The following is a 71,907-nucleotide window of genomic DNA, read 5'->3' as shown; positions in this document are numbered from 1 at the left end:
CTTATGAAAGTACTCTAAGATATATAACAACAGGCTAAGACCCGATTTGTAATTGAAAGGACTTGAGAAAGTATCGTTTTCGAGTGTTCAGTGGCTATTTTCGAGTGTTCGGATTTTATTTTATACTCTAAGAAGGTATGAGGTGAACTCGTACTCTATATCTTTAAAAAATAAAAAAATAATGACATATTTCTTTAATAAGACAATGGATAAAGGGTTTTATTTAAAAAAATTAAGAGATTTAATTATTTAGAAAAAAAAGGGCATAAATTTTAAAAAAGTAAAAAATAAAAAAATGTTAGAATGACTAAACTGATATAAAAAAAAGATATAAAAGACAACTCCTCTGTAGCATAAATTTAACAGCTCAAAATCTCTTTAAAATTGTTACCTAGAATCCTAAACATTACTTACTCCTAGATCTACCTAGATTATATAGCAAATTAGCAATGAACATGCCATTTCAATGTGAAATACATCCCAAAAAGGAAGATGCCTTTCCCAGTTATAGTTATTGCCCCATATCCACCTCGGCTTAGATATGTAAAGCCATGAATACAGATCATTGTGAAATTGAAGCACGACATAAAAGAGGTAGCAAAGCAAAAGTCAAGTCAACAATGAATCAACATCGCAACGGGAAGCTACCACGAACTATCCTCCAACTTCACAAGCCACATATCCACACGCTGCCTGAATATAAAGACTTTATAATTCCCCACACACACTTCCAAAGCAACCGCGTTGATTTTTTAACCCACTCTCCCACGCGGCCTTGCCGTATTTCATTCCTTATTGTACAAAACAATCCGCACATCATTCCCATTCCCACTCCCACTCCAATTCCCATTCTCTCCACACCCTTATATATACAACACTTGACCTCCTTCACTTTTCATTCCTCTACTCCTCAATTAATCCATACTCATAAAATTGTGTTTTGGAGTGAACGCTCTCTCACATCTTGCACTTATAAGTATGTCAGAAAAAGCTCACTTGAACGGGGCCTATTACGGCCCCTCAATCCCCGCCTCGAAATCGTACCACCGGCCGGGGCGTGGCATTCCCGGCGGCTGCTGCTGCAGCTGCATCTTCGGCCTGGTGTTCAAGCTCATCCTAACCGCCGTGGTGTTCATGGGCCTGGCCTTCCTCGTCTTCTGGCTGATCGTGAAGCCCAACAAGGTCAAATTCCACGTCACCGACGCCACCCTCACCCAGTTCAACTTCTCCAACGACAACCTCAACTACAAGCTTGCCCTGAACCTCACCGTCCGCAACCCCAACAAGAAGATCGGCATCTACTACGACCGTATCGAGTTCCGGCCCCTGTACGAGGGGCAGCGGCTCACGTCAGTCACCCTCACGCCCTTCTACCAAGGCCACAAGACCACCACCGTCTTGAACCCGGTTTTCCAGGGCCAGCAACTGGTGGTCGGCTCCAACGTGCTTTCGGAGTTTAACCAGCAGAAGAGTACTGGGATCTACGAGATTGAGGTCAAGATCTATCTCAGGATTCGGTTCAAGTTCATGAGAATCAAGACCGGCAAGTTCAAGCCCAAGATTGAGTGCGACTTGAAGCTTCCTCTCACCCAGAATGGAAGCTCGGCTGGTACCTTTCAGACTACCAAGTGCGACATTGATTACTTCTAATCATCTTCATCATCATCTACGTACGGCGGAGAACACTTTTCATCTTCTTCTTCATTCAGTCTTTCATTATTACTTTTCTTCTTTTTTGTTGATTTCGGACTATTCTTTTGTTTTTTGTCTTTTTTTCGGGTTATTAGTATCATATATATATGCATACACATGATTATATATGAGATTCTTTTTTGTTTCCTTACGCATGTTAATAAATAAAATTATGATATTTAGTGGTTAGTCTTTTGCTGTGGATGATGATGGTTATGAATTTGATGTTTGGTACGTAATGCTTAATTTATTCAACGTTTCTTTTCTTTAGAAAAACGTTTTCTTTTGTTTTGAAAAAGATTAATTATCTGCCGCTAAAGTCTGCGGCTTGATTTTACAATTGTTTAACAATTCAATTGTCTAACGGGAGGAAACTTAAAATAATAGAGGACCAATTCAATTGGCAGGGGCAATGCCACATGCATTGGCCACTTGAGACTTGGGATTCGACCGTTACTTGCTGGGTCTTATACTGTAGGGCACTCAACTAGATCACCATGAGTAGCATACAAAAGGTTGTAAATTGACTTGATACAGTCAAGTTATTTAGTATTCGGCTTGTTCGAGCTCGGTTTATTTAAACAACATAAACAAACAAATTCAAACATAAAAAAAAAAAAACTCAAAATTGAGCATTGAACATAATCCTTGGAATTTAATTTGAGTTTGAACCACCCTCAAATTCGATAGGCTTTATTCAATTCGAATTAATACTAGCACACCTTGATACTTGACTTGGCTCGATCGGTCGAATCATCAACACCCAAAGCATGGACAAGTCAAGCTACCTTTCTCCTTGGCGAACTAAATGGCTATATATATGCATGTCACATGGGCTCATTTGGCATAATATAGATCGAAGATAGTACTTTTTGCTGTTTGTACCAAGAAAGATACTCCTAGCTGTTATACCAAAAAGAGATACTCCTTGCTGTCTTCCATTATTAAATTAACATTTTGATGTCTGATTGGACAATGGAATTAATTAGTTAATTTATAATATTTATAATGAAATGCATCACATGTGTTTTTCCTTTTTCCTTCTATTTTTTTTTTTTATCCCAACCCAAATTAATCAAAAATAATAAATTTATAGTAATATGAAATAATGAATTAAACAAAGTTTTGAATATTGAATCCTAAAAAGAACTTGACACTAAATGTCAAGATCTTCTGCAGACAATTATAAAGGGTTTTCCCATGCAGAGTCAACATAATGAACATGCATTTTCCCTTTCATCATGTTTTCAGAATATTATATTGTCTCCGGGAGTGACTAAATTCTAACTTCGCAAACGTGGTTTGGTGGCTAATTCGTTGGTTAATCAATGGCAGGTACCATGGGAAAAAAAAAAATTTGCATAGCAGTTGTCATTTGTGATTCTTTCAATGTTTCATATGGCAAAAAAATTGCATAGCAGTTGTCATTTGTGGGTCATTTGCCTCTATGTCACATTGTTAGGTTAAGAACCACCACAGTTGTTGAACAATTTTTTTTCTATATATTATGCAATTTTAAACTTCAATTTAATTGAATAAACAACATTAATCAGCGATTCAGCACTGGGAGACCAGAAAATATTAAAAATCTTTGTATCAATCATCACAAAGAAAAAAAGATTATGGGCTTGTTGAGTGCAAGCTTGCTCACGTTCACAGGGAACGAAGGTTTGCTGCTGATGGGCTTGCCAAGTTAAGTCACCTTTGGGCTTTGGTGTGCATAAGTTTGTAGTTTTTATGGACCAAAAATGTTAAACCTAACTCAATAGTTGAAGGCTAGGCCCAAATGCACAACCACGGATCAAAAGAGTACTATAAATGGTATTTGGAAACACTTAATCCTAATTCATCTAAATCTTTAACGCAGTTATTGGGTAGCTCAATTAGAAGGGATGTAGAATTGCCCAATCTATACCCAAATTCGATTACCCTCTCCCTAAATAAATAAAACATCACAGGTGAATAATAACCTTCACTGGACCAGCATGTGACACTTTCATGAAAGATTTGAATTCTCTGTTTGTCTTGTTTTTACTTAATTCAATCTAGGGTCAGTAATGGGCCGGGCCGGGCCAACCCAGCCCAAATTTTTCGGGTTCGGGCCTGGCTCAGGCTTGAATTATAGAAGCCCAATAGGGCTTTTGGGCCGGGCCGGGCTTGGGCTTTAATACACAAGCCCAAGGCCTGCTTATCAGGCTTTGGGTTGCAGGCTTGGAGGGCCAAACCGGGCTAAGCCCGAATGGGCGGCTCAAAATGGGCCAAAAGCCTATTTAGACACATATATATCTTCAAAAAAAAAATATAGGATTTTGGCTATGTTGTGATTTGAACATGAGAGCTCACATAACAAACTTTAACTCTCAACCAACTGAGCTGACTAGTTTATTTGTTAAGTTTGTGAATCATAACATATTTAATAGCTCTTTCGTTTGTTTACTTCAATAAATTATTAATATGCTTATTAAGTTATTATATAATACTATTATGTTAGTAATAGTGTAATACCATAAATAATAAACTTTTAAAATTATATACAACATAACAACTATAATAAAACATGAATGTACATATTTTTTATTATATATTTTATTACATATTTTTATAAACAAACGATGCAATTGTGTTGTCAACGATCCGAACCGTTCAAATTTTAGTTCCTCACTCAAAGATAATTCGTGCAAAAAATTAGCTCAATTGGAGATGTAAAAGTAACATAATGGTGGTCGAATTATTGAACGATCGTGGTTTTTCTAATGATGATCGTGGATAGATGAATTTCGATTTAGCCGATTTTTTGTATGGATGATCTTTGATTATAAACATAGAAAATGAACGGGTCAGATTGTTGAAATCACGTTGTGGTCTTCATAATTATAATTATGGAAATAACAAGGTTTCAACGGGAAAGATATTAGAATTATACTCTTCAAGTGTATTTATATGCAGAAGCTCACATATCGATCGTGTTTTCAACGATCCGAACCGTTCAAGTTTTACTTCATCACTCAAAAAGAATTTTTGCAAAAAATTAGCTTAATTGAAGATGTACAAGTGACGTAACGGTGGTCAAATTAATGAACGATCATGGTTTTTCTAATGATAATCGAATGGATAGATGAATTCCGATTTAACCGATTTTTTGTAAGGATGAACTTTGACTATGAAAATAGAAAATGAATGGCTCAGATCGTTGAATTAATGAATTGACGATCGTGGTTTAATAATTTTAATTATAGTTGTATTATAAAAGTTGTATATACACATATACATTTATGTTTTATTATAGTTGTAATGTTGTATATAATTTTAAAAGTTTATTACTTTATTATTTATGGTATTACATACTTTACACTATTATTATTTACTAACATTATAGTATTATATAATAACTTAATAAGCATATTAATAATTTATTAGAGTAAACAAACGAAAAACCTATTAAATATGTTATGGTTCTCAAATTGGGCTTTGGGCGGGCCTAAACGGGCCGGGCTTTGGGCAGCCCATGGGCTTCAAAGGGATGGCCCAAGCCCAACCCAAGAGACTTTTGGGCCGGGCCGAGCCGGCCTAAATTTCGGGCCAAATTGGGCTCCTGGCCTAATGGGCCGGGCGAGCTTCGGGTGGGCTACGGGCCTTGGCCTTTTTGGTGAGCCCTAATTCAATCATAATCATGTAATATAAATAAAAAATGAAAATAACTTACCTATCCCCCCTCGGATACCACTTGGCATCTCCCTTCTCTCTCTCTTTATCTCATTCTTCTCTCTTTCTCTATCTCTCTCTCTGTGACACCACATGTCCCTATCACATGGACATGTAAGTCTTCTCATCAAAAAAGTTAATGTAACTCTATTCACACACATAAAATGCAATGAATCAATCTCATCTTTTACTCCATATCATTGAATAATAAATATATAGCTAAAATTAAAAGTCAAGTTAGAATAAGTAGAGAAAAAACAACTAGAGATTCTGGATTCTTTAGTCTAAAGGTGTCAAACGGGCCGGTCCAGCCTTACTCGTTTAAATTGGGCCCATTGTATTTTCGTACCGTGCTCATGTTGACCTATATATATAGTTAAGACCTAGGCCCGGCACAGCTTGCAGACCATTCATGCTAGTACCGTGTTCCTGTCGTGCCTTAATCGGAGCAATCCCTGAGCTTTTTTTTATTTTTTATTTTTTTACAATGAGAAAACTAATCTTTTGATATTTTGTCTTCTTTGTAATTAAATAATGACATTTTTTGCTTGAAATTGAATATTCTTGTTGAAAAATTCTTTCAAAATGGAAAAAAATGTTAAACGAGTCATGCCTAATTTGGGCCCATTTAGTACTTGTGTTTGTGCCGTGCTAGCCCGTGTCGTGCTTATGTCATGTCGTGTCTGATGGGCTAAAAACTTCAGCTCGTCCCGGTCCGTTTACTTGTGTCATGACCGTGACATGACGTGCTCGTGCTACCTCGACCCATTTGATATCTCTACTTTAGTCAATTAAATTGACAGAAACATAATTTTGAACCTAATGCATTCTTGAATAAACTTCAAACTTATGATTCCTGAAATTTCACCTAAATGAATTAGGCTTGTAAAGTGGTGGTTCAGCCCTATGCATTCTCAACCAACACCTTGTTAGAACTTAGACCTTAGCTAAGTCTTTGAGCGTATGGCTGTATCATTAAATGGGGTTAGGGGTGGGCATTTTCCTCCAAACTGCCCAAAAACTTGAATCAGACCAGGTTGGGTGAGAGAAAAGAAAACGAGTAAACGGAGTAAAAATGAATAAACCGAAAATATGTGAAAGAAAGGTTATGGATTGAAGTTACAAACTAGCTCGACCATTTAATAATATACATATATATATTTTGATTATATATTATTATTATTCATATATTTTTTGTTATCTAAACAATACAAGTTGACCTTAGCCCTATCAATTATTCATTTTCTCTCATGTTGCACCACCGTCAAACCCATCTCCCCTCTTCCTCCACACCATCTCCACCTCCTCGTGGTCTCCTCCTCTCCTAGCTCGTAGTCTAATTCTCCTTGTGGTCTCTTACTCCTTATGGTCTTAATCTTCCCTTTTTCTTCAGCGACTGCTAGATCTGTGAGGCCCTATGAAATCCTTTGCATTTCCTCTCCACCCAGCACTAAGCACCAATTGCGATAAAATGTGGGCAGTGGTGGGTTTAATGACTAGGAAACCATTCCCTCCGTGAGCCAACGGGTTGAGTTCCAACCGGACTTAACCTGATAGATATCCAATGGGGTCATATGCAAAGACGTGTTAGTTTTTGACAGATTAGTGGACGTAGTTAGACGTCGCGTCCCACATTGTAATAAATTAAAAATTTAGATAGGCAATGTAAGGTCTGTTTGGGATTTTTGTTAGACAATCAAAAACTGTCTAGTTGACAATTTTAAGTCACTCAAAACAATTTTGGTGTTTGATAACCAAAAAAAAAAAAAATACTGTGCATCACTATTTTAGGTCACTCACTACAATTTTGAAAAGCAGCTATCCGCTTTTCAAAATTGTAGGGAGTGAAAGTTGTGGGCTCCATTAAAAATAATTTTTAGTTGCCTAATATATCAGTAATTTTTATACAAAATGAAAGAGAATTATTCCTTATTTTAGGCAATTTCAACATTATATCTATTTTAGTAACTATACACAACTACAATAATTTTATATTAATCAATATATTAATCAAACACCTTGATACTGTTATTTCACTCACAACACTTTTAAAAATATAATTTACTAAATACATAATTACTTTATTTTACAGATTTTATAGCTGTTTTACTTTACTATTTTCTCACGACAAGTCACAGTGCAATATGTTGTTGAGTGACCATTAATATGAGACCGGTCCAAAAGTCCGGTGGCATTGGTGTAGAAAACCCAAAATATAATTTAGGGATTAATACCATTTTACTCCCCCGACTATTACACTTGTATCAGTTTGCTCCCCAGACTTCTAATTTGGAAAATTAAGGACTCTGACTTTTTCAATTTTGCCAATTGAGGTTCTTTTGTCAATTTACACATTTTTTATCCAAATCTTTGAGGGCAAAATGGTCCCTTCCAATTAGATCTTATCATTTTTTTCTCATGTATCATTTTTCCTCTTTTATTTCTTGCTAAATTTTGCTTGATCATCTCGACATTTTAGATGAAAAATGTATAAATTGACGGAATAACCTTAATTGGTAAAATTGAAAAAGTCAGGGTTTTTAATTTTCCTAATTAGAAGTCTGGGGAGCAAACTGATACATGTGTAATAGTCTGGGGAGCAAAATGACATTAATCCCTATAATTTAAACAGTAATAAACATTGCGTGAGATGGTAAGTAGTGGGAAAATTACACGCATTGCATTTACTCTTACTCCAACGGCTAGTAAATAGTAATTCTTTAAATGCACAGTTTTGCTTTCCAACCATTAGCAATCAATGATCTACACAGTAAACACAGCTACACCTAGGAACACATTAATAAAGGCAATGAAGAAAATTAAAATTCCCAGAAAAGAAACAGAAAAAGAAAAGATATGTTAGAGACTTAGAGTCAGTCAATGACCCATCAATCACCATACTATGCTTTGCACCTGGCAATGACAAGATCCGACCCGGTTTCTTAACCCGTCAACCCAAGCACCGATGACAATGGACCAAACAAGATAAATGATCTTCTTAATTAATTTACAGTTAAAGTCCTCGGCCGGAAACCAAAAGCAGTTCATACGACGCCGTCAACTTCTAAGCAAACAAACGGTACTGCAACCTCACGACTGGGAGAAGGCGACGGAGTATAGTACGGCGGCGAAGCACACGGCGTCGAAAACGGCGTCGTCCCGTCGTCGACGTCCATCTCTACCATCACAGTGACAGCAGCAGTGACCCCATCACACTTTTTGAGGCTCGTGGTCGTCGTCTTTGGCTCTTTCTCCTCCGAGTCCAAACCCTCTCTCTCTTCCTCCTCGGCGATGGTGAACAGCTCCCTCGACAGTCCGTACAGTCCCTGCTGCCACTTAAGCAGTTCATCCATGTCCCCTTCATTGTTGGGTTGTTGAGGATGATGAGCTTCTTGGGGTTCGATGCGGGATTTGGTTTTCCAGCAGAAGAGGAAATTACGGAAAAGCCCATGAGAGGATGTGAGAGAATTACACTGTGACGGGTCTCCGGCGGGAACTGATTCGCCGTCGCATTCGGCGAGGCTTGTCCGGCGCCATAGAAGGTAGAAGAGCTGGGCTACGAGGGCTAAGAGAGTGACTGCAAACACTACTGTGAGTGCAGTCCCAAGCTTGCTAAGACCACCATTCATGTGTATATGAGTTCTGAAACTGTGTGAAATTGTGTAAAAGAGACTCTGGTTTGTTTTTTTTGTTATAAGTGGACGGGCGGTTCAACCGGCAACCCGTGGTTTACCGGGAACATGTGAAGGAGGGAAGGGGTTTGAGGATGGAGGGATGCGTGGTTTAGCAGGTTGCCGGTGGATGATGATATGGCATGGGATAAAAAAGGTTGATGAAAAAGGAGGGATGTACAGTGATGTTTTTTTCTTGGAAATGTGGGTGAATAAGAAGGTGTGGCTAAGATTGGAGGAAAGAAAATTAATTTTGTGATGGCGTGGAGGGGTGGTGATTTGGACTTGCATTTAAATTTGAATTAATTAGGCGGTTGAGGTGGCGGTTGGGGCTTCTCTGCGGTTTTGCAATTTGCTACTATTTATGGGTTTGGGCAAAGTTGCTTGCTACCTGACAATACATTATTCAGATGATTTTTGTTTTTAAATATTGACGAGTTTACTCTCATAATAATTTTATTAGTAGTTTTTGGGCTATTGATTTATTGAATTCGGCTGCATCACAAATAGAATTGTAGATGTTCTCGCATACACATGTAGGTGATAGAACATATGCTCGGAGTTGACTGTTGGAGTACCCAATGGCTCAAGGTTGAGTTTTGTATGTTTCATTTTGGTAGCTACATACGTTGAAGCTTAAAATGATACTGAGGAAAAAGCCCAAGGCTTTTGCCTAGTTCTAAAGTGAATTTCATCTGGTGCTACGCACCCACACACATATAGTAACATTGTAACTTGAGTTATGAAGAAGCAATATTATCTAAATAAAAGTACATCCATTCTAACAAAAACGAAGCATATATCATCTTATGACCCGTTGTATGCAAAGACTAGATTAAATTGTTGGGTTTTGTATGGGCCAATTACTCACTGTTTTTTGGTCTTGCTCTTCTCAAGCTAACGTCGTAATTACTGTAAGCCCATAATTGGGCCCACCTCCTGCCAATTCCAATGTCATTATTGATGGATGTATGGAATGGAGTAGAATTATGGGCATAAACAAGACTGCAATTATGGGCCAGCCGCAGCCTGAAATATTCTTCCGGGCTTGGGCTAGAGAAAATCCAGGCTTGTTTGGGCCTTGGACTTTGTTTGTTATCTCCTCTACCCTTTTAGGCTTCTTTAAAGAAATATTGTTCTTCTGATACTAAAAAAACTTGAATGATGGTCCAATGCTCATATAAAGATACATTTATGGCCTTCCAATTTTTAGCCGCAATAGGTGCATACAAAGCTTTTCTCACATTCAATCAACATTCGCGTATTGATCATGCGATTAATTATTGTGAGAGTATACACTCGTAGAGTTTCTCTAAGATTGTTAGGGTGTTATTTCCCCAGAAGTTTAAATATCTTATTGATTGACATGTGACTGCTGCCAAAGCAAGTCAAATGACTCCAATAAGAAGAAGAAAAAAAGCTTATCTCCTTGTCCTTGGATTTATTCCTTGTACATAAAATATTTCTAGAAGTATTGACTTAACACAAGAATACAATTTGTCTTATATTAATTAGAAGTCTTGCCTTGGAGATGTGACATCGGGCCTTAGGTTCATGGTTTTTCTAAATATACCGTTGTTCATCAGTGGAGACAGAAATTTTCTTAAACAAATTGCCTACTTCAATCTCTTTGAGGTATTTTTTCAAACGTATTGTTACTACTTTAAAGAAAATATAAATGGAAAATATAAATGAAGAAATTGAATTGTTGGCGCAAATTAATAAAGAAAATTTTGTTGCGCTGGAGTGATAGACCCACTCCCCCTATATTGATCCACCAATGCACATATGTATGACTTGTAAACTGTTTATTGTTGTAAAACCTAGTATAGAGTACTTCCATAACAATCAATATTAATTGGTTGCGTGCATATACACACGGTAGTATTTATTGCCTTGAAGTAAACCATAGAAGAGTAAAAAGGCCACGGAGACAAATCCTTGAACTTCTTTGTGTTTTACTACTCTTTTAGCTGATTCCATGTGAAATTCAATCCTTTCACAATTATTTTGGAAGAATACAAGGGTTTCTTTGTATGTTTCAGCTAATATTATTTTGTTTTTCAAATGAGAATCATGTACGTGCTAGCTATGTACACAAACAGTCTCACCCTATGTGATGCATGCATGTGTGTGTGTAACAGTGCGAGAACTATATGCTTTATGAAAACGACCCAACAATCATCAAAAGCATCATCAACGTCATATCTCCAAAATCTAATCATCACCCCACATTCTCTGCCTTGTTTATTCGCGTGTGCTTGGCATCTCTTTTTGACCAAGCCTTGTATCAAAGACCACCCCAACCCAAAGCACCCCACGAAAAATTAGACCAAAAAATAACAATATGTAACATGGCCATGGGCTCATTGTGGGAGTGGTACCCCCTCCTTTCTTCACCAAAACAGAAACAACAACAGCACATGAAAGTACCCCCTTCTCCCTTGGATCCCTCAATCTCATCACTTTCAAATGATAAATCCACAAAAGCACATAGAGAGAGAGAGAGAGAGAGAGAGAGAGAGAGAGAGAGAGAGAGAGAGAGAGAGAGAGAGATGATCAATTCAATGACTATATATGATGATGTGATGTAATTATTAATTATCTATGTATAGATTGTGAGGTCTTTTGGATCCGAGATTTCCCTTACTTTCATGCAAAAATATTCACTCATAAGAGAAAGAAAAGGAGGAAGGGAATAGAGGTGGCTTACTTCCTTTTTCTTAAAGTCTGCGAAAGGCCTCTCAAGCTGTGTGTGGAAACTTTGTCTCCATGCTTAGCCCCCCCTTGTCTTTTCTAGATGCCAACAACGGTCTTTCTCTTTTTGTGGGTCTCTCGATCTGGATCGATCAAATGTTAACAGTTTTTGGAGGGACCTTGCACCTTGTACCTTGTCTTTAATTTGCTGCTAGCTTGTTCAAAATCAACAACTTGGTATATATTCTGTTTGCAAGGAAAGGGGTGCAACAACAATACCATTGTTACAATAATATTGTCTGCTAAAAGACACTTCAAAAATTAAAGTTCCAAGTGGATGAAGGGTAAAAGAGATCCATAATTTTCTTTTTAATATATATAGAATCTGTTTCTAGAGGGCTAAACCGCACTATATAATATATATATATATATATCTATATCGTGGATTAATGACACCATATGATGGTGTGACACTTACACACAATTTTTTTTTTTTTTCAATTGATGGGACAATGCAAATTTTGTATGTGTTTTTAGATGCAGATTGATTAACACTTTTTTACTGCTTTGATTTTAGGTTTTAATTTTTGAGATTCGAAAGTCTAGAAGTTAAAATCTAAAAATAAGCTCTAAACGACAATTACACCTTAAAGTAAGCATCCCTTTCGAGAATAAATAAGAAATGAAAAAAATCGACAAATGTAAATTTTCAATCAATTCTAAGTTTCTAACAAGTAAAATCGCAAAAAGTTGTAACTGACCAAACGATTTGCCTCGAGTTAGATTGATTGGTGGGCTTATAATTTTTATATGGAACATGCTATTTCTTTTAATATTTTTTCCCTACTTATATGTTATTCATACATTAGACTTAAAAAAAAAAAAACCGAAGAAAAAAAAAAGATAAATCATGTCTAGCTAGTAATTTGATGACACGTAAATTGGGAAAAAAAATTGGATTAAGCATATGTGTTTGGTTAATCTCAGTAAAATTGAAGAATATTTGATGAAGAACTAGAACAATTATTTGAAGATAAAAACGCAAATGAAACAATTAACCCATATCTTGGGAAAGATAAATGATTAGAGTTCGAAAAAGTTATGTGGGCATTGATCTTATTGTGGTTATAAAAAGGTTTCACAAGTAAATGAAACATATAGGCTCTTAGACAGGAAAGGAAAAGAAATAAAAGGAGGATAAGAATAAAGCTTATTGGCTCTTAGCTTATTGGCTCCAACAAAGTTAAGAAGGGTGTGCCTTAATCAATATGTCTCTTATTCCATAAGGCTTATGATTGAAGTTTAGGCTCTTCGATGAAAAAAAGAAAAAAGAAGAAGTTTAGGCTGTCGGTAGGCCCTCTAGTGATGCACCGCTTTACAGTTTTGTGAGAATAAATTTGAACATCAATCATCATTCATCAATTTTATAAGTCTCAGTTTCTTTTTGAACTGAGAGTGTAAGGAGATGATTGGACACTCAAGCAGAGTATCCTTTGAGTTTGATAAAATAAATGTGAAAACTTAAAATCTTAGCTCACTTTAAACTTCGTAACTAAGATATTATGTAATCACAAAAAGAAAAAAAAACACTATGATATTAAGTTTTCAAAGACAAATTACAATATGCATACTGCATTATATGGATTCAAATTAAGTAACTTAAAATTTGTATCTTAAAGAAGAAAAATAGAAACTCGTCGATTTCCACACATTTCATAGAATTTAATGACATAGAATTTGGATGTGACATTTTGCTCGCAAATTAGGTTTTTATTTTTTTGGCCATTGCAAATTAGGCTTTTAAACCCAAGATTAAGGATGATAATTATCTTGGGCTCAGGCCCAAATACCTAAACCGAAGATAGCCAATCATCAAACAATTTGGGCTCAGGCAGCCAGGCCCTATACCTCACGTCCACTTTTCACTTTCAGTCTTTCATCATAAGCAGTGCATGCAACATGCAGGAACACGCACGGCTCAGAAATGAAAATGTAGAGGACTCTTTTTTTTCTCTTTATTATACGTAGTTAACCTCCAGGCTCCAGTAAGACTTAAATAAAAATATCACTAAATTAAATGAACATCATATAAAATTTCAACCCTTTTTTTTTTCGGTCCAATAATAGAATTCTTAAAAAAAAAATTAAAAAGAAAAATATTTAAACATATTTCAGTCGTCCCAATCAAAGCGTGAGCTTTTTACTCAGTGTCACAGTATAGCTCTTTCTGCTACCAAAGTTTAATTTCTGTTGCACTATATAAGGTGTCCATTGGCAGCTTTATACTTGCACAACTGACATATCTATCAGTGGGCGCATGACAGCCACAGCACCATATGCTGACGTTTTACCCACAAATTCTCCAAGATAGTAAATTGTAATTCCATTGAGAAGAATTTTCTTTTGGTAGATCTAAAACCTAAAAGTTAAAACTTAATTTAACTTAAACTTTCATTAATTTACACTCAAGACTTCACAAGTCAAAATTAATAAAGATCTCAATTACATACAAGAAATACAATACCAATACCAAAAAGATCAATAGAGAATCCAATTTCGTTGATAGAAACCTCCTCAAGTCCATCTAGAACGGAATCTATAATAGTTTGCAAGAATTGGAGAGAGTTTTAGAAATGAAAATATATTCTGTTGTATGTAGAATTACAGAACTGATCTGAAATGTACAGTACAAGACCTTTTATATGAAGGTCAAACACGAACAGACTTAACAGACTACAAAAGCTAACTAATAAGAATGTGACATCTGTCTAAGCTAAATTAATAAAACTAACTGATCCTAACACCCCCCCTCAGCTCGATAGTTGGGTCCAATCATCAAGCTGGAACAGAGATAAGAATGTTGAGGGAAACAGAGGCCTTTAGTAAAAATATCTGCAAGCTGTTCTGCAGAAGAAACAAACTGTAACTGAAGTGAGCCAGCCTTCACCTTCTCTCGAGTGAAATGAATGTCCACTTCAATGTGCTTAAGCTTAGAATTATGAATGGGATTGGATGCAAGAGCCAAGGCAGAAATATTATCACAGTGCAACACAGGTGTAGAAGGCAAAGAAAAGTGCAAATCTATAAATAGATTCCTAAGCCAAAAAATCTCAGACGTAGTATCTGCCATGCTCCTATATTCTGCCTCAGTTGAGGATCGTGAAACTGCATTTTGCTTCTTACTACACCAGGAAATAGGAGTACCATTAAGAAGAATTGCAAAACCTGTAGTAGACCTTCGATCATTAGGATCACCTGCCCAATCTGCATCACAATAAGCCTGCAATGTATTAGTTAACTGAGATGTGCCATATTTACCGCGCCTATATGTAATCCCATAATCAAGTGTGCCCTGGATGTATCTCAAAATTCGCTGGACTGCTGTGAGATGTTGATCAGTAGGGTGTTGCATAAATTGGCAGACACTATTGACCCCATAGGCAATGTCAGGCCTAGTGAATGTTAAATATTGTAAGCAACCGACCAGACTCCTATACAGAGAGATATCACTATCAGCCAAAGGAATACCTTCATCCTTTAATAATTTGACACCAGATTGACAAGGAGTAACTTGAGGATGACAACTATCCATTCCTGCCTTATGAATAATTTCTCTAGCATACTTCTGCTGTGACACAAATAAACCATCCTTGAAGTATTGAATCTGCAAACCCAGAAAATAGTGCAAATTTCCAAGGTCTTTCATATCAAACTCTTTTTGTAACTCATCCTTAACCAACTGTATAGTAAACTCATTATTCCCAGTGATAATAATATCATCAACATATAGAAGGAGATACACCCTAGATGTTCCTTCAATCCTGACAAACAAAGAGGGATCGGCATGAGATGAACTGAAGCCCAAAGAAGGTAGATGAGCTGTGAATCTATCATTCCAAGCTCGAGGAGCCTGTTTGAGGCCATACAAGGAATTTTCCAACTTACAAACATAAGTAGGATGAGTAGAATCCTCAAAACCACCTGGTTGTGACATATAGACTTCTTCCTTCAAAATACCATGCAAAAAGGCATTTTTAACATCTAACTGATGCAACTTCCATCCAAAATGAGCTGCTAACCCCAAAATAGTCCTAACTGTGGTATGTCTAACCACAGGACTAAAAGTCTCATCATAATCAACACCATGCTCTTGACTAAATCCTCTAGCAACTAATCTTGCCTTGTGTCTAGCCACTGAACCATCTGAGTTTTTCTTAATCTTGAAAATCTACTTACAGCTAACTACATTCTTGTTAGGAGGAAGAGGCACTAAAGTCCAAGTCTTTTGTGTCAACAATGCATCAAATTCATCCTGCATCGCTAACTTCCACTGTGGAATTTTCAGGGCACTCTTATAATTGGAAGGTTCTCGAAAAGAAAAATCAGAAGCATCTGAGGAAACTATGGATAAAAACCCTTTCTTTTTAACAATTCCTCTTTTCCCCCTTGTAAGCATACTATGGTCATTAATAATAGCATTACTCAAACCATGAATGGGATGTAAAAGATTAGCATCAGACTGAGAAAATTGAGCATCCTCTAAAACAACTGAAACACCATGTCCTGGCAGAGTACTAACAGACACAGCATTATCATTGTTCTCAACATGGATAACTGTATGAACATTATCATGAAGAACTGAATCAACAAGGGACTCTTGCCCATCCAACATTCTAGTAGACAGAGACTGACCTGAAGGAGTAGCAGTAGAACAAAGCTGATCTCGACCAGGTGAAACTGAAATATCTTCATGAGGACAGGGAGCAGCAGGAGAACCAGCAGTAACGGAATAAGTGGCAGGGACAGGTGCAGGCATAGTAGAAAGCGACTGAGCAGGAGGAATAGGTTGCTGAGATTGGAACATATCTGGACAGGAAAAAGAGATAGGAAATGGAACACCAGGATGAGGAAGATGCTGATTAACTTTCAAAGAATGGGAAGAAGGGCACACTGATGGTGGTGTTGCATATGGAAAGTGAGCTTCATCAAAGAGAACATGCCTGGATACTATATATTTCCTGGTATTAACATTATAGCAAATAAAACCCTTGTAACCTAAAGCAAAACCAAGAAACACACATCGAACAGTTTTGGCTTGGAGTTTGTTAGAATTGTAAGGTTTCATCAAGGGGTAACAGGCACAACCAAAAACCCTCAAGTGATCTAGAGATGGGATTTTATGAAACAATTTCTCAAAAGGAGATGACATATGTAGGGTAACGGAGGGCATCCTATTGATAAGATAAACAGCCATAGCACATGCATGATACCAAAGAGAATTTGGTAACGAAGCTGTTTGCATGAGAGTTACAGCTGTCTCTCGTAAATGCCTATTCTTCCTCTCTGAAACATCATTTTGTTCAGGTGTATAGGGGCAAGAGACCTGATGGACAATGCCTTTAGAATCTAAAAATGCCTTAAACTGAGAACTCATGTATTCCCCTCCACCATCAGTGCGCAAGAATTTTATAGAGGTAGAAAAATGATTAGAGACATAAGCACAAAATGATTGAAAGAAGGAAAACACCCCACTTTTATTACTTAGTGGAAACATCCACGTATATTTTGTACAATCATCTATGAACACGACAAAGTATCGGAATCCATCCAAGGACAGAAAAGGAGCTGGTCCCCAAACATCAGAGTGTACTAGTTCAAAAGGTTTAGTACTTCTAGTAGTAGACAACTGAAAAGGTAATTTGCAAAACTTTCCGGCCAAACAAGGTTCACACATGACACTAGTATTATCAGATGGACTGGGTAAACTACACTTATTTAACATAGCAGAAACAACTTCATTGGTAGGATGACCAAGTCGTTTGTGCCACAATGAGTGCTGGATGTGTTGACCAAGAAAAGCAGAAGGTGAGGGTGAGTTAGAAGAAACAGAAGCAGAGGAAAGGTGAAGTGGTAAGGGATAGAGACCATTCCTACTCAGCCCTTTGTAGAGGATTTTGCCCTGCACCTTGTCCTGAATACAACACATATATTCATCAAACTACATTAGACAGTTGTTATCCTTGCATAATTAATAGACTGAAAGTAAATGAGCAGCAAGATTGGGAATGTGCAATATGTCCTTTAAAGCAAGTGTACCATTTGAAGTAACAAGGGTACTATTACCAGTGTTGGAGATGTGCATTCCCTCACCATTGCCAATAGTAACAGAATCAGCAGCAGGATAAGTAGTGACACCAGTAAGATGTTGAATATCATTTGTCATGTGGTTGGTAGCCCCTGTGTCTGCAAGCCAATAGGAAGAAGGTGGAGTAGTAGATGCATACATAGCAGATGAAGTAGAGACAGATTGCTGCTGTGAACCAGGAAATCCAATGAGAAAGTAACACTTGGCAGCAGTGTGATTAGGTTTGCCACATAGTTGACATGCCATGAAATTTGAAGAAGCACCAGAACCATGCTGAAAATTACTCAAGGATCGGCATGTTGGAGCGCCATGACCAACCTTACCACAGAGTTGACATGTGAGGCCAGTGTAGCCACGATGCTGACTTGAAAAATTACCCTGAAAATTTCCTTGAGTCCCAAAATTGTGAACATTATGAGTAAAATTCCCTGTAGAAGAACCATTGTGATTGCCAGACTGAGGGTGAAAACTACCATGTCCACCATGAGAACCACGACCTCCATAGAATCGGCCACCATTATTGTACCTGCCCCTTCCTTGAGCATAAAAACTGGTCATGTTCCCAAGAGGCTGTGAAGGATAGCCATAAGGTGCATAAACAGGAGCAGGGACATTGAATACAGGTGGAATAGCAGGAGCTAAGTGAGAAGAAGATGCAGTAGCATGACAGAGAGTGAGAAGAAACAGAAGAATGTGGTGTGGAGACATTAGAGGCAGTTTGAGCCACCATAGCAGTAAGGGGAAGCAAGGAAGCAACCTTGGTTTCATTTTCAATATCAACTTCAGCAGCTTTAAGAAGAGTTTTTAATTCACTCATGGTGCAAGTAACGAACTGAGCCCTTATCACCGTTTTGATAGCAGCAAACTCAGAAGGTAAACCACGTAGGACTGTAACAACAACATCCTCATCGTCAAGAAACACACCAACAGTGGCAAGAGCATCTCGTGCAGCCTTGATCTTATCCATATAGACCTCAATAGAGTCTGACCCCTTTCGTAATTCCTGTAAATTTGACTTAAGTTGAAGAATATTCTGACGACAAGGGGCAGCAAATTTTTGTTTAAGATTAAACCACATTTCACTGGCATTCTTACTCCCAACAGCACAGGACATAGCTACAGGAGATAGAGTCTGACCAATCATATGCACAAGATTTTGATCTTGAATACCCCATTGAAGATAAGCAGGAGAAATCTCAGCAGTAAGACCCTCAGTTGGAGAAAGAACATACTTGGGTGGACAGGGAGTAGAGCCATCAACAAAACCATAGAGATTCTGACCACGCAGAAACGACTCCATGCGAAACAACCAGGTAGGATAATTTGTCTCATCAAGCAGAATTGAGGGAAGAAACACAGTAGAAATGGAAGAAGCAGCCATGATTATAGCTAGGGATTTAGAAAATTGGCAAGAATCGCAACAAGAACAGAACTAGAAGATCGATAAAGACTAATCGAAGAAGCGAACAACGAAATCGCAGAGAAATTGAACACCAATTACAGCAGAAAGAGAAACAAGAATGGTAATCGACACCAAATCGCATAGAAATTGAACACCAATTACAGACAAATCAAAGACGAAGTCGCAAAGAACCAACGTTGCTGAACGAATAACAGTAAAAGAATCAAAGAACCTGATCGCGACGAAATCGAAGCGCGACAAAACCAAGAAAACAAAGAACAAGCCCTAATCGCCTTGCTCTGATACCATAATAGTTTGCAAGAATTGGAGAGAGTTTTAGAAATGAAAATATATTCTGTTGTATGTAGAATTACAGAACTGATCTGAAATGTACAGTACAAGACCTTTTATATGAAGGTCAAACACGAACAGACTTAACAGACTACAAAAGCTAACTAATAAGAATGTGACATCTGTCTAAGCTAAATTAATAAAACTAACTGATCCTAACAATCTAGGCATTGAGAATTGGCATTTGGTGTACTTTTTGCACTAAAATTATTCAAATCAATTATATGATCCTCAAATTGGCCTACTCCTTGGTATATATAGGGAATGAACCCAAAATGCGCTCCATGTGTTTTTCAGTGGCATGTTACATATATAATCAATATTATCGAATTGGTCCCTTTCAATACTGCCTAACTGTGGAAACAAAACAAAAAACAAAAGTTGAACCATTTGTGCCGTACAAAAAGATGCATTGCACAGATCAAAGTTATAGCCCGGTAAGGAAGGGTTAAATGGCAGCCACAAGGAGTGAAAAAGAGAACAACTTTGTTTTTCAAAAGGGACACCCACTTTCTGCAATTAATTAGGGTTTATTTATTTATTTTATTAAAGATACTGCTTTATCTTGCTTCCTGCTTTTGAGGGAGAAATTAGATTCCAAATACTTACATCATCGATCTTAATAAAATAATAATTCAGTGTTTTCTGACAGGGATATCATGTAGAGGATCATATAAAAGCAAATGAATATGGACTTAATTCACTTCACATAGAGCTAATTAATTATATATATATATATATATGCGCAAATATCTGCTCCATCCACAAAAGATATAATTGGTCAAAATGATTTTCTTGAATTGACACATAATGAACTAAATTATATAAACTTAAGGCCTAAGGATTCATTTGCTTTATTCTTTTGAATTGTAGATTAAAACATTTGTTTCTCACTTCTATTACACTAGAGATACTAATTATTTTTCCAATCTTCAATTATCAACTGATATAAATAATAAGGCTTAAAGTGATCGAACTCAAACATGAATCAATAAAATATTGTCATTTTAATTAAGATTTTAACATTATATTAATAATTGGTGCGTCTCATATATATATATATAGCATCATTCATTAATTAAGCGTGTTAATACTTATTAAGGAGAAGTAAATGTGTTAGGAACTTAGGAGCAAAGTAGGATAAAGAAGAAAACAAAATGGAAAAAAAGGGCAGTCTAAGATGGAGGCTTCTTCCTTTCAGAGTTCGGAGAAAAGTAACAAAAGATAAAAATAAAAGAGAATATAATAACATTAAGCTGGATTCGGTTCAAAACAAGAGAGAGAGAGGTGGCAAGGGCCACTCCTCTTTTGTCCTCCACATAATGCATTATGTCTCCAAAACCCCCTTAATCTTTTCAAAAGCCATAAGCGACAAATTCCCTACTTATGCTTTAGAGTTTTAATTTAAAGTTGTGAAGATAATCATCTTTTGGTGATTCTAAAGTAGCAACATCTTTGAGGTTTAAAGAAGAGATGCTTATCTATATAATATATATGTTTTTCTTAATCCCTTCCCCTTTATTTATTTATTTTTTTTCCACCTTTTGTTTTAGTTACAAATTTTGAACCCTTATATCACAACTTTCCAATGCTTTCCAAAGATGAGAATGTTGGGGTTACGAAAATCAAAGAAAGAAAAGTTATTCTTTTGCAAAACGAATCACAAAGCATAAAAAGTAGTGCTCTTTTGATATTTATAGGGGAAGATTTTACTTTTCTCTTCCAAAGCAGAAAAGTTGTTTCTCCTTTGCACAACCCTTACGTTATGAATCATTCCTTAATCTTACTTTGCGCGTTCCCAACATTCCTTTTTCGTATATTATAACTTGCATAATGCTTACAATATTGCTACTCATTTTCTTTAATTCTATGCATGTTTAAATTTTGGTTGCCAACCAATCACTACAAGGGACAAGGATTCCCTACTCATTTTCCCTACTATGCTTTGTACAAGGCTAAAATCTTAGCTATTGAAGAGAGAGTAGAGAGAGAAAGAGTAAGGAGAGAAAGATGAGTTCAATGACTAAGATTTTAGCCTTATACAAAGCATACTTATACAAAGCATAGTAAGAAAATGAATAGGAGATATGTTATGCACACGAAGGTGTATATAATATTATATATATACACCTACTGCACCTATGAATTTCTCCCTTCCGGCCTGGCTACTAATAAAAGCATTCAAGGGTAATATGACATATCATTATTCACGGAAACTTATCTGTGAATGCTGTCCTAACCTTAAGGCTCAATAGACCTTTCCTTTTCCTGTCATTTCATCTTCTAATTCGGCTTTACATTTTAGGCATGACTGTACGTGCGTCTTTGAGCAGTTGGATTCTAGACATGATTGTGAAACTTTTGTTGTTTGTTTTTCATTTTTTGTGATTGTGTGATGGCCGAACAGTTGGCATATTGATACCTGCACACATGAAATTAAGTTTACCATTTACCAAATTAAATTGCTTTGTTGGTGAAAAAAGACTAATTATAACTAGAATAAAGTCCATAGCATGTTTGGCATCACGAATGCTTTAATGTACATGTTGCTATATCTCAGACAGAGAGCTGGTAGATGCTCTACACTTGATTCTTGTCATCATGAGAATGTTAAAGTTCGGGAAATTAATTCCCATTAAAGAAAAAGTTCGGCAAATTAATCTTTGGTATGAGAAACTCAGCCACTTTTCGCGGGTTATGTTTCATATTTGCACTGTTCGCATGCATTACATATTAACTTTTTTTTTTTTGAGTAAAAATTGAACTTAAACTGGTATCACGTATACACAAGAAAATGATGCAAAAATTAGTGACAACGCGACAAATACATTGTCACCTATTTCTCTAACGATATAATTTGGCACCGTAGTGAAAACACAATGGGCAACCACATATGGTTGTCACACACAATAGAATAGGCAAGGACATTAACATAAAAGAGACGCTAATTAAACATTTACATTATGCTCCAAAAATCTCATAACGAGCCTTTTTATATATATGTGACAGTATAAAAATATTATAGCTAAATTTATATGCATTTATGAGAGATGGAGAAAAAGGTGGAAATTAAATATGGTGGATTAGGAGTTTAATCACATCACACTATTAAAAAAACTTGTATTATCTTGTGGTGAAATAAATATTGATGCGTTCAACAATCTTATAACAGTACGTGATTTCTCTACATAAATTGTAGTTGATCATGATTATATTGAAAATAATAGAACTTATAACATATCCTAATCCTACCTTGTTATCGTATTCTCTCTTACTATTTGGATTAATCCTAAAATTTTAATTCCTGAAATTTTAGAAGAAAGGAAAACAAATTATTCTTGGTAATTTGAGGAGATCTTTTTGCCATGTGATCTGAAAAGAGATCCCGTGTTATTCTTTTCTTAATGAAGACCTATTTGATTTATACAAAATGAACAGCATAAGGCATATATAGGCCCCACCCATTAAAAAGTCCAAGAAGACGGTGATGTTGATTGTCTCTTGATTTGCAAATCTGCATCATGGCGCGATAATTAATCTAGCTATTGCTTTAGTGGTTTTAAACAAAACAAATAATCATGATGAGATAATTAATATTTAGCCACCACTTCAACTATATATATACTCCTTATGTTAGCGTATTTAAATTATTAACGTCTTATTTTTAATAAGGCATGCACTTAAGGGTATGCGCTCAAAAGTGGTAGTTAATTAATACATTGTTGAAACCTGCTAAGAGAATGTAAGCAACTCTTATATATTTCGAAGAAAAAAGAACTCACCGATCGACTATAACACATAAAATGATCAGTAGATATGATATAAATAGTATTATCAAAACAAAACTACTTATTTAACTCCTCACACACACAAAAAAAGGAACAAAAAACAATGAATACTGATCCATATATAGAAGAGATTGAGAAATTACTATAAAGAGATTGTCCGTGTGATAAACTTGGAGAGTATAAGGGTATATTAGCTAGGGCTCTGAGCTAGTTATGAGCATGTGAGGAACTTGAGAGCACAGTCTATTGGTGTATTTATGAGTTGCAAGGTATCCTTTGAACTGTTTAGTTGATATTAAATTTTCGTTCTCCTTCTCTCATATATGGATGTAGGCAAGATTTCACCACATAAATTCTTCTGTTTTGTTTGCTTTTGTGTGTTGTACGTTTTATATTCTTTTCTGGTGTCTTATTTCCTTTGGCTAGAGAGAATGCGTCATGAGCACTTCGTCTGACCACAAAGCCAGGAAGGGGGAGGGCCGTGGGAGATTTTCCAAACTTTTTTCAAAAGTAAAATTGGATTTAAAATTTTGCAAAAAAAATAAAAATAAAGTGAAAGAATTGTTCAAATCAACTCACTCTTTATATATATTGAATCACAAAATTCCAAAAGCTTACACTGTTAAGGAATAAACTAACAATAATATACTGTATCAAAATAATATCATTCGTTATGAGGAGCCTTAATTATCATGTGTATGAGTAGTTAGAGAAATATACAAGGAAAGAGACACACATAGGCGCTGCTCACCTTACACGGACCTTAAATCAACAAAGAAGTGAATTGAGAAAGTGGATTAGAGCTTTAATTTGGACTCAGATCTCTTGTAACTAGATCGAACTTTAAAAATCTTAAGCTTTTAAGGGAATGAGCTACTAATATGTATCATGCTAATTACACACTAGTTGATACTAGATACCAGACATATCACACATGCGCAATGTGTATGACATGAAAGGTAAAGTAGTAAAAGTGAATGTCTTGTATGTACATGGAATGAAGGGTGGATTAATTAATGTTGAAGTAAGGTAATGTAATTACCATATTTGGGTGTTAATAGAGTTCTATAAATCTTTGGATGTATATTATATGTACGGTTAGAATTGAGACAAGTAAAAACAAAATGAGTTGAGAATCCAAATTCCATATATTTCTGTAATTTTTTTCCTAAATATTAGGATAGATAGATGGGAAAATTGATTTGATATCCACTAATTCTAAGAATTTCCACCTTGGTCAAATCCAAAAATTAGCCTCTCAAGTGGTCGTCTTGTTTGCAAGCATTGTTGCCATATTAATTGACCAATGCATCCATGGGACACTACTTGGGTCACCCTTTGGGGTACTCCAAGGTCACCCCTTCCCCTAAAATAATAATTTTGGTAAATCGGTGCATGATCAGAATCGTTCACTTTTTAGATCACTTATTATAGATCATCTCTGCAAAAAATTAACTCAATCGGAAATCGTTTGATTATATAACTGTTGTTGATTAGATAGAAAAATCAACGGTTTGGTCAAAAAATCACTCTTTAATTGAAAACTATCAATTTTTTCTACTTAATTGACAACAGTTATATAATCAAACGATTTCCGATTGATTTGATTTTTTGTAGAAATGATCTATAATAGGTGATTTAAAAAGTGAACGGTTTCGATCATGCGTCGATATTATCGAAATTATTATTTTGGGGGAAGGGTTGACCCAAATATTTTCCCATGGGAAATGGGAATAGCTTGGTGGTACAAAATAGTGATAGGAGGTGGAAAGATGAAACTTTCCACTACGTCATATCTACTCCAGTATAGTTTGGTGCATGCACAAGAACTGTAATGGTTGTTTCCATATATGCACAAATAAGGGAAAGAAAAGTAAAAAAGAGATGTCTGCTTAAAAAATAAAAAGGAAAAAAGAAAAAAATTATGGAAATTAAACCGATCGACAACCAATTAACTTGTTACAGGAAAATCATATGGATGATAATATACATGTAGTTTTACATAAAGAGGAAAACTCTTTTAATCTCCAGCCTAAGAATCTAAAAACATGCTAATTAAACAAAAAAAGTTTCAAAAGAAGCAAAAAGACATCTAGCTCAAAAGCTAATAATTAAAAATGAGAAAGAAAAACCACCTGATCACATTCTATTCTTTTTTTTTTTTTTTCTCACAATTCTTGAATTTTGAAAATAATCCTTCGATCCACCGATTCAAGAAGACCAATGTCATCAATCGACTGATACTCATTATCATCATCTTCATCACCGAATGAAATGTTCAGATCAAGAGACACACAAGGGCTTGTTTCCTCTACAGCTGCAGCACCATCTTCTGTTTTTTGCTTGACAGGGGGAGAGCAAGCTCTTGATCTCGAGCTGAAGCTTTCGCAGCTCAGAATAACAATGGCATCTCCAAGACTAACTTCTTGGCCACTCGAATTCGCTATTCTTCCTCTCTCCATCGCTCTCTTGAACCCCATTTGAGAGCAGTAGTCCGCTTGCTCCACATCCTCCACCAAAAACACTCTGTGTGGATTAAAGGACACCGCTTCCGCGAACCTGTCTACGTAGCTGCAGCTCTTTTCGTCTCTCGATCTCTTGTTCCTGCAATCCTCGGTTGAATCAGCTCGAGTTGACGAGAAACTGCTCAAGGCAATGGAGATGAGGTTGGTTTGAGACCCGAAAACAAGCCTCGCCAATTCCCTTGCAACCTTTGTTTTGGCTTCCATGTCGAGGCCTTGGAAGAACAGCCATGTTTCCTCTTTGATCTCGCTTTGATAATTTCCCGCCACTTTGCCTTTTCTTCTTACCATTCCAGACCTGCATTTTAAGATGGTGCTGGCGATTTCGGGAACTATGTCCTTTTGCCATGGGACCTTTGCCTCCAATGCATTGCATAGGGTTTTGAGGCTCTCAGCATTGAGTTCCTTGAACTTCTGGACGTAGTCTGTTTCCATGACAACATCACTGGATGAGGCTGAGTTAGGGGTAGAATTCGCATTCGATGAAATATTGGGGTATAAATCCTTATTTTTGTTCTCCGGATTAATGTTGTACATTCTCAAACTGGGTTCGAGTGATACTGCCTTGTTAGGGGTTTCGAACATCCAGAAATTGTGTTGGTCCTTCCATGAGTGCTGTTTGGGTCGTACTTCGACCACTGGCCAGTACTGATAATGGTGGTGGTGGTGCAAATTAGGGTGTTGTTGTTGTGGTTGCTGCTCGTACGAGAAACCGGAAGTGGAGGAAGAGGGTGAGAGAGAAGAGAATGTGAGGGTTTTCTCAGAGGAATTGGAATGTTGGTGCCTTGAATTGCAAATAGAGTTCCACTTTTTGCAAAGGTCTGCAACTGGGACAGAGCTCTGGAACAAAAGAAAAGAGAACAAGATAATTGCAAAGGGAAAAAAGTTAGTTTTGGAGTACTTCCATCAATAATGTTGGGCCACATATATGTAGGGTAATAATTCTGAAGTTTAATTAAGAAATTGATTAAGATGTTATAATTAATTACAAGTACCTGAGGATCATTAGTGGTGGTGCTTAGTCCTTTGCTCTCATTTTTGTACTGTTGGAGCCATGCAGGAAGCTGGCTTGAAGTGGTGGATTCACTGTTACAGATGCTGCTGCTTTGTAAGCTTCGAGCTTCAGCTTCGAACTTGGCTGAGCACTCGGCGCAGCAAGTGAGTTGCTTCAGATCTCCACCTTCAAGTTGTATTAGCCTGCTGCTGGTTCCAGTTTCAGCTGCTATCTTGCTGCTTGTAGACTCACTCAGGTCACTGTAAATACAAGTAAAGTTGCATAAGAATGAATAGCCTTCACTAGTACTCAAGAAGAGAGGTAATGCTAAAGACAAGTCCTTGTTCACCATTCCCCCATCCAATTCAAAAGGAAGAAAAGACAAAAGTACTTAATCAAAGTTCTTTGCACATTTTCCTCAAGATCAAGAAATGAAAGAGAAGTACAATACTAATTGTAGGTAATTCCAAGAATATCTGAACACTTTTGAAAGACAAATTATATGAGTGATGAGATAATATACAAGGATGGAAATATTAATTTCATGAAACTTTACCAACTGCTTTTACCTGTCAGCAGTAACAAGACTCAAGCGCAGGCTGCCGGGAGGAATTGTAAGGGGGTGAATACCCCAAACAGTCTCCAGTGATGGATAACCAGATTTGCATCTCATGTAAGTTTGGAAAGTAGCAATCCCCAAAAGCCAAAGCCTCCCATTCTCTACTCCATTAATGCCACAAACCAAGTTCCCCAGCTCCATGATCATGTGCTCCACAGGACAATAATACCCCCTTCCCTGCTCACTTGAACTACTAGCCCTGTATTCACTAGTCCACTTGAGATCTCCCAAGTACAAAATGACCCCTTTGCCAACACAGCTCCTCACCACACTGTTAAGCTCTCCAAGTTTGTGTTCAACCTCTACTCTAGAGAAATTCCCAAAAGTGGAGAGTAAAAGGGTTACAAATTTGACCTCTCTCAAAGCCTCAACAACATCTCCCTTGTCAACCTTGTCCATCACTCCTCTAACCACACCCTCAATACTAGCAAGACACTCTCCCACAACCACGATACTTTTCCTTCTTTTGTTCACCAAATTCTCTATAACGCTTGTCACATCCTCATTCCTAACTGGATCTGCAGCTGGTACCACTACTACTGGTTTACCTTGGACTAGGAGATTGCTTTCTTTGTTAGACTTAGCAGTACTCACAGAATTAGGGGTACTTTGGGAACATATTTCTAATGACACAGCTTGTTCCACATTGCTTTTCACTTGGGTACTTGAGAAACCAGCTTCTCTCATGACTCTACTAACACTTGGGTCATCTAAGATAGAGATTATGAGTTGCTCCAACTCTATTTTGACTGCTAGGAGGGGCTGCTGCTGGTTCTCAATAGAGCCGCGCCTTTGGTGAGCCTGTGCGCGCTTGAAGGCGGCCACCAAGGCATTGGAGATGGAGGTGTTTTGGGGGTGGTGAGAACCCAACATGGGGCTGGAGTTGGAGGCGGGGAGGCGGTTGAGGGCAACATTGAAGCAAAGCTCAAGGGCTTTGCATTGAAGTGGGTGAGAGTGTGATTGAAGGCAAGCGGTTCTCAATAGGCCGGTTGCAGAAGAAAGCATGGTGCTTGCAACATGGAGAGGAGTGACTTGGGCATGGCCGCGGTGCCTGGCTAGGGTTACTGCTTGCTTCACTACGTTTGCAGCCTCTGTAGTCAGACCCTGTTGAAGTGTGCAGCCTCCTGCTCTCATCTTCAACTACTCTCTAATATCTGCAATTACTTGCTTGCTTTGTATAATTAGCAGAGAAGAAATTCAAAAGAAGGTTAAATATTTAATTAGAGGGTGAATTAATAGATGGAGAACATGTTGATCATGATGATGTTTTGGGTTCATGGCATATATGGTGAGTTTAATGTTGAAAGAAGGAAGTGATGAGAAGGGTTTTGGGAGAGCAGGCTAAAGGGAGATTCTAGCTAGGTTTGAACTCAGCTATATGTAGCTATAGCGCAGATCAATTATATATGCAGTGTATAGTTGTATGAGACTTGGTTTGTTATCCTAGTCTAGATGATGATCATGATGATTTGGAGAGAGAGAGAGAGGGGAAGGGGGTGTGTGGAAGGGTGGAGTGTGCTTTTCTTGTAGGTGAGGTAAAATTTGGGGTCCAAAGTCGATTTTGTAGTGGAAAGTGGAATGCATGTGCTGACAAGCAGGACTAATATGCACCAGTATCAAAGGCAACTCAGCTTTGCCTCTCTTTCTCACACTACATCAAATTTCATAAAAGATATGGTCTTCGTTCGGAAGTGCGTCTCTCTCTTTTATGCAAAGAGTTTTAATTAATTAATTAATTAATAAACATGATAGTGCTAACCTAGAAACAAACACCCCATTTCTAGTGTATACATATACAGAAAATCTTTAATCTTTGGTATAGATATATATTAATCTCTCTGTAATCTACCAAATTCCTGCCACTATTAGCTCTTTCTTCCTTTTTCTCTTTTTGGATAAAAAGCTAGCATTCCTAATTCTAAAAACAACTAAATAATCTATAATGCTAAAGTTATCAAATTTGTTTTTCAAATGATATCTTGTTTAAATATTCTTAGCTCATTCTAAGTCTCATTTGCTTACTCAAGAATGCCAAATATGTTTACCAAAAGATGCAATATCAGTATACATATAAATAATGAGGTTCAAAATGCGTCCAAATTAATTTAAATAAGTACAAACTAGCCAACTAGGTCATCATTTAATGAACAAATTCAATGAAAAACTTAATAATTTTATTTTTTATATTATTTGTCACATTACTGGCGGATCCACTATACATGTTCAGCCATTAAATTGTCCCAGCATCATAAGTTTTCTTTAATGTTTTCTTTGAAAAAATGGGCGAAATATTTAATAAAATGTCTCAAAAAAGCTGAGATAAGAGCAATGAGAAATATTTCAGAGTTTTCTTGTCATTTCCCCCCACCAAAAACAATTTCTGATCCGCAGTTGTGTCACATTATTGAGTGATCCTAGTTAACATCAATATGAGGAGGTCATAGGTGTATGGGAGTGCTGTACTGCATAATTTCACCAATGAGAGAAACAGAGAAAGAGGCTGATATATATTAATAATTAATTTGAAGCAAGAGAGGGAGTGAGAGTAGTGAGAGAGAATGAGAGGGTCAAGTCATGACCCGCATTTGTTTCTGAGGACCATGGAATGGATTAATGGATCTGCCAAAACCGAGGACCTGAAAAGAGAATGGGGACTCTCTAATATGTGTCTGAGGGAATCGGGAACTGTGTACGATTTTCTTCCGGACTCAAAGACATGGAATAAAGCTTAAAGTTCCCCAGGACCCCATTCATTTTGTTTAGATTAATTTTTTATATTATATATTTCTACTTATGCAATATGCATACATATACATAAATATATCCAAATTTATATGTATATACAGGCTCCTTCTATTGAGGTATACCTTAACTTATTTATGTTGAGATATGATCTTGTTTAGGCTTACACGAGTAGTTTTGTGTCAATCCGAATCGTTCATTTTTTACATCTTCATTGATAGATCATCCTTGTAAAAAATTAGCCAAATCAAAACTCATTTGCTTATTTAACTTTAATAAAACAAATGAACGATTTGATTGAAAATATTTGGTTCGTTGATCAATAATAACAGAGACCGTGCTTGACGCTTTAATTGCATGTTGCATGGAGATTAATAACAACTTCAGACATTCCCTCCACTCTCACTCTCCTTTATTACATAAAGTTGAGCTTTTGGACCTTCTTTAATTGGTTTCTTTCTTTTCTTTTTTTCTCAAATTTGCATGTCAAATTACAAGAATGTCATTTCCACATATCTTAGATGATCATTAGGAAGATATGTTAAATTGAAGCATCTAGATCAAAACTAATATTTGGATAATAAGTGAAGAGGTCATATTTCATATACTAAATGCAAAGCTTGGAATACTCTCATAAATTTATCTTAACTTATACATGATATGTTATATTGTTCAATTGCTAATTTAAATTATGTAATTCAATAAAATTTCAGTTGATCTGAAATTCACATCGATAGTTTAGCAACATCTATAATATGTCAGTTATTAAACTATCAAATAGAGAATATTTACTAAAATACTCAATACTCTTAACATAACTTTTTACAGCAAAACTCCATGCGTACTCTTGTTAACCCAACAATCAGACACCCATGTCCATGCAAATATTCCAAAAAAAAAAAAACACACACACACACAAATATAGTAATATTTTTTGAACAGTTGAACTCAAATCAACTTGTAAGGAAGAGAAGCTCCTGACCATAACAGAAGTATTATCCATTGATTTTAAAGGCTCCTTTGAAAGCACCACACCCACCAGATTTTCATCATTCAATTCCACCCACCAGATTCTCGCACCTTGCTGATTAAATAATTTGAAGGTCCCTTATTAGATGCATGCAACCAACAATATATAAGGCTTCATAATCAAACCTAAATGTTAAATCCAATGAGGACAATCCAGTCTCCATTGGTAAAACTACCAACCTATTATATATAGGTCCTATGAACAACAAATGGGTTGTGTAAAAGAGAACATTATGAAGCTGCTTTCTCAAGACTATATATATCCTTCTCGGTTTTATTTGTTGGCAACACGCCTTTATGGCTTTATGTTCTACTGGTATTGTTTCAAATTTTATCACTTTGACTAGATCGAATTAGATAGTCTGACAAAAGAAAGACTACTGATAAGGTGAGTAATTGTATTTGAACTACACGGTACACAACTCTTACACTGTTATCTAAAACCAAACAAAATCCATTGACAAAATATGATCAACTGTACGCGTATATATCCTAAAACTACCAGTATCTAAGGCCAAATATGCTTCTCTTATTCTCTTCGATCTCCTTCTTAATTCGTCAGCTGAATTCAGTCACTCTGGTAGTATTGTAGGTGTGTAAGGCTTTTTTAGGGGCAAGACCCAGTTGGTCTTATATATTCTGCAGCATGAAACATAGAAAGGAGAGCTAAAACACTACTCACCAACTTAGCAACTTAATTAGCTAGCTAGGTGCATGTTAAGCTAATAATTAATATAAAATACATGGAATTGAGCATTAAAGATAAAAATAAATGCAGATCTTTACACAACAAACTAGAGATCTCCCGACCCTTTCATTCCTCAATCATCTACTACTTTTACTGGAGTTTAATTATAAATCCATGCCTTTTCTCTTCCCCCGCGGCTAATTGATATATATGCATATCAATGTTTGCTGAATAAATTTTACTATATAGTGCTTTGCTAGTTTTATGAAACATATATGTTATAGAAATCCAAAGAATGAAAGAGATAGATAACAATTTAACAATTAATCATCATTGGAGAAAACTAGTGATGATATTGGAAACTTTTATTTGAGTTTAAGAATTAATAAATTGAGTGTTCAAACTTTTATTTTGTATATAAATTAAGTTCTTAAACTAATTTTTTTAATGGAGGTAAAAACACCCATTCAATAAATTTAAGATTTTTTTTTTGTTTTTTTCAAATTTTGAATTGTGTTCCAACTTGGTATCCAAATTAATAACCATGCAGGGATTTTTTTATTATTATGAGTCATGAAGAACTGAAAAACATTAAATGTGAATCTTGATTATATATTAATTAAATTGACAATTAACTGAATGCGTGGTTCAGATTCATGTAGTTAAAAAATTATTAGAAGAAATTACAGATTTAGTCTACGTATTTTATACCTAATTTAATTTTGGTCCACGATCTTTTTTAAGTTCTGTTTTGGTCCACTAATTGTTTAACTTATTCAATAAAGGTCCAGATTTATTTTCTCAAATTTGTCTCGCCTTTTACCCTATCAAATCTCAGCCAAATTCAGCAAACATATACTTGTTTTAAAGCTATGCATCTCCTCTTTGCAATCATATAAAGATCATTCAAATCAGAGTTTTAAAACTTAAGATAATTGTCTCCAAAGTACGGTATCCGAAACTACAAATTTTTCTTAAAAAATTTTCAAAATTTTCAAACTTCAATTCTCTTTAATTATAATACTCCAAATTGGTTCCTATGACTAAAAAATAATAAAATATAACTTATATTTCAATTATAATTGAAGAAAATACAACCAAAATGATTTAAAATCATAATTTAAAAAAGATTGTGGATCAAAATTGAACTAAATATAAAATAAGTTGACCAAAATTGAACTTAAAAAAGATCGTGAACCAAAATTGAACTAGATATAAAATAAGTGGACCACATTTGTAATTTTCTCAAAATTATTATATACCTTATATTTTTTGTTAGAAAATTTCATGTATAAAAGTTTTAATTAAATGAAGAATGGGGTCTGCACGATATGAGAGTGGGACCCAATTACAGTGCTTATACAAGCACATATAAACCAAAACCCCGCACCTGTTTATTCTTTCTGGGTCGGGAGAGCATTGTAGCTCTCATTCCCCAGTCAAAAAAGCTTCTTCTATATATCTTTGTTGGCCTAAAAAGACTTAGAAAGCCACCAAATAATTTGAACACAAAGCACTACTCTCACCAATATTGCAAGAAAAGGAGCGTTTGAAAATGAGACGAATATTTACAATTACTTAGAATACACCCTAACCCATTCTCTCTCTATTCTCTTTCTTTTCTCTTTCTCTTTTTTCTCTCTCACACACCAATAACGGTTAACTTGGTCTAAAGAAAAACCATCCATATATATATAACTATTAACTGTTACTTTCTTGTTAATCTGTGTATGGACATGAGATTTGTGTACTCAAAGTGATCAAAGTTAGGGCTTCTTTCACTATCAAGTCCTTTAATATCTCATGTTATGGGAAGACAATGCATTAGAGTTGTAATATTTAATTGGTTTTTAATTTTTCTAGCTAGCCCTCTCTCTCTTTTGCTTAAAGTAAAGCACTCTCTCATAAAGCCATATTAAAAGTAAAATATGGCATTATCTACTCAAAAGGGTCGCTCATTTTATGCTTTTAAGCTCTTCAAATAAGCATCTTTGGTCCTATACGTGGCCATGTGGGTGAAAAGCAATATCTTAAACGAGAGAGAGAGAGAGAGAGAGAGAGAGAGAGAGAGATTAATATATATCTATATATGTATGGCAACAAGGGTGGCCGGCCAGACTTTAAAGGTTAGAATTTGAGAGAAAAAGTTGCTCTAATTTTGACATGACAGCCTTGTTAATGTAAAGGTGATGGAATTACGTACCACACACTCCTTTTCCCAAAAGTTTTCATTACTTTTATTAATTAATTTATATATGCTTGGTATCTAAAATGCTAAAGCTAATTAATTAAACTACTTATTTTAAATAGTATTTAAGTTCAATTCATTTTAGACTTAAAAGGCGGCATCCACCATCATATGATTCATATATATATTCATGAGAAATTTTTTTTTTTTGGTCAATATATTCATGAGAATATAAAGGAGATATATATCGATCAGATAGATATATATGGTTACTTCAACTGATGAGTTGATATATATGATATATCTATCTTCTGCACCAAGCTGCAAGGCTATAGTGAAGAGTCTCGTGCATGCTTTAATGAATATGCAGCTAGCTGCTATATAAGCTTGTACGTACTTCTCACTCCTGAGCTGGCCTGGTTGCTGAGTTGTTACTTTGAAAGAGCCAGGACCGCACTGAAGTATGTACTACATAATACAGCATGCATTCAAAGCAGGCACGAGCTTCAATTCCTGCAGTACTTCAAAAACATTGCATCAGATAAGTGGTGGGCAGTCCAGTTCTGATCACTAAGTACAGCTTTTGCTGCATTTCATTGCTGCAAATATTATGTACATATTGGTTTTTGCTCTGATATCTATGATCATCTAATCTGCAACCGACTAGACCAATTATTTCAAGCTGCTTTGCCTAAGCCTTTCCATTTCAATAGTGCAGTAACAAGCACTTATTCCATTTGGACATGATCGATCAGCAGGATTACTTGTGCAGAGCCGTAGGAGTATACAATCAAAACCCAGCTGAATTAAAAATCCCCAGATCCCAGTAATGTCAAAACTAGATTCAATGAATTAAATCCCTCATCACCTAATTGGGTTGATCTGGGCATCTTCAAGTGCATTTTTGTTACCAGGCCTCTGGGCTCTAGTAATGGGCCGGTGTCACTTCGAGGACAAATTCTCATGTACAACAAGTGTACGTATACAATGTCCCTATAGATAGAGTACAAGATCCTCGAAATGAGAGGTGACACCACCAAATTAGGCAGATGATTATATTTCCAATCAATTACAAATCAAATACAATTTACAATTTGTGCTGAAATGATGGTCCATCAAATCAGCATCAATCAGAAAAGATGTACGTGGCAAGAATATTGATGATAAAAAAAAAAAAACTATCGGTTCCATATTTAAAGTTCATCATTGTGCTATATTATCATGGAAGAATGAAGATTTATTCCTTAATCATCTTGGATATTATAATCTTGACAACTTTGAGTTGAAATTCCATCCAACAAACTGAATTTCCGTATTTGTACGTATTCTATTTGAGTCCATAAATCCAATATGAAACATTTCTACCCCAGTATTATTGTGGAAATCAACCTTGTGTGTTACAGAAACAAAATTTAAGAGGAAAAGAAGAGAGGATAACAATTACAAGAAAACTGAAATTGTTAGCAGGACAACTTAAAAGTTTCAACCCCTCAATAAAAGCTTCACTCATCTTGGCTCTCTGATAAATTTCCAAGACAATTATAGTGCAGTAGAGGAGCGAGTACACTCTCAACAGAGGATCTCTGTTTCCTAGTTTCCTCAAGTATCGACAATCGAGCAGCCTCACATGCTTTTGCATTTGGAAAACCAAGTGTCCATCTCCCATCAGCAGCCACATGATTGGACATCACTGAATGATAGCCTCTAACTTTGTTTGTCTGGAATTTTGGTTCAAATTCTCTAATCTGAAGATGCAACCATGTCGGATGGTTCTCATCTACCTTTGGCTGTTTAATATGAGAAACAAAATCAACCATATATACATAAAACAAGGAGCAGAAGGAAAAGCAGATCTACAAGAATCAAAAGAATTTCAAAGCTCCTGTGACAGTTCGTGAGCAGCATTACTATCATTTCTTTTTCCTTTCTTTTTCCTTTCTTTTTTCCCCCCTTCAAGGGGTGATAAAAAAAAGTTTACAGACACAGGCTAATCATTCTACTATATCACTTCTAACTTAAATTGAATTTTTCAAAATAGACAAGAATGCTACATGTCACCAATTCTAAAATGTCAGATTGCTAGATTGCCAGCCACTTCATTACTAAATTTCATTGATATGTCATACTAAAATCAAGTTCTGGGTGGAACTCAATTTTGATATACCGAAACTTCACCAGGCCTAAAAACAAAAATATACCAATTTTTAGACTTACACTCAACCCAGCCAATGGTGCAATCGCAAGTACAACTCCTCGTCGACTACGGAAAGGATGCTTCTCTGCAAGAAGCACTTTTCCAGATGTTTTCCTCACCACCGGTATTAGGTAGATATCTCTGATTCCGGCATTGGAAAATGCAATTCTGCAAGGGATACCAGATGCTGCAAAAATTTTAGAAAGTGAGTGAGTGTGAGAGAGAGAGAGAGAGAGAGAGAGAGAGATCCTGGATAATATTCAACTTTTACAGGAATAATACCCACCTAAAGAAACCTCTGACCCGAAGCTTGCAGATGCAACATCCGAAGCATGGGTTTTACCAGAATCGGCAACTGAACTGCTCATGTTCAGCATGGGCTCTTCAAGCAATTCTCCTTTGAAAATAGATGATTTAAGCTGGAGATGGAGAATGAAAACCTAAAAATATACCAGAGAGAAGTTCAATGAAAAATCCACATAAAAACTACAAGCAAATGCTTAAGACAATAGATGCTTTGATGCAGGATAAGTCTAGATTAAGATGTAGAAAATGGAGTACAAGGAACATATGACTCATAAGACAGTCTAGCCATAACTTTAACATATCTGTAAGTGGTATGAGCAGGAATGGAAACACAATGCATGCTTGGACACGTAATGTATTTAACTATTATACTGATCTCTCTCAAATCTACTGGACACGTGAAGAAAAAATGAGATATCTAGGTGCCAATCATAAAAAGCAATGAGAGAGACATGTAACTTCCATCCATTCAATTTATGGAGCAGCAATAAAAACTTTCAAGTTATCTACTCCTAATGGCACTCCATTTTCTACATGTTTCACATGGTCATGAGTACCACCAAACCTCCAACAACATAACATTTCATTCTGGCAAAAAAAAAATTTATTTTCTTGGCCATTGGAAAGAGTTGATTTGGACACCATATTCTGATGTTGGAAGATGATACTAATGCATTCAGTAGCTTAAAACCTAAGACCAGCAACGCATGTTGGACACCATTATGGGCACCAACACTCCACTGATGTAACATTTCATTTTGGCAAGATTTGATTTGTACATCACACTTTGATGTTGGCAACTGAAACTAATCTCAGTATTCAATAGCTTATAACCTATGGCCAGCAATGCATCCTCTCTACCAAAAAAAAAAAAGTTGAATCTAGACAAAGATTTCACAATGAGGATTACCTTCACAGTGTCAACCATCCTTTTCCAAGAAGAGTATGAAGTTGCATCACCTGCAATATGCATATAATATTTATTACTATAACATGCAAGATAATACTTTTCTGAAGTATCACAACAGGAAAATAAAAATCCTTAAGAAAACACTATCGATGAATACAAAATAAAATTTACCATCAGTAGTTTGTTGGCTAACATCAAGCTCTAGGACAAAAAAAGGATCTTTACATTGGGATGATTCCTTGAGAGCTGTATGCAACATCAAAATGGATTAAGTGAATTTAGTAAGTTTTTCCCATATTGCATATCGAATAAATCATGCCTTTTTTTAATTTCCTGGGAAGAAGCAGTTTCCAATGCTAGAATATAAAATAATAATTGGCCCCCATCCTAACAACTTGAACTTTTGAGACCAATGATAAAAGAACAAAACTTAACATGATGTATTATGATATGAGACCATGAGATCTTGAATTCGAATCCTTTCAATTGCAACCTCACAATTTATATTAGATTCCATGTGAAGACCCACATGTTATGGAGAGTGTTAAGATATAAAATAGTTGTTGGTCTACATGTAACAACTTAAACTTTTGGAAACATTGATACCAAACTACCACCTCTAAAAAATGCACATTCAACACATAACATGAACCGAATAGCCTTTCCCAAGAAAAGTACCTGCTTTACAGCTTGCCCATTCATTTCTTAAAGCCTCAGGGATATGATCAAACCAGCATCCATCAAGTTCTTTCTGAAGGCATTCACAGGACTGCTGGTATGAGGTCTGTTCACATAAACTAGAAAATATAAAACTTTAGAAAGTAAGAGACAGATATACAATGTAATCACACTAAAGAATAGATCGTACAGAAAGAAAATGTGCACTTCAAACAAAGAGCTTGCTTTTCACTCTTGCCTCAGAATGGTCAGAGAATGTTCTTCAAACTCTCTTTAGATTTATTAGCTACATCAGAATCCTATTCCTCATCATATGTCTTCTTATTATTCTCTACAACGACTATGAATGTTAAACCAACAGAATTATTCAGCCATAACGCAATTTTTCCCATCTATCAAACTTTCTACATTGGAACCAATATATAAAATCCCACTTCAGTGTGATCCTACCAAAGCTAGGCCCAGGAAGGTGATCTACTACTAATCCCTCTCAAGGATTTTTACACATATCCTTCATTATTTTCCTCTGATTAGAGAAAGCTCAAGCTCAAACTCAGGTAGGGAGGCAAAAAAAAAACATACAATAAGCAAACAAGAATCACTATCTGATTAGTGGTATGCAATTTCTGATGCCAGTATACTTCCATTCCATTATGCAATTCAATAAGAGATAAACATATATTTTAATATAAAGGACTTCTAACAAATCAGTTGAATACTTACATTGAATAGCTGGAAGTTATGATCACCAAGCCCTTTTCCGTGAAAAATCAATAGCTTCCGCAAGAACCACCCTGTATGCCATTGTATTAGTATAGAGAAAGGTGGTTGACTTGCTAAAACCTTCAATAATGCATTTAAAATCTGTAAAATGAAAATTCAGTTCATCATGACACTGAAAGCCACCCTGAATTAGGATGCATAGGGTCAGTTTAAATAGTTAAATTTTTCTGACCCAAAATTACTGAAATAAATGGAGATATATTATTTAACTAAACAACAATTACACAAGAATTATCAAAAAGTCCTATACCTGATCCATATATATCACAAGGATATTTCCGATCTTTCCATCCACTTCCTGTCAATATATAAAATGAAAATTTGTCAATAAGCTATAACTCCGAATATTTTCAAAACGGTAGAAGGAAGTATTATGATATTCAAACGCATATACAAGACTAGCAAATCCAAAACATTCAGAAAAAAGGCATCCAAGTAATATATGCAATAAATACGAGAGAAGGTTTTCCAAGCAGAAATTTAACAGAATAAAGAAGGAAATGTCAAGTAATGGCCTTCAAATGCAATAGGAAATACATAATTCATAGCAAATAAGAAATCTAGCCTAAGGGCACAGATTTAAACATAAATGTTCCGTCATCCTACATCAAAAGTATATTTTTCATGTACCCTCAAGAAGGGAAAAAGATGAAGAGTTAGACTCTCTTCATAATGTTATTAGTATTTAAAGCACATAAGGATACAAAAAATAACATCATCTAAATGACCTTATAAGCATTATACTATTGATGGTACTAAATTAAACAGAGAAACCGCTTGATGTAATGACACAAACAACTGAAGCATGGTTATGAGACACACAGAAGAAAAAAAACATAAGACATATAGTAACTTATTTTTATTAGTCAGAACTACGCACTTATTACCACCTGCAATGATTATTTGGCAGTTGGGAAACCTGGACAGGAAATATAAGATTGTAAATTAAAGAAAAAGAAATTTTATACTCACAGTCATGTCTTGCATCCCACTTAGTCCAATCATTTGATCAAGCAAAGGATGAAGATCTGCATCAATTCAATGACAAATCAAAGATGTGAACAACACTCAGGCATAGAAAAATAAAATAAAAACCATCAAGCATACATTGAACTTCTAACTTCTGCTCAAAAAAGAAGTTACTTATAAAATCTGTACAACAGCGTGCTGTTAATAGTACCTTTTGCTTCTGCTAAAATAAACAATAAAAACAGTGATGCTAGCAATAGGCTATGATTTTCAGAGAAAATAAGTGCTAGTAATCCACTCCTGCACCAGGAAAAAGTTTCATAATAAGTAAAAATGTATGTGGAAATTCTGATCACTATGATAAAAGAGAACAATAATTAACTTGTAAAGTACTTTATTGAGATGTGAAAAAATCCAAATAAATTTATATTCCTAATAGTAAGATACAGTTGCATGAGCTAAAAACAATTGAAAACACAACAAAAGCCTGCCAAAAATAAAGTTTGAGAAAGCAACTTTTGGTCTCTTCTTTTTCTTTTTCTTTTTATTTTGAGAAGAGGTTATAAGAACTGAAGATAAATGTTACAACCTTTTGATAGAGACAGTATCTCTAGGGGGGCTAATGTTTTCCACTCCTTCAGTCTCAGGACCAGAAGAGACTACTTTTCCCATTTCACTCAATTGGTTGAATATTGATGTAGCATGACTAATGTTCTCAGTTGAGTCCCCTTCAATAGCACATCTCACACTTGAGGTCATATAAGGATATAAAATAACTCCAGCCACAGAGTTGAACATGCTTTTCCCACCAATGACTTGAAGAAGACGAGAAACAGTATAGAAAGTTGTGACTGCAGATATACTTGAGCCCTGGAGCATAAATGAAATGCTGAATGAATACAGCAAATAGGAAAAGTATACCATCATGAATTGTATGTACATTTAATGCAGCTCACACGATTGACTTAGCACTGGCTTGATCCCTTTATTTTTTGTGATTTTACTTTTCTTCATTTGTTAAGTGGTTTTTACCATTATGATTTTTATTATCATATTGCAAACAAAAAAATTTAGTAAATTTGGTTTCAATTTTCAATTTGTGAAAAGCAGTTACCAAAACCTAGAAAAAGGCAGTCAAAAATAATCGACGTTTTAAATGCCAAACCAAAACACAGCTGTATTACCAATAATACATGATGAAAATCAAACCAAAACATGGCTGTATTACCAATCATACATGATGAAAATCAATCATATTGCACTGTTCCTAATAAAAAAACTACAATACCATACAATCCAAACATTTAAAGTTCACATACTCAATTCCAAATTTTCCAAAAAGACATCTACCAACAAACAGTATTATTGTTACTCATGAAGTAGATAAGAATGCAACGGAAACAGATAAGAGGAAGAACATCTCACATTACACTGCCTTAGCTGCAGTAATGGGAGTAATATAGGAAAGACTAACATTCTGAGAAGATTCTCAATAACTACTCTACTCAAACGGGGCTCGCCAGCACCGAGCATGTCCTTAAAGTAATACAGATCATCGACAATCTTATCAGCTTCCAAAAGTAGTTCTTTTCTCTTTTGATGTGTACCCATCTCACTGCAGGAATATTTAACAGTTCAGCCTTACGTATACATATCACAATCTGAATTTAAAAAAAAATAATAGTATAAAAATAAAAATACTCTGTAGCATGGACAAGGGCATCTAGATGAAAGAATTGCTCTCTTAAGCTTGAAACCAAGTCTGAGAAATACTTTGAGACTGGAGGAGTTGTTATATATTGATAAACCATATCATCACTAACTGCACAACCGAAAAGATACTGTTTCAAACTAACCAAAAATGTACTTGCAATCCAATATTTCATTCATCTCTTCTATTAGTAGATTAGAAACAAAGACAGTACCACCATACCACTATATATACTGAGAGTTAACGCACGGATGGCTGTCTGAATCATCTTTTCCCGATGGCAGGAAAATTTGAGAGCCTCATTATATAGAGGAAATGAGTCTACAGTATCCTGCAATTGACAGAAAAAGCTGAACTAAAAATTTATTTAAGGCCATGCAACTCAGACATATACACTAAGTAAAGTTGTCATACTTACCAAATACGATAAACAATTTAACCTCACACTTAAGATAAGTAAATGCAACCTAAAAATTGTGAGCAACCTTGACCTGTTTATCAAATATTGAAATACAGACTGCAATGTCCTGTAACTCATTAGTGCTTCTACCCCTTATGAAAACATCATAAAGAAAAAAAAAAACTACTCAAGCCTAGATGATGAAAAGAACACAAAATGTGCCTCCTACAGATGAATGGCATTCAGGCCTCCACACAAGACAATGAGAAATGATATCAATGATTGGAACAAGCCTTGATGGCCTAGCCTGAAACCACTTGGGAAACAAAAACAAGAGAATGTGGAACACATGAAATATTATACAGCTCCATGTTCAGGTCTAACAGGCTCAACCCAGTGGGCACCAAGAAACCTAAGACTTTACCTTCTTAAATCATGGGATTTTACTCCTTTTAGGTAACTTTTTCATATCCATTACCATTGACATGCAGGAAAAGGTTAAGACTGACATTTCAAACAGAACTGAATATAACACGTAAATCATAAATGGTACCTTAAAAATCTTGCAAAATAAATTTCAACTCACCCCATGAACCTTCAGAAGAAGGCAAAGTGTGTCTTTGTTTAATTTATTGCTCACTGCTCTGATTAGAGAGAAACAGGAGGATATCAGAAAAGAATGAACTTTACAGGTAATGACAAAATCAAGCTTAAACTGCATCAGAAGTTAAACACTCAAACTAGTTGAAGTATTTTAGCAAATATGAGTTTAAAATGTATGTCACACACACATTCAATTATTTTAGCAAACAAGAGTTAAAAATGTTATGTCTCACACGCATGCACGCGCGCACACACACATAGTCATTTCTCCTTGCATGACAACAATGTGCAATGCCCCTCATTATTATTGATCGTATTGAATTCATTGTAATCAACGCAATATATATATATATACACACATACAAGAAAGAGAGAGAGAGAGAGAGACCTCAAAAAGGATACATAATATAAGGCTAGATCTCCTCCTTCAAAATCAAACTTATGTCCTATAATGCTGTTGATATAGTCATTGCTAAGACAATAGTCTGCATCAGAAAAACCATCAACGCATCACTAATAAGAACAAGCAATTAGAAAAAGCAAAAATGACATTTGATGAAAGAGGTAAAAAAAATGGAAAAGACAAATTTGGGACTTTTTTCATGTAAAATAAGAATTTAGCAGCTTACAAATTGGACCTAAACATTGAAGGAATAATTGTAAAACCAATTGCATTTAGCGGCTTACAAATTGAATGTTCACTGTTCATGTTTTGAATCATTATACTCAGATACTGAAGCAACGGTGCCTCAATTCTTGAATTTCTACTGATCTTTAGCACACGAACAAATTCTGCTAAAACTTGGTATTCCATAAAACATCTGCATATATATTACAAAAAACAATCAGAATACAAACAAGAAAATGAAAACCATACCCATAGAGAAGCTTTACCATGAACAGTTCATACTCGAAAATCAATGGATCTTGTCTATCACCATATGTAACTAGCTCCACTATGGACTGTAGTAAATCTACGACTAATTCCTGGTAGAGAGACGGCAGGGGGAAAGAGAGATAGATGAGTAAAAGGGAAAACGAAAAAGTTGATGATTATATAACTAATTAAATGGAATTATAGAAAATTCACCTTGTTATACTTATCCACAACTTTGATCTGCCGCAGTTCATTGATTATGTATCTATATCCACAACAAGACCAAAAGAAGTATTAATAAATAATGAATGATGAGGATGAAAATCAAAGGAAATTGTGCATGCATCCTCTGCATAACTCTAATTCTCTCTCGCATAGCTTTCTACTTGTTCCTCATTTTCTTCCAGAAGTACAAGCTACACTATACCACTTGGTTAATGCACAGAAAAAAATAAGATACTATACTCCTAGGAGAAAACTTCATTCTTATTAGATAAAATGCAGACATTACCTCCACATTTCACAGAAATCGGGTTTCGAAATCGGTTAGCAGAGGTTTATTGAAAATTCATCCACCACCCTCTATATCCTCAAATCTACACTAAATTACAAATTTACAATTACTCCATTGCCCACCTTGTTATTCACGTCCTCCATTTCCCCTTTCCAAAACTCATTTTCTTAACACCAAGCGGAGCAAATACATAGCAAATAATCCAAAAAAACATATTTAAGGGAAATTGAGGAAAATGCCATAGAAAAGGTACCAGTAATTAATTCAGTAAAATTTGATTCAAATATTCAACGAGGCCAAATTAGAGTATTTCTGTGACTCAAATTTACTTACAATCGAAATTCAAATGAGGAATTAGTGTAATAAATTATGTAAAAGCGTAATTGATGGAGCGCAAACTTACTTGAAGTACTGGAGAGAGAAGCGGTCGATGGAGCGCCAAAGACGCCACATGGTGGAGGAGAGACTCACTGAGTCACTGAGTCACTGTTTGAGCGATCAGAAGCGGAGGATTGAGCTCTGTCGTGGGTTGAAGCAGTGGTGCATTTGGTACTGCGTTGTTCGTTCTTGTTGGTTTGGCTGTTTGGTGGATTTGCAGGTTGATTTTTTTGCCAACCAACTGTCAACCTTCCCTCGGCCTTTTCAACTTTTCGCTCCAACAATTCAAGACTACGTGTTGCCGACGCAACGCACCGAATAAATTGCTAAGAAAAAAAGGTACGGAATTAAGTACCAAATTTGAAAGTTCAGGACTTACAAGGACTAAAATGTAATACTTGACCAATTGTGTATGTAAGCAAATAGAAAAAGGCTAAATATCACTTTTAGTCCCTCTAATTTGGGTTGGATTTCACTTTGGTCCTTATAGTTTTAATTGTTCCGATTTTGGTATTGTAGTTTACAAATCGTGACAATTCAAAAACACGTTAGCATTTTTGTCCATTAATTCGTTAAATTAGTCATTGAATTGCTAACGATATGTAAAGTAAACAACCAAAAACAGAACATATTTAATGATTTGATGAGCGAAAATACTAACGTGTCCTTGAATTGTAACGATTTGTAAATTAAATAACAAAAATCATAACAATTGAAACTACATAAATCAAAATGAAACTTTGCCCAAACTATAAGGATCAAAAGTAAAATGACCTAAATTTTTTTCTAAATGTAATATAATTTTAATAGTAATTACAAGTAAGCTTGGTCCCAAGATTCGGACATCCAAGACAAACCATAAAAATAGGGTTTTTCAATAAGTACATACAAATTCATTAATTATAAGGTATACGGAATTTAATATTAGTTAAGGGAAGGGTCCACCACCTTAAAACGTGAAGAGTGATGGGAAATTATAAAACTAAGAACAAAATACAAAAAGAAAAAATACAGTAAAAATGTCAATTGACACGTGTAGAGCGCTTTCCAAAAGGCTAGTACTTAGAATATAAGGCGGTTGTCTACTTTATCTACCCTAAACACCAACCCTATTTAGAAAATTAAAGTGGATAGCAGGGATGGATCCACCAAGGGACAAGGGTGGTCGCCTGACCACCTACCCGCCGGAAAAGCCTTGCCAAACTTGCCAGGTTGACTCCCCGAAATGACCACTTGCAAGTACGCTCACAATTTGTTAGACAAAATGTCTGAATAATTGTGAGGTGTTCTTCACTTCTTTTTTTTTTTTTTTAAGCTTGACCCAAAATAACGTCGTTTTAGAACCAGTAATTAAAAAATAATAATAATTGAGTAAAGAAACAAACAGTAACCCGATGGGTGTTCACTATTTATTTTCAATTCACATTTTCTCAAACCCTATTCCCTTACCCAATCCTATATGCAGCCGCCCCACCCGTCTGCGACCTGCTGCCTCCCGTCGGGTTTTACACTATGATCCCTGAGATAAAATTCATGAATCCATCATTAATGGATAGAATGAAAGTTATGAAAGCAAAATATTTTTAATTACTATATCGATCTTAATTTCTAAACTAGTTATTAAAATTATTCAATGAAACATGAATATAATTGGCATTTCTTAAATGATAGGTTTTTATACTACATGCATGATGGTTGACAAGTAGTATTATCTTCATAATTTGATGGTTGACAAGCCCATCCAACTTTCTATAAAGTGCATGCCATTACACGTGACCTTTCTCCAACATCGACGTTTGTAACCCACAAATGCAATGACGATTGGTTTTGGCCTCCTGGAAAATTGAAAGACTTTATGCCTTGATGGGATACAAACTTATTGCCCACTATGATCGATATTAATTTCAATCAACCCTACTAAAAAAATGTCTGTCACTTTTATTACATCCATGTCATGCAATTAATATTGGAGGGTTTTTTTCTTTTGTAATTAACCAATGGTCGTTTAGATATTTGAATTCAGAATTTTTTTTCGACAAAGAGAAGGTTGAGTGGCTACATTTTAAGGACCTCATCCTTTGGTTAATAGATGGAGATTGATTACGTAGGCTTAAGAATTTCTATTAGACCCTGAATTTCATAGCGGAAAACTGTGATCTTTGTGCACACTGTGTTCTTGGCCATCAAAAAGTTCGCAACCCATGATCCTTATGGGCTTCAGCCTGATCCAGTGAACCGCAACCTGACCCATATTCTGCTAGTAAGTAACCAACCCAACCTTTTTAATCCCTGGGCTGGGCTTGGACTTTGATTTTGAGCTGGAGCAGGTCCACTTTGGGATTGGACCTTAATTTTGAGTCCGGACCAACCCAAATTTTGTCTAATCTAAAACAAAATCTAAATTTATAACTTTCACTTGGTACAAATGAAGGTACTGGGGGTTGAAGAGCGTAGAACAAGGCCTTAATCACACAAGTAAGCTTTGATGAAGTAAAGGTAGCATTGCTCATCATCCTTCTTTCTTCTTCTTCTTCTTCATCATCATTTTAACATTTCAGTGTAAGCTATCCTTCTTCTTCATCATCATCATCATTATAACAATATTTCAGTGTAAAGCTTACTCCAACCTTACTCCATTCTTCAAGGTCCTCCTGATTACCTTCTTTCATGGACTATAATTATTAATTAGGCCTAATTGGGAACAAGTTCATGTGAGATTGCCACTTGCTAGTGAGTGCTGGTATCATATCATATATATATATACATGACCAGCTTCCAGCAAGTGAGGTTGCTCATTCGTCATTTCATTGTCAGCAATTTGTATGTGAACCAATCCAAATGAGTAACCAATAATACTGCAATTAAAACCATTTACTAGCTTGCCTAAAGATTGATTTTGTATAATTAATTAAGTTGTGCAGTTGGCAGTATTTAAATGTCCACCATCGCACGACCACTTGAACCCATCCCATTTCCCAACTAGGTTTGGAAAGATGAGCCTATAAATTTGTATCTATATGCAACTTCATGATGTGACAAATTTGCAAAGGGACCATGCCTACATTGTTTTCTTATACATCATCGACAAGAAGCAGGGACAATCCCTAGGTTGTTCTCTTGTACATTAAGAGAGTCAAAAGTAAAAAAATTTATCTAGGTTAAATTGTGAAGAAGATTTCAACGCTTAAACCAAAACATTCCAATTTTCGAAGTTAGAAAAGTCTAATTATGGAGGTCCTTGTGCTGTAGTTGTCGAATGCAAGGAGCAGTAATAAAAGGACGATTTGGCTGCTGAATATAGAAAAAAAGTGAAAACCACCACTGAGAACCTAAGCACAGTAAGTCCCCACACACTTTTCTCATTGGATAATAATGGGTGGTGACTGGTGAGTAAAGATATATTCCAAAAGCAATCAAAAGCTAGCCTTTGAGTTGCCAATTCCAATCCAATAATCCATGTGCTGGTATGACTCATTTCTTTTGTACTTATTCATTCACATGCATGCCTTCCAAACTCCATTTAATATTGTCACTTATCCTCCGGGTCCGGGACATATATATTGAAATAACCAAAGTTTTTGTATTCTTATTACAGCACTCTGACTTTCATTTTGGTAATTTTGTAGAGATATATGAGACCATTTCTCTTCCTTAATTTTTGTATTATAGTAGAAGTAGGAGGAGTGTAGGACCTTTCCCTAAATTTTCATACGGGCTTTAGGACCATTTCCTTTGTGGTGTTGCATCACTATGTATAGTAACAATTCTGATTTTTTATTTCTCTTAGTTTTGCTTGTTTTGATTTTAACAGTCGAATATAATCTAAGAGTTTATGTAACTCTTCACTCACATTTAAAAAGTGGTACAAATTCATTTATTTTTTTTTTTCTCCATACATTTAAATATTAGATACATAACGTACTTATATTAAAGTCAAGCAAAAACAAGAAAAGAATCTTGTTTGTACAATAATTCTCTCTATTTTTGGAATTGCACATACAATGTGACGTTTACTATATGCCTATATGGGCATGTAACCGTATATAATTGTAAGACAGTAAAAGTTGTATGGCTAGAGTTAGCACTTGGCACAAAGGATGAGAAATATATGGCTATGACCTCCTCATATCTCAGAGTTTTGTGTCCTATACTCCTATATATACCTAGCTACTGAAGTGGTCCTAGCTAGGTATCAAATTAAGTATCTTCTTTGTTGAGTTACTCAAAGTAAGAGGCTCAGAGCCTAGTAAAAGTTGCAAAACAGTATGTATGGGCTTCCACCCTCGCCTGCTTTTCTTGGGAACCTAATATCATCAAATGGCTACTGAGGAAAATTATATTAGCAGTCATTTTCAAGGCACAAAGTAATTGCATTTTGAAGTGTCTAGCTGATCTCAAACCAGTGCAGCTAACATGTTAATAATGATGTACTCATAATGTTTTAGTTGCATGTGAATTTCACAAATGTGTTGGACGGTGCTCATATGTCATATGTAAAACTCTCACACTTTCATTCATTACCAGGCAGATTGCCAACTGTTGAGTTTGGAAAGAAGTTGCATTTGCCGGTGATCCAGGGAACTACCAAACATGTGCCAATGAGCCAATCCACTTGTCGATCTAGCTAATTATGCTCTTCTATACTTGAAATTGGGGGTTGCAGCCCAAAAACTTTAAATTTGAAATAATCATGTGAATTAAACAACGACCCTATGCGCCCACCAAGATGAGGTACTATTCATTGCAAAAGTCAATAATATAATAAATTTCGAACGTTAGCTAGCCGTTTAACACCCACATATATATATATATATATATATATTGGTAAGAAATTTAATAGCCGTGCGAGTAGATTGAGTTGCATGAATATGCGAAGAGAAATGCTATTCACTTTCTCTACCGAATTTTTTTTATTATTATTCTTATTTCGTAATGTATTTTTTTAATCAGAATCGTTTATTTTTTAAATCATTTTTTTAAGATCATCTCTGTACAAAAATTAACTAAATCAAAAATTTTTTAATCATGTAATCGTCATCAAATAAACAAATGGTGAATCAAACTGTTATCAAAATCGTCTGTTTATTTTATCAAAATTACATAATCAAATAATTTTTGATATGGTTGATTTTTATAAAAATAATCTTTATAGAATGATCTAAAAAATGATCGATTCCGATGATAAATTAAATTACCCTACAAAGAAAATAGATTGAAAAAGGTGAATAGATTGTTGAATTGCATTATAGAATTGCATCGTTGGACCAAAGACCAAAGACCAAAGGAGGTTAAGGCAAAACCACAAAGAAGTTAGGAGAAGGGAAAGTGGAATCCCTAACAATCACTATCTCAATCAAAACCCACAATGGGCATATCTGTGTTTCCATCATGCAAAGAAAAAAAATACATATAATGAGTATATTTTTTTACTTTTTAAATTAGTAAGTAGTACTCCTATGCTTTTCATGTTCAAAACCTCTTAAAAAATTCAATCCATAGTTAATAATATATTATTTTGTATATTTTCTTTAAAGATATAGTCTTAAAATTTTATTAACAATAATTCAGTACGTTTTTGCATGCACCTTTACCTAAGTGTAGTATGTAGGAGCGCGAATAATAGCACAAATATATCATTCACGCTCCGAAAAAGAAAATTACAAATGTGATAAGTAGAAACGTGGTTTTGATAATACAAATACAACTTTATGCATCTTGCAAAAGTGTGTAAAGATATTCAAATCATTCATGCATTAATTTGAAAAAATAAAAAGGAAATTATCTACTTTTTGTGAGAAATTATCAATAATTTAAAGAACATAAGTGTTGTACTTTACTTATATCTATATAATATTAATTCTTCTTGCCATCAATTCAAGTCACAGCAGTAGCAAGTCAGCAACCAAAACACCCATTATTAACCCATTATTTTTCCAGCATCCGTCCAACACCTCTCAATGATTATTTTCTCTAATAAAAGAACCGCAATGTGGGCCGGGCTCATTTACAACTCTGTTTCCGAAACCCGAACCGCTCACGCTTCAAATCATACTCCACGTAAAAATTCTGCTGCTGATAATTGCCCAAAATGATGGCCGGCCCGCCCGCCACTCCCGGTCCGACCGCCCCATCGGTCACAATGGTCAAGCAAACAATGCCGGAGCTGGTGACCAGCGAAAAATAATTGGTCACCGGCAACGCCATTCTCGCACCACCTTTGAAGTGAAAAACCAATTCCGGAAAATTCACGGACTTCTCTTTCGAAATATCGAAGCAGGGTCGCAACCCGGTCCTGTCCTCCAAGTCCTTGGCTCTCGTCAAATTGGCCATCTGGGTCGCGAACTCCTCCGCCACAGCATCGAAAACCGGCTTCTCCATGAATGTGAGGGTCGAGCCCGAGTCCACTATCGTCCCGCCATTGCCGTCAGCTCCGGGGACTAGAAATTTGTAAGGAATTTTCACGCTCTTTTTTCCGACGATGACTTTCCGGAGTTTTAAGTAATAGTACTCGCGGAACGCAGAGCCTGGAGCACCTGGGTTCGTTTGGAATTGAGTGTAGCTCAAGCTCAGACCTTTCGGTTCGGTCTGGTTCGAGCCCGACCCGCTGTACAGAACGAGGTCGCTGCTTACTGGGGCGTCGTCGAAACGGTGCGAGACTAAGCAGTAAGAGAATTTGCTGAGACCCATTTGGGCAGGCAGCGATTGGGGTCCGCGTCCGAACCCGGCGATTCCGGCGGGTTGTCGGATCGAGAGAAAAGAGCAGCCGACGAGAAAATTCGGGACAGTTTTCTCGGGAAAATCCAGAGTCTCGGAGAGTAAAATCCCGGCTGTGGAGCCCGAGCCGTACTGGATTATGTAAGTGGGGCAACCCTGAGTGGGCTTTGAGCATTGGGATTTGACTTTGGGGCCGAAAATCCAGTCACATTTGGGGTTTTGGCAGCCGATGATTTTGGAAGAGGACGATTGCTTGGGAATGAAGGTTGGGATTTTTGTTGGGTCGACGTCTGCGAAGGTGCACCTGGAGCAGAGGTAGCGTGAGGTGCAGGGGAACCAAACCAGGCTGCTGCCAGTGTCCATTACAAAGGGTGAGGTTTGTGGGGGTGTGCCGAAGCTGAGAGGGATGGAGTAGCCGCCATAGCTGCGAGGGAAGAGAGGGACTTTTGTGAGGGTGGAGTTGGTGGGTTTGGGGCGTTTGAGGTGGTGGGCTCTGGAGATGGAGGCAGAGGCCAGGAGGTTGAGGGTCTGGAATGGATCTGAAGATGGTGAGGCTGAGGGTTTGGGCAATGGGGAGAGAGGGATGGTGACTTTGGAAGAGAGGGATAGGAGGAAGAGAGAGAGGAGAGTGGTGAGAGAGAGGAGGAGGGAGGTGGAGAAAGCCATGGGTTTCTGAATTCTCATTGTTTCTTTCTGTGGCAGAGTATAAGGGGAAGACTCTCAGATGCTGCTTTTGGTTTTGGGATGCGGTTTTTTTTTTTGGCCAATGAAAAAAAAAAAAAGGTGAGAATCAAGCTCGATTTGGGCAAATATAAACTCTGCCCTTGTCTTGCACACAATAACAGGACATGCCACAAACCAACACCATAAACAAAGAATAAAGCAAACTCACTCGCAATATGCGGCAAATTCTTGATGCTTTATTTTTTTGTTCAAAGGCCTGTAAAACTTATAGCATAAATTGAATATAATGTTTATAATGTATGGATTTAAATAGTCTAAAGTTCTTGCAGTACAAGAAAAACAATAAAGGAGAAAATCAAGGAAAATATTGCAATATCAACAATTAATTAAAAAATATACGTTCATTATATTTGATCGGAAATAATCTTGAGATAACTTAGGACTTAAGTAATTTTCTTAGACCTTCCTTCAGCTATTGCACTGATTGGCAGTTCACCTCAATGCAGTTGTATCAAAAATTTACATTATCATCCACCAAAACTCATGACTGAAATGTGAAAATTTTTGTTGTCCCTCAAATTGTGAGGAACTAAACACTAGAAGTTCGACCTACTCGATCTTTTTGGTCCACACCCAAAAAATAAAGAGTAAAGATTACAAGTTCCGAAATGTAACCCCCACTACATAAACAATTTGATCTTTTTTAAAAGCTTTAGCCATGAAAGAAAAAGAAAATGGTTAAATATAAAAATAGTTCATAAACTTTACAGTGCATCTTAATTTGGTTCATTAACTATAAAAAGTGTCAATTTGGTTCACAAACTTTTCAAGTTGTACTAAAACAGTATAAATGTTAACTTCTATTGTAAAATTTAACGAAAATTGATCATATACACAACAAGTGACCACATTTTTAGGGATATATTAGTTTGTTCATCACATGTTCATATAACTAATTCCGTTAATTTAAGATGAAAGTTAACGTTTGTACGTTTTGGTACAATTTGAAAAATTCGCAGACCAAATTAACATTTTTTATAGTTAGTGAACTAAATTGAGAATCAATATAAAATTCGTAGATCATTTTTATTTTTAACCCAAAATAAAATCAAAAAGTTGCAATGATTTTGAACTTTATACCTGTGATGCCTCCTTTAGTCTCCTTTTCTTGTTCCTTTTTTTGTTTTTTGGCCGCTTCCTTTTTTTTTTTTTTTTTTGACCCGTTCCTTTTCTTGTTCTTTAAGTTTTGGTAAAAGGCCTCTTTTTACTGTTCACTTTTAGCTCAATAATTTAATATCAAGCTTAAGCAAGCAGATAAGCATTGTACGTGGGCTGTTGTCAGAATTATAGTTGGGAAAGCAGACACAGACGTGACAGAGTACATGGGGTGGGGTATCCTTGTAATTTACTGTAATTCCAGCTCCAATCTTGTGGAGTGCAAAAGTTACCGAAACAACTGCGAAAAGTCCCCCCAAACCTCAAAAAAGAAAAAAAATTAATAGAATCGTAACAGTACGTGGTCGGTTGCACGGTAGACCTTCGCCATCTCGAAGTTGACAAGTACATCCGACGTGGCGTATCGTAAGAGGTCGATAATCAGGTGCATCCAAGCTCACCGGGCACTTGTTGTCGTTTGAGCCATATGATTAACGTTTGTGGCATCATGTGGGTGGGTGGGTTAGGTGTTTTATGATCCGGACGAAACGGCACTCGGTTGGATCGGGTCACGTGAATATGGAGAGGGTCCTGAGGTCACCCTCAGCCTCAGACTAAATCTTGTATGGGGCGTGCTCCAATGCGGCAGCTCTCACATGAGGTGGGACCTATATGATTGTGGGTCCCACCTCATGTGAACCATGTAGGTCTCACCTCATGTGAGAGCTGCCGCATTGGGACACGCCCCACCGAAGAGTCTCTCTCAGCCGCCTCACGCTCCTCTTCAACTTTTTTATTTTTTTATTTTTTGGTAAGATATTTTATTTTATTCTATCTGCAGGTGGCAACAATCCAAAGCCTAAAACTTATCGTCCAATTTACAGAGAACCAACGTCCAACAGTTTTTTATGCATTGCCCCCTTTTTTCAAACTCCAAGTCTCCAAGCACTTAAAAAAAAACTCATATAGGTTTAGATGGACTCCCATGTACAGTATAAAATGATTATAACTATGGAGTAAGTAACAATCCTTTGACAATTGACACATTTGATATTGTTATTGAATTAGAATGAATTTACAACTATTAAACATGTTATACCGACATAATGTGAACTAAAACGACACATTTAAATATAATTTTACTTAAACAATAAAACCAACATTTCCAAGTGAAATTGATTGATATTTTTTTCATTGTAGGCTTTTAGCCTAGGGCTCACCAAATAGCCCAAGGCCCGAAGCCCACCCGAAGCCCGCCCGGCCCATTGGGCCCGAAGCCCGATTTGGCCCGACATTTGGGCCGGCCCGGCCCGGCCCGAAAATTTCTTGGGTTGGGCTTGGGCCATCCCCTTGAAGCCCACGGCCCGCCCAAAGCCCGGCCCGAAGCCCAAAGCCCGTTTAATATCTTCAATAAAAAAAAATATAGGATTTTGGCTATGTTATGAATTGAACTTGAGACCTCATAGAACAAATTTCAACTCTCAACCAACTGAGCTGACTAGTTTATTTGTCTAATTTGTGAATCATAACATATTTAATAGGTTTTTCGTTTGTTTACTCTAATAAATTATTAATATGCTTATTAAGTTATTATATAATTCTATAATATTAGTAAATAGTAATAGTGTAAAGTGTAAACTATACTATGTAATACCATAAATAATAAACTTTGAAAATTATATACAACATTACAAATTTACAACTATAATAAAACATAAATGTATATGTATATATACAACTTTTATAATACAACTATAATTAAAGTTATTAAACCATGATTGTTCATTAATTTAATAATTTGAACCGTTCATTTTATATGTTGATAGTCAAAGATATCCTTACAAAAAATCGGCCAAATCGGAATTCATTGACTCATTCGATTATCATTAAAAAAACCATGATCATTCATTAATTCGATCATCGTTACGTCACTTTTACATATAAATACACTTGAAGAGTTGAAGAATATAATTCTAATAACTTTCTCGTTGAAACCTTATTGTTTTCATAATTGTGAAGACCACAACGTGATTTCAACAATCTGAGCCGTTCATTTTCTATATTCATAGTCAAAGATCATCCTTACAAAAAATCAGCAAAATCAGAACTCATCTACCCATTCGATTATCATTAGAAAAATCACGATCGTTCATAAGTTGGACCACCATTATCTAATTTCTACATTTCCAATTGAACTAATTTTTTGCAGGGATGATCTTCGAGTGAAAAACTAAAAAATGAACGGTTCGGATCATTGAAAACTTAGAAACACGATCGAGATGTGAGCTTCTACATATAAATACACTTGAAGAGTTGAAGAATATAATTCTAATAACTTTCCGGTTGAAACATTGTCGTTTCCATAATTGTGAAGACCACAACGTGATTTTAACAATCTTAGCCGTTCATTTTTTATGTTAATAGTCAAAGATCATCCTTACAAAAAATTGGCTATATCGGAATTCATCTACCCATTCGATTATCATTAGAAAAACCACAATCGTTCATTAATTCGACCACCGTTATGTTACTTTTACATCTCCGATTAAGCTAATTTTTTGCAAGAATTCTCTTTGAGTGGGGAACTAAAACTTGAACGATTCGGATCGTTGAAAACACGATCGATATGTGAACTTCTACATATAAATACACTTGAAGAGTATAATTCTAATAACTTTCCCGTTGAAACCTTGTTGTTTCCATAATTATGAAGACCACAACGTGATTTCAACAATTTGACCTGTTCATTTTCTATGTTCATAGTCAAAGATCATCCGTACAAAAAATCGGCTAAATCGACATTCATCTACCCATTCGATCATCATTAGAAAAACCACGATCGTTTATTAATTCGACCACCATTATGTCACTTTTACATCTCCGATTAAGCTAATTTTTTGCACGAATTATCTTTGAGTGAGGAACTAAAATTTGAACGGTTCGGATCGTTGACAACACAATTGCATCGTTTGTTTATAAAAATATGTAATAAAATATATAATAAAACATATGTACATTTATGTTTTATTATAGTTGTAATGTTGTATATAATTTTAAAAGTTTATTATTTATGGTATTACACTATTACTAACATAATAGTATTATAGAATAACTTAATAAGCATATTAATAATTTATTGAAGTAAACAAACGAAAAAGCTATTAAATATGTTATGATTCACAAACTTAACAAATAAACTGGTCAGCTCAGTTGGTTGAGAGTTGAAGTTTGTTATGTGAGGTCTCATGTTCAAATCACAACATAGCCAAAATCCTATATTTTTTTTAAACATATATATGTGTCTAAACAGGTTTTGGGCCTATTTGGGCCGCCCGTTTGGGCCTAGCCCGGCCCGGCCCTCCAAGCCCGCAAGCCAAAGCCCGATGGGCGGGCCTTGGGCTTGTGTATTAAAGCCCAAGCCCGGCCCGGCCCGGCCCAAAAGCCCTATTGGGCTTCTATCATTCAAGCCCGAGCCCGGCCCGAACCCGAAAAATTTGGGCCGGGCTAGCCCGGCCCGGCCCATTGCCGACCCCTATTTTAGCCTTAGTAATAACTACTATCTTAAGATTTTTTTTTAATTAATTACTTTCAATGACAAAAAAATGTATTTATTTTAATTAATAAATATACCCAATAAAAAATTTAAACTAAATTACATTTTATGCACATACGCACATTCATTAACTTAAAAAAGATCGACGAACACTCCGCGGCAGATGCATCTGCAGTTTTGATTGAGCGTGCGGCACTAATCTTTGTTATATAGTTTAAATCTACGACCAGCTGGTCTTGTGGTTAAGAAAATTATGTTTTTTGTCCTTCTAATTAAAGCACTGGCACCCAACCAGCCCTCTATATAGTTTCATATCCTTGTAAAGTTGTAATCGACAAGTCTAATATACAAGTTAGCATCATTAAATATGAGATTATTTCACAAGAAAAGTTTTTTCAATAAACATATTCCAATTGAAATAGATTCACGTCAAAAAAAAAAAAAAAACTGAAAAGAGATTCTAAAGTTGTCCTTGATAGTGCGCAAACGGATGAATAATAATGCCTTAGCATATTCGAAATATAGTATGAACATTAGCATCTTGACTTGGCTGAGACATGTTTTGATAAGGCATATTTTATCTTCAAGCTAATATGATTGCTTATGCTTTAACAGACATTCGGCAAACTTGATTATATACATTACCCGTTTCTAGTTCTTTTTAATAGATAATTGTTTCATGGACTGTCTTTTGATGTTTCTTAAGCTTTAGGCAATTACAGTTTTTTCATCAATTGCTGGACCTTCTATAGCTTTCTAAGGAGTTGAAGTCCCACTCCAGCTCTCATAAAATAAAAAGCCCACTTTGGCAGAAGAAATTTGGAGTGCTAATAGTACTAACGACTAAATTAATTCCTTTTTATTAGGAAAGACTATTGGAAAAGGAGAGCTTATTAATTCATCAAATAATTTATGGTAACAAGTAATAACATAATATTATAAAAGCTGCACAGGTTGTTCATCATTGGTAGTTTTTAAAATGGTGAGTATGGGCAAATTATAAACTCAAATGTTTTAGGTCTAATTCGTCTTAATCTTACATGTACAAAAGGTTAAAAACTTGAATTTACTTCATTCGTGTGGTTTATATATAGTTGCAAATAGTGATAATTTATAAGAAAAAACTCTTATATGATAAGGAAGTGGGTCGCGGGAAGAGTTTTCCTCGATAAATTAATAAATCACATTAAATAAGAAATTCACAATAAACCATGTTAAATAAGAAATTCCAAACTGTAAACATTCCGTGAATATTGTTCACCCTTGCAAAATGTACAAAGACATGTCATATTTCAATCATAAATTATCAATCATTTTATTGATTCAAGAAAGGACATAAGTATGACCATATGAGTTAAACTCTTGTCTTGTCGTGAGTGTGATATATGTGTTTTACAGTTTTTGGTAAATAGACAAATGTTTTTATCAAAAGAACTATAAACCTCCACCATCATACCTTACCATTTCATTTGCAAATCTGATTCTTAAATCCCAATCTCTTATTCCCCAAATCAAACTCCATATAAAAATCCTTGAGCATGTAATTGCCCAAAACAATCTTCGGCCCCCCACTCAACTCAACATTCAAGCCCACATCGCCCAAGTTATTTGTCACAATAGACAAACACACAGCATTGGACCCATCATCAAACAAAAGGTAATTAGACCATGGCAGGTCCATTTTTGCACCACCATCAAACAAGAAACTCAATTGTGGGAATGACATGTTACCTTCCTCACCTTCAGTGCCAAAACAGGGCCCCAAAACTCCCTCATCACCAGCCCTATCATGACCCCCCATTTGGCTCTCAAACTCTTGTGCCACAACATTGAAAATTGACTTCTCCATGAATGTAAATGGTGCACCAGTTGCAATTATAGTCCCACCATTTCCTTCATACCCGGAACCACAAATTGGCTTGGGATTTTGATGTGCTTGTCCCCTACAATAATTTCTTCAAGTTTCACATAGTGGTACCCAGAAAAATGTGAACTTTGTGCAAAAACAGGAGTCTTTAGCAATGGTGCGTAGCTTAGGCCTACCACATCTGCCTCACTGTCAAAAACAAGGTCAGTGCTCTTTGAGGACTCGTCATGCTTGTGGGACAATAAGCAAAATGAAAATTTCTTGAGACCCAATTGGGATGGCAATGAAGTGGGCTCACTATCGAACCCAGCAAGCCCAACAGGTTGCTGGGCCGACAAATTGGAGCAGCCCACGAGAAAACCAGGCACAGTTTCTTCTAGGGTGTCGAACATTAAATTCCCAGTTGTTGACCCTATCAAAATCCCATCTGTGGTCCATGAAGCAAATATGTATTTATATGATGGACATGGTGCACCAAGCCCACATTTCGATCTGACATATTGGCTAATAACTTGACTGCATTGTTCATCGTTGCAGAACACAGTTTTTGAAGAAGCCGATCGATCGGGGATGAAGGGTGAGATCTTCTTGGGGTCTATGTTAGGGAAGGAACAATTAGAGCATGTGTAATTGGATGTGCATGGGAACCAAACAAGGCTGCTGGCTGTGTTCATCACAAAGGGCATGGTCTGTGGGGGAGTCCCAAAGTTGAGTGACATGGTGTAGCCTCCAAAGCTACGAGGGAAGAGAGGAATTGTAGTGGGATGGTCTTGTTCTTTGCCTTTGAACTTGTTTTCCACATGCTTGCCTTTGTGTTTACCATGTTCTTTTTTAAGACTTTTGGGGTTTGGGATTTTTAGGAGCTCTTTGAGAGGGAATTTGGTTAATAAAGAATCGGTGGTGGGCTTGAGCATAGTGTCTTGTTGATCTTCATGTGAGGATGGGGTTTTGGTGAAGGGTTTGGGAGGGTTGGCTATGGTGATGGACTTATTGGTTTGTGTTGATGAAACAATTAAGATTTCCAAACTAGAGATAAAGAAGAGGTAGGAAGGAAGCAAAGTGACCCCCATGGGTTTCTCTTTTGAAGTGTATTATTGTACAATTAGTTACTATTTATAAAAGCTGGGAAATAATGGTTGTCAATTGGATATTCTTTATGTTGCATTGTCATATTATAAATTAAAACATTATATTTACATAGAATTTCACCTATACATAACATGTCTCATATTGTCTTCCATGAGAAAATTAATTACCATAAAAGAACTTATTAGGAGGAATATAAGGCAAGTTCAATTTCAATTCCTTCATTTCTCTTTCTTTTATTTTAATATACATGAGCTAATAGCATTGTAGCATTTCAAAGTTGTGTGGCAGTGAAATGTGATTTGAGAAAAGAACCATTGGTTCCCTTGAAAAGAGAGGGTACGTAGAAAGGAACTGAGATTAACGTCTAAGACAACTCAAAATCTATTCGTTAGGTTTAATATAGTTGAAGGAATGTGTATTTATTTGTAAAACTGATTTTTAGTGTTCTGTCTTTCCTTGAAAAGTTGTGTTTTTTTTTTTTTCAACAATAATTATAGAACATAATTTGAATCTAAAACCGCTAGCATTCTCGGAAGAACCAATAAAGAAAATTAATAAAATTATAGTTAAGTAATTCTAAGATTTACTATTAAGTTAGGTAATTAATTCTAGAGATATATAATTAGACTTTAATCATTTAGAAAAACAGTTTTTAGATGAAAACTGGTGTTGTTTAAAATTTATAAGAAAATTATTTTAATTCATAATAAAGTTCTTTTAATTTATAAGAAAATTATTTAAATTCATAATAAAGTCCTTTTAATTTATAAAAAAAAAATCATTTTAATTCATAATAAAGTTATCCCCCAATTTGAAGAGTATTTCTCCTTCTAAGTGTAGAGTGGGTTTTATAGAGGTTGCATGTTAGGTTTTAACTCCGGGATTTTGGATTCTGCTCAAAATCTCAGAGTTAAAACATAACATAAATCCGTCAAAGAAGAAAAATAGAATGACTTGATTAAAAATCTTAAATCACAACCGATTTTAGTCTAACAAAGATTCATAAAATAAACTGTACTCTAAACCTCCATTAATTCTATTTACACTCATCATTTGACTCTTCACACTTAAAGAAAATTATCAACCGAGCAACTAGGGTGTGATGTAATGATACTTCTATTCTCAAAGAAGAGGTCCTAAATTCTACTCCCATTTTCCAAAGATCTTTAAAAAATTATCAAATACTTATTTAGGTAACATAATTGTAGCTGTGCAGTACATCTGTACATGCACTAGCTTTTTTTTTTTTTTGGTCGAGTAGTGCATGCGCTAGCTAATTAACTCTATAGCATTTTTGATTGAGTAGAATAAGGCTGCCTAATATGAAGGACAAGTGACAATGCATTCAAAAATTGAATTTAGCACAATTGTAAAATCAATACTTTATTAAAATAAATTCAATTTTTAAATGTGTTGTCTTTTACTTGTCTCTCATATTTTATTCTTGGTATTAGCTGGACTATGAGTAAAATAATATGCCAACACAACAAAACAAATCCTAAAATGTTGGATTTCAATTGATATAAGAGTGTCTCATTTTTTCATATCCGACTCAACTCCGATCACCATTTATTTCTAACAATTAAAATATATCCCATACATTAACGTTGCAACCTCAAATTGTCAATCGCAATCTTCTTGCTTAAATCCCAACCTCCCAAGTTTGAGATCAAACTCCAAATGAAAATCCATCAACAAATAATTCCCTATAATTATATTTGGACCTCCACTCAAGGCCACATTAGGAGCTTCACCCCCTATAATATCCGTGGTAAGTGACAAGCACAGCACATTCTCCTTATCGTCGTACAAGAAATAATTAGTTACAGGAAAATCCATTCTCGCACCACCCTCGAACACAAAGCTCAGTCTCGGGGCACTGTTAATGTCCGTACCAACAAGACTGAAGCAAGGCCCCAACACTCCCTGGTCCGGAGCTCTCTCGTAATCCCCCATTTGGTTCTCAAACTCGTCCGCCACTTCTCGAAACACCGACCTCCCCAAGAACGTGAAGGGTATGCCGGTGTCGATAATCGTACCACCATTCCCGTCCTTGTTCGGCAGCTTCTCTTCAATTGGGATCCGAATGCGGTAATCCCCAACAACAATTTCTTCAAGATTCACGTATCGGTACCCGTAGAAATGGGCATCGATCGGGGTTATTGGGTTTCGGATCAATGGCGTGTAGCTAAGGTCGTGGTACACCAAGTCATCGTTCAGAACAAGGAAGCTGTGTCTGAATGTGTCATCGTAGTAGTGAGAGAGCAAGCAGAATGAGAATTTATGGACACCCATTTGGGAAGGGAGTGACTCGGGGCTGGAACCGAACCCGACCCGTCCAAGTGGCAAATGGGTTGACGACTTGGTGCATGTGACCACAAAGTCGTGCACGGAATTCTCCATGTTCTGCTTCACTGCCTGTCCAACTATGTTCCCTAAGGAAATCCCCTCTGTAGTCCACGAAGCGTATGTGAATTCGTACCCCGGACACTTTCCGAACAAGAGTTTGCATTTGGGCTTCTTGTTGCGGTGAATCGAATGGCACATTGAGGATTTACAAGGTATGGACTGCACAAAAGACCCAGTTGGGTTGAAATTTGGGGTGCTTGGGAGGGTTATGTTTGGGAACGAACAGTCGGAGCACTTGTAGTGGGAGGTGCAGGGCACCCAAACAAGGTTGCTGCCGGTGTCCATAATGAGTGGAATGGGTTGTTTGGGTTTGCCAAAACCGAGGTTGACGGTGTGAGCTCCGAAGCTGCGAGGGTAGAGAGGCATTGTGCTGAGGCCTTTGCCGTCTTCGCTGATTCTGTTTTCCGGGTCTATGTTTTCTGGGGTGCCTTTGTATCTCTCTCTCTCAAGATATGTGGCTTCTCTGCTTGTTGTCTTGGTTCTGAAATGGGGTTTTAGGAGGTTTCTGAATGGGATTTTGATCAATTGCTTGGTGAGACTTTCTCCTACGGAATCAATATGGGATGTGATCAGCATGGTGGTGTTGCTACAATTTGTTTTTGTAGGTGAAAGGGTTAGGATCATGAGGAAATACAAGAGAGAAAAGTGGCAGAGAAGCCAAGCAATTAGTGCCATGGAGTTTACTTCTCTCAATTTTCTGATCACTTCTTAGATTGCATGCATGAAGTCGATGATCAATAAGTTACGAGTAGCGAGGATGTTTTATATTACTGTTTGTTGTCGTTTCTTGCTGTCAAATTAATTTATTGAAGCAATGGATCAACAACACATACAGGGAGTAATACTATATTGATAATAGCTAAATTGATGATTCTGGTCTAGAGAATAATATATTTGTCTATGAGTAAACTGTAATAGACATGGTGTCCGGTAGTATATAAATCCGGTAGTATATATATATGTTGAAAAATAGCCTTTCCAATATATACTTGCATAAAAATGACCTCTAGTGTTCTTTAAAGAGCAGAAAATGGAGAGTGAACAGATTTGAATACTCAACCTAGTAATCTTTTTGAGTGAAGAAGAAGACAATATATATTGCATCAAATAGCCAGCTAGTACTAGCTACATGATCATTTTGAAAAACAGGATCCAGCCAAGTTGGCCCTTCCTACAACCAAATGTTTATGCTTATTAATCCCTCATTCAAAATCCCAAACTGTGCCAAATTAAGCATAACCAAGCTTAGGTACCATTATATTGACAAGAAACAAAAGTCTTATATATATATATAATCTCCAATATTTTTGCGAGCCATCTCAAATTCTCAATCGCAATTTTCTTGCTTAAACCCTAACCTCTCAAGTTTCAGATCAAACTCCAAATGAAAATCCATGAGCAGATAATTCCCCATAATAATCTTTGGACCCCCACTCAACCCCACATTAGGAGCTTCACCCCCTATGATATCAGTGGTCAGTGACAAGCACAGGGCATTCACTTTATCATCATACAAGAAATAGTTGGTGATGGGAAACACCATTTTTGCACCACCATCAAACACAAAGCTCAACCCAGGAACACTCTTGAAAATGCCCTTATCAACAGTACTGAAGCAAGGCCCCAAAACCCCTTGGTTTGGAGCTCTCTCATAATCAACTATTTGGGTCACAAACTCCTCTGCCACTTGCTGAAATACAGACCTCCCCAAGTAAGTGAAGGGTATGCTCGTGTCCATAATCGTCCCACCATTCCCATCAGCCCCTGGAACTCGATCCTCCTCTGGAATCTTGATGTAGGTATTCCCAACAATGATCTCTTGAAGATTCACAAATCTGTATTCATAGAAATGGGAATTGGGCATTTCTGGGGCTTTGATCAGTGGCGTGTAGCTCAAGTCATTGTAGAGCAAGTCATCGTTCAGAACAAGGGCACTATGTCTTCCTGTGTCATCGTAGTAATGGGACAACAAGCAGAAGGAGAATTTCTCGAGAGCCATTTGGGAAGGCATCGATTCCGGGGCAGAACCGAACCCGACCCGTCCGAACGGCAAATGGGTCGCCGAGTGAGTGCACCCGAACACAAAATCGGCCACAGAGTCCTCCACAGTCTCCTTCATCGCATCCCCTTTCATCTTCCCGATCAAAATCCCTTCGGTTGTCCACGAAGCGTACATGAACTCATAACCAGGGCAGCTTCCAGCGTACCTGCATTGGTGTTTCGATCGGTGGATCGAGCTGCACATTTTGGCTTCGCAGTACATGGGCTTAGAGAACGATCGAACGGGGTCGAAAATCGGGGTCTTTTCGAGGACTATGTTTGGGAACGAACAGTTGGAGCAAGAGTATTTGGAGGTGCAGGGGACCCAGACAAGGTTGTTGGCGGTGTCGAAAACGAGTGGTGTGGTCTGTTTTGGGGTTCCCAAGCCGAGAGAGAGTGTGAAAGCTCCAAAGCTGCGGGGGAAGAGAGGGATTATGGTGGGAGGGTCTGTTTGTTTGTGTTTGAATTTATTTTCTTTTAGGCCCTGGTTTTGTTCTTTGCCTTTGTACCTGTCTCTTGGACCTACAGATTCGAACCCTCCTCCTCCTGCCTTTGGCTTGGGTCTGAATCTTGGGGGTATGAGTTTTTTGAATGGGATTTTGAGGATGAATTCCTCAATGACACTGCTTTGTATGCTATCGAGGGTGAGGGAAGTGGGCATGGCTTGAGGTTGAGCATAGTGTGAGTTTGTGTTTGTTGCTGAAAGGGCTATGATGGTGAGGAAATACAAGAGAGAAATGTGGCTTAGAAGCCAAGCAACTGCCATGGATGTCCTCTCTCTCTCTCTCTCTCTCTCTCTCTCTCTCTCAGTTTTCTCACTTCTTGGAAGACTGGTCTTATGATGAATTGGAGCACAAAGCTATATATTTCACCATGCACCTATTATTATTTTTGTTGAATCCCAAGTGTTGGTGGTCTCTCTAGTGATCGGAAGAGACAGTGGTGGAATAAAAAATAGGTCAACACCGGTTACACCCTTAACTCTATATTACTATATAAGGGTGTAGTGTGGAGGTATCTATATTATTATTATTATTTCAAAACTGTTGTATATAAGGGGTTATGTAAAAAGACATGCTAAGAGGTTAAATGGTCTAATAAGATTACTCAAGGTATAAGACTATAAGGTCCAATCTCAATACAAATATTTTTTTTTTTGTTTATTTATTTTTTTCTCTTGTAGGGGGTTATATGCAATAATTTTGAAATCTTAGGGGTGTATGTGTAATTTTTGAAATCTCAAGGGATGTATGTAAAAAGACGATAAACCTCAAGGAGTGTAAGTGTAATTAACTCTATCATAATATTACAACTTTGACCAATTGGTCATATTTGTTTGTTTGGTTAATTTGCAGCGTCTTTTAAACTTTCATAGGTACAACTCCTAAGCCACCCAAGTTGGTCTCATATATATTATGATAGTACAAACAAATAAAAGAAATTATAAGATTTCGTAATTTCACATTTTCAAACGGGGCCATTGGTTTTTGGCACTATTTTGCTGGAAAATGAAAGAAATTTGATTTTTTTTTTTTTGGTGGGAGAAAATAAAAAACTTTAGGCACTATTGGCTCAACCTCAGAAGTAGAAAATACATACAAATTTGGGTTTGACAGTGGGTAATTTCAAGCTTGGGCTCTAAATCCATATTGATTCAACCCACGATTGCGGTACATACACGTATAGGCCCATTACTACATTGGGCCATACTCCAAAGACAGATTGATAGGTGCATAACAGTTGCATCATCTGGTTGCCAGATGGTTGAGCTTTGCACCATTCGATTGGTCAGCCATCACCTGGGCCCAAACCTAATTTCTCAAGGTCCAATCTATTCACTTCTCAAGGACAAAATGGCTTAAGAGTTAAGACTTTGGTCGAGCATAGTCAAGAATCACACCAGCCCAACCCATTTTGCAAGCCTACATGGGGGGCAACCCAATGTCATTCTTCTCTTTAGGTGAAGAAGTGTCAACTACATGCCATATTGGATATGTAGCAAAAACAACTTGACAATAATGCTAAAGAGATCATACTTTTCATACAATATAAGTGGAAAAATTATTGGGTGTATACAAAAGAGTACGTATGTAAACTAAGGTTTGGTTTATAATTTTTGTATGCAGCCAACAAATTATCGCTTTTTTTTTATCAATAGAACTAAAATTCTAAAGCTGAATCCCAAATTATTATTTATTTCCAAGAGATCTATTATACATGTTTTGAAGACTTGCTTTAAGTTAGGTAGTCCGTAGTTGTGTGTTTAATTAATATTACCGTTCCAATTTAAAAATAAAGAAAAAAATATTGTTCCAAATGATTGGATGCTATAGGTCCTTTTGTTTTTTAATGGACAATGCCACCGTATATCTTTGCTAGTGTAAAGTTTGTTTATTTTTTATCAATTGTTTGTTTGGTCAATGTATGAATGTATCTTGAATATCTTGATGGGCGATTTTGCTTGGATATCAAAGGATCAGATTCATAAGTACTTGTAAGTTGTAAGCTTTTTAATTTGTTTTAATTAAATTTGTTATCAAGTCCACCAAAAAACACGTTGAACACTTCAAAATCATTCATGTGTTGGTTTCGCTGTTTTGACATTTGGGAATAGAAATTAATGAGAATTCTTTCGATGCACAACTATTCTCAATATCCTTGTGATTCCATATACATACATAGATTGTTCTAAAATACGAAGCTTGTCTCACTCACATTTGGTTACATATGTTCAAAAAATATTATGAATTAGTATTTTTTTTTTTTTTTTACACACACACTTTCTATCAATACAGGCCATGTACACCAAAGAATCTTGCATACATGAGATTATACTCTACAAATTGAAATGGATGAATTTCTCGATTCAATTATCACAACAACATCAGCATCATACTAACATCCATATGGTAGCAAAATCCTACATACACATTTACGCTTTTTGTAATTTATTCATACAGTAGAGTTGAAGAGGCTTCAGCTTCTCTGGTTTTCAATTTTTATGATTGAAAATGTGGTTTGGCTGGGTTCCAAATACCAAGTATGAAAAGAGCAGAAGAAGTAGCAGCGCATTAAAGAGTGAAGGTGACAATTAAGGTGCATTGCAGCGTGTAGCCTGCAGGTAGTTATGATTAGGAAAAGGCAGGGCTACTTTTTCTGGGAGATAATCCCATCTTTTTATTGTCATAATCATTTCGCTTTGATTGATTGATGTGTCCATAACTTAAAATCATCAATATATTTTATTTCAGGGAATTTCAGTAATGCATAAAGTAATGCTCTCTTTTTCATAGCTGATATTGTTGGAATTGGAAATACAACTAGAACAAGATTTTTCTCCCATTTTGTATATTTAAATGTTTCGGTACTTATTCACTATTAAAATACAAAATTTTACCATTATATATAATGGTACGCACCACTTTATAAAAAATTAATTCATAAAATATTTTAAATTAAAATATATAATATGTTAAATCTCTCGAGTCTCCACTAATGAATTTTGAATCGATTTAATTTTTTTAAGAGATAATTAAATTGGAAATTTTTTAAAAAATAAATTTTAAATAGAGATCTATTGTTTTAAAATTTATAATTTTTTTTAAATTTATAATAAAGTCTTTTAATTTATAAAAAAAAAAATTTAATTCATAATAAAGTCTTTTTAATTTATAAGAAATTTTTTTAATTTATAATAAAATCATTTTATGATTTGAAGGGTATTTTTTTCAATTTGAAAGGTATTTCTTCTCTTAGGGTGTAGAGTGGACTTTGCAGCCCAAAATTCTGAAGTTAAAACCTAATATAAAGCCGTTAAAGAAGAAAAATAAAAGGACTTAGACTAAAAATTCTAAATCACTACCGATCTTAATCTAAAAAAGACTCATAAAATAGGCTGAACTCTAAATCTTTTTTTTTATTATTTATTATAACAAACATACGTTCTCATATATAAATTGTTCATGTAAGTTTTTTTTTTTGTCTGAGTTCATGTACTTATTTGGCTAATCAATATCATACGTATTAATTATTAGCAAATGACAAAATAACAATTTGTTAGGGGTGAACACGGTACGGTATGAGACTGTATGAGCTCCATACCGATACCATATCGAAATTTTTATTCGGTACGGTATGAACATTTTTAAAACTGATACCATACCATATCAGTGTTCTATGAATTCGGTATGGTTTCGGTATGTGCTAACATTTTAAACTTTTTTTTTTGTCAAAAAATAACATTTAACAACCAAAAAGACATATTGTCAATCCCTTAAACTTTTATTCTTACATATTAATTGTCAATCCTTTGCTAGTAATTGTCTAACTCCAACCTAATATTCTCACATATTAAATTAGTTAACTTTTTTGCCCAAATGTCGCTGGAGAATGGGAAATACTAGAATAAGGAATTGAGAATTTGTTGTGAGCAAGTCTACTATAGTCTTTAGATTTGCTAAAATAACCACTAATATGGCGACACCTAATTAAAAAAATATTAAATAATTAAATTAAATATAATTCAATACAGTACGGTATATTACAGTATTTAAAATTTCATACCGATATTATACCGATTTGAAATCGATACAATATGATATAGGTACGATATATAATTGATATTATTTTTTGGCACGATATGAAACAATGCAGATTTGATTTCGATATTTTGGTTTAGGGTTTAGGCTTTTGAAATTACAGTAAGCCTTGATTTTTCGAGTGGTTAAGCTTCATGTAGAGATGATAGATATGATTAGATTGGAATCCATAATTGACATGTGATAATGAAATGTATGTGTTAGTCTTCATTGAACGAAACTGAACTTTCACAAACATATATAAAACTACAAGATTTTTTAGCAACATGCGAACATGAATTTCGGAAAAAGTTGAAGCTTGAGTTTTGCCGACACTGTTCATCACGAAGGCAGAAACAACCACGTATCAGCTTTTTAACTTATGAGAGCTACGTGGATGCATTGAGGCCGTATGATATGATCATCTGACGTCACGAGAGCTGCATTTAAAGATGGTGAACATGCATGCAGCGGAAAGCGCGGGAACGGGCACACGTGCGACAAGCCGCCGGCAAGCAACCGACTGCGAGAGGATAGCACTATAGCAGAGACGTTTAGAGATAGAGAGAGAGAGAGAGAGAGAGAGAGAGAGAGAGAGAGAGAGAGTAGACATGTAGAGCAGATGGATGGAACAAAAAAGTAAGAAAGAAAGCAATAAATGTCTGTCAATTGGTGCAGTGACAAAGGCATGTTCTTGGACAGTGATCGGACTATTTGTACTATGCCTCGACATTCGTAATTTTCTTTACTGATTACTATTTGTATTATTGCCAAAACATAAGTTAAAAGATTTCTGAGAAGAAAATTGTCAAAATGTTCGCACACTATTTTAGCTTTCTACACTCCATTATGGATTGTAATATAAATTTTTTTGGTTTTTGTACGTTGTGCAAAGTGGGTAGTGTGGAAAATTTAACGAGGCACAACTAACACTCTCCAAATCCATCTAAGAAAATGTCATTTTGCTCCTCTTTTTTTTTTTTAATTTTGTTGATGCAAATTTTCGTAAAATAGATATAACAACTTATGATGGATAATCTAGTTGATAGGAGACTTTGTTGGATAATGATTAGGATTGTGACTTGAGATGATCAAGACTTATTGGATTGCTGGTTGAAGCTGACAAGATTTTATAGCTGCATGAACACAAGATCAAAGGAGATGAACCAGTGTGGTACCAGCCAAATATACTCCGATGATGAAGTCAGTGATATATATTTGATGATATTTTGAGGAAGAACAAGCAAGAACAAAGTATGAATAAATGTATGAACTTGAGAAAATATGAAAAACAATGTAAGATCTTCTGGGTTATTCTCAGATGGGTTATATGTGTATTTGTAAGGATTTTGTGAGCAATTTATGAACCATTTCCTTTGTGTACATAAGCGAGTTTATATAGGCAAATGAAGTAGTGAGAGTTAAGTTACCTGCATGTGGATGAGTGGATGAAAAGAAGCCACGTATTCGGTCAGGAATAATAGCATGCACAGTTACCCATCACTTTTGCATTCAATGTTGCATTGAATGCAAGTATGGTGAATCAAGTGGAATTTCCTAATAGTCATGGTTGTGATCTGAGATGTCTCATCTGTCAGAAAGTCATGTTAGGTACACTCGAGTATGGCGGTTCGTCCCAACTTGATCTTCTAGAATGATGGTGGAAGGCCGAGCAGATCCGAACACATAGGTCTCCTCATATGCAGATATGAAAATCACGCATGATTGGATCGGATGTGGATGAGTCGATCTGAGCCGATCATGTATTTGATGTAATGATTACTTCGGTTGTGACTGGAATTTAGGATGACATATAGATGTCGAGCCAAACTGAGAATGCCTGTGAAAGGATGAACTCTCAAGTTCCCAGTAAATCCCAATGTCAGGTTGGTTCGAATCGGACTTGGGCAATCCTGAGGTAAGAGCCGATTCGATCTGATCTAAACAATGCTTCTACTGTTGAGCTGGCATCGGGATATGGATGGCTAAGTCAGATCAAATGGACCATTGAAAAGTCATAGCAAAAGTATGACCTGATCAGCCACGTATTGGTCTGTGATTGGTCATTAAATCCATGTGGATTTATCCACAAACACGTTCTCTTAATATCATTTTATCAATTCAGTAAAATTATTTATGGATGCTACTTAACCTCTTCAAATCAAGGAATTAAATTTTAGATTTCGAGGAAATTTTGAGTGTTCAAAAATTTGATTTCGTTAAAAGTTTAAATTAAAACAATTAAAACATTTATAAAAATTTTGATAATTTAAATTCAATAATATTTCGAAACTTAAAAAAATTGAATTTTGAAGAAATTTTTAAAATTTAATTCCATGCTTAAAATATGGGGTGTAGGCTTTTTATGTAGACTTTCATTTTATCATTTTATCAATGCTTTCTTGGCCAAATCGGTTTCTCATATTTGAGACAAACCTCAGTACAAACTACAAAGCATAAGAAGTCTCCCATATTTGAGACAAACCTCAGTACCTAGTATATTCGTGTATTCTATTATGATGAAAAATCACGATAAAAGAGATGTCTTTGATATTAATTTTTCGACTTAATATATATGAAGAAATTTACAAATCATAGGTCTCATAAACAATTTAACACACATTCACAAATGTATATGGAATTCTCAATATAGCGTTACCCTATAATTAATGATGAGAGGATGAATTTTATATTCCGATGGAGAACCGAAGAAGGAATAAAATGACTTAATAGGATCCTGAATAAACTAATAAGAACTAGATACGGAAGCTACTACCGATTCTCTCTTTTTTTTTTTCTTTGTTGACCCATATATAAGCTACTTGCATAATTGAATGTGAACTAATTTATTAGTATGACGACTTTAACAATGTCATTGAAGTTATATTAAAATCAGATAATGGTTCGGTTTATAGCTTGCTTTTTATGTCTGGTAATTTCTTTTTTAATTTTTTCATTAAGGAGTCTGCTCGTTAATTTCCTCGTTTAGTACTGTTTTATGTTTTGATAAATGCAATATATTGTCTTATTATTCTTTGAGGAAATTACAGATTTGGTCCATTTATTTTATACCTAGTTCAATTTTGGTCCACGATCTTTTTTAAGTTCTGTTTTGGTCCACTAATTGTTTCATTTGTTCAATAAAGGTCCAGATTTGTGACTTTAAATCCTTTGGGTTGTGTTTTCTTCAATTATAATTGAAGTATAAGTTATATTTTATCATTCTTTAGTCATAAAAACAAATTTGGAGAATTATAATCTAAGAG

The 71,907-nt window shown here is 35.8% G+C and overlaps 8 protein-coding genes across 12 annotated transcripts; 1 reads left to right on the top strand and 7 right to left on the bottom strand.

Annotated features, from left to right (window-relative positions):
- Positions 1–925: 925 nt before the first annotated feature.
- On the top strand, positions 926–1,881 carry YLS9 (Late embryogenesis abundant (LEA) hydroxyproline-rich glycoprotein family). The gene has a single exon (XM_086246999.1). It carries the CDS (start codon positions 979–981, stop codon positions 1,648–1,650), a length of 672 nt encoding a protein of 223 aa, XP_086103125.1. The 5' UTR covers positions 926–978; the 3' UTR covers positions 1,651–1,881.
- A 6,315-nt stretch (positions 1,882–8,196) lies between these two features.
- Positions 8,197–9,043, bottom strand: LOC147282158 (uncharacterized). Its single transcript, XM_086248950.1, has one exon. It carries the CDS (start codon positions 9,021–9,023, stop codon positions 8,439–8,441), a length of 585 nt encoding a protein of 194 aa, XP_086105076.1. The 5' UTR covers positions 9,024–9,043; the 3' UTR covers positions 8,197–8,438.
- Positions 9,044–25,425: 16,382 nt separating this feature from the next.
- Positions 25,426–29,020, bottom strand: LOC147282157 (Double Clp-N motif-containing P-loop nucleoside triphosphate hydrolases superfamily protein). Its single transcript, XM_086247787.1, has 3 exons — positions 27,534–29,020; positions 26,966–27,224; positions 25,426–26,810 (listed from the first exon to the last, which is right to left on the bottom strand). Exons 1-3 carry the CDS (start codon positions 28,715–28,717, stop codon positions 25,617–25,619), a joined length of 2,637 nt encoding a protein of 878 aa, XP_086103913.1. The 5' UTR covers positions 28,718–29,020; the 3' UTR covers positions 25,426–25,616.
- A 6,510-nt stretch (positions 29,021–35,530) lies between these two features.
- Positions 35,531–44,801, bottom strand: LOC147282156 (protein TRANSPARENT TESTA 9-like). Of its 5 annotated transcripts, XM_086247959.1 has the most exons (21): positions 44,579–44,794; positions 44,173–44,257; positions 43,875–43,926; positions 43,695–43,771; positions 43,472–43,605; positions 43,173–43,269; positions 42,768–42,825; positions 42,004–42,112; positions 41,772–41,892; positions 41,496–41,685; positions 40,660–40,940; positions 40,282–40,370; positions 40,074–40,129; positions 39,352–39,399; positions 39,042–39,182; positions 38,319–38,424; positions 37,812–37,886; positions 37,641–37,690; positions 36,711–36,864; positions 36,445–36,611; positions 35,531–36,017 (listed from the first exon to the last, which is right to left on the bottom strand). In XM_086247959.1, the coding sequence occupies exons 2-21, from the start codon at positions 44,178–44,180 to the stop codon at positions 35,733–35,735; spliced, it is 2,298 nt and encodes a 765-aa protein (XP_086104085.1). In that variant the 5' UTR covers positions 44,181–44,257; positions 44,579–44,794; the 3' UTR covers positions 35,531–35,732. The 5 variants fall into 5 exon arrangements, with proteins under 5 accessions (XP_086104085.1, XP_086104084.1, XP_086104086.1 ...); XM_086247958.1 differs by lacking the exon at positions 44,173–44,257 and having other exon boundaries at positions 44,579–44,801; XM_086247960.1 differs by lacking the exon at positions 44,173–44,257 and having other exon boundaries at positions 43,695–43,772; positions 43,890–43,926.
- A 5,476-nt stretch (positions 44,802–50,277) lies between these two features.
- LOC147282155 (putative aspartyl protease At4g16563) lies at positions 50,278–52,040 on the bottom strand. The gene has a single exon (XM_086247588.1). It carries the CDS (start codon positions 51,949–51,951, stop codon positions 50,554–50,556), a length of 1,398 nt encoding a protein of 465 aa, XP_086103714.1. The 5' UTR covers positions 51,952–52,040; the 3' UTR covers positions 50,278–50,553.
- A 6,494-nt stretch (positions 52,041–58,534) lies between these two features.
- On the bottom strand, positions 58,535–59,596 carry LOC147282154 (aspartic proteinase CDR1-like). Its single transcript, XM_086248178.1, has one exon. It carries the CDS (start codon positions 59,594–59,596, stop codon positions 58,535–58,537), a length of 1,062 nt encoding a protein of 353 aa, XP_086104304.1.
- A 1,642-nt stretch (positions 59,597–61,238) lies between these two features.
- On the bottom strand, positions 61,239–62,600 carry LOC147282153 (putative aspartyl protease At4g16563). The gene has a single exon (XM_086248177.1). The coding sequence runs from the start codon at positions 62,598–62,600 to the stop codon at positions 61,239–61,241; it is 1,362 nt and encodes a 453-aa protein (XP_086104303.1).
- Positions 62,601–63,351: 751 nt separating this feature from the next.
- Positions 63,352–64,830, bottom strand: LOC147282152 (putative aspartyl protease At4g16563). Its single transcript, XM_086248176.1, has one exon. The coding sequence runs from the start codon at positions 64,828–64,830 to the stop codon at positions 63,352–63,354; it is 1,479 nt and encodes a 492-aa protein (XP_086104302.1).
- Positions 64,831–71,907: the final 7,077 nt, after the last annotated feature.

This window comes from Dryas octopetala, chromosome 6, assembly GCF_963921425.1.
Source record: "Dryas octopetala chromosome 6, drDryOcto1.1, whole genome shotgun sequence".
NCBI classification, from domain to species: domain Eukaryota; kingdom Viridiplantae; phylum Streptophyta; class Magnoliopsida; order Rosales; family Rosaceae; genus Dryas; species Dryas octopetala.
Note: the sequence above shows the minus strand (reverse complement) of the source record. Positions and strands in the feature narration are given on the sequence as shown.

Bases quoted from the DNA above. Each gene is read 5' to 3' on its own strand.
- YLS9 (XM_086246999.1), top strand. From the start codon at position 979: ATGTCAGAAAAAGCTCACTTGAACGGGGCCTATTACGGCCCCTCAATC.
- LOC147282158 (XM_086248950.1), bottom strand. From the start codon at position 9,023: ATGAATGGTGGTCTTAGCAAGCTTGGGACTGCACTCACAGTAGTGTTT.
- LOC147282157 (XM_086247787.1), bottom strand. From the start codon at position 28,717: ATGAGAGCAGGAGGCTGCACACTTCAACAGGGTCTGACTACAGAGGCT. The intron at 27,225-27,533 runs GTAAAAGCAGTT...TTGTATTTACAG, and splicing joins AGTCTTGTTACTGCTGACAG to TGACCTGAGTGAGTCTACAA. The intron at 26,811-26,965 runs GTACTTGTAATT...CTTTTGTTCCAG, and splicing joins CCACCACTAATGATCCTCAG to AGCTCTGTCCCAGTTGCAGA.
- LOC147282156 (XM_086247958.1), bottom strand. From the start codon at position 44,628: ATGTGGCGTCTTTGGCGCTCCATCGACCGCTTCTCTCTCCAGTACTTC. The intron at 40,130-40,281 runs GTACTATTAACA...GAATTGATGCAG, and splicing joins TATTTTAGCAGAAGCAAAAG to ATCTTCATCCTTTGCTTGAT. The intron at 37,691-37,811 runs GTAAATTTTATT...TGCATATTGCAG, and splicing joins TAGCCAACAAACTACTGATG to GTGATGCAACTTCATACTCT.
- LOC147282155 (XM_086247588.1), bottom strand. From the start codon at position 51,951: ATGAGAATTCAGAAACCCATGGCTTTCTCCACCTCCCTCCTCCTCTCT.
- LOC147282154 (XM_086248178.1), bottom strand. From the start codon at position 59,596: ATGGGGGTCACTTTGCTTCCTTCCTACCTCTTCTTTATCTCTAGTTTG.
- LOC147282153 (XM_086248177.1), bottom strand. From the start codon at position 62,600: ATGCTGATCACATCCCATATTGATTCCGTAGGAGAAAGTCTCACCAAG.
- LOC147282152 (XM_086248176.1), bottom strand. From the start codon at position 64,830: ATGGCAGTTGCTTGGCTTCTAAGCCACATTTCTCTCTTGTATTTCCTC.